At 40.3% G+C, this 72,089-nt stretch overlaps 1 protein-coding gene across 1 annotated transcript; it reads left to right on the top strand.

Moving 5' to 3' along the window:
- The first annotated feature begins 19,099 nt into the window (after nt 1–19,099).
- LOC121503597 (C1q-related factor) lies at nt 19,100–42,732 on the top strand. The gene is made up of 2 exons (XM_041778076.1): nt 19,100–19,935; nt 41,378–42,732. The coding sequence occupies exons 1-2, from the start codon at nt 19,327–19,329 to the stop codon at nt 41,555–41,557; spliced, it is 789 nt and encodes a 262-aa protein (XP_041634010.1). The 5' UTR covers nt 19,100–19,326; the 3' UTR covers nt 41,558–42,732.
- Nucleotides 42,733–72,089: the final 29,357 nt, after the last annotated feature.

The following is a 72,089-nucleotide window of genomic DNA, read 5'->3' as shown; positions in this document are numbered from 1 at the left end:
TTTAAACAAATATCAGTTTTCTCTTTTCTGTGTAAATGAAAGATTGTTATGAAAATCTGATGATTGCTTAATGTTCTGCTTGGATACATCTACCTATCTTATGAGTCTTTTTGCTGAAGCCTGGTCCACTAAAAACTTTAAACTTTAAAATCTTACCAGATGTCAAATGTGGAAGACCTCCAATCATCATGGCAGCTTAAACAGTCTTCTTCCTATAGTGTGAAGAGAGTAACAATATGACCAAAACTACACACAATAACAGATTTCATTCACAGACAGCCAGAGTCTCCACTCCAAAGACTGGAAACTCACAAAACCTTAAGTAAACAAAACCAAGTAAACAGAGTAAACCAACATGGCTGAAAATGGACGGGAGATACTGCTGATGGTTTTGGACTATTTTCTTCTGTGAAAATTCATGGAAATGAAATAAAAAAATGGATGGAGCCATGGAAACAGCCTGATCATGGGCTGAACACGCAGAGCAAGCTGTAAGAGAGTAAAAAGTCTATTTGCTGCAGTTGTTGTGCTTCTTTCTTTTGTAAGACTTCTGTATTGGCTATCACTTCACTCATGTGTCAGTATGCAGAGTGCATGGTTGGCTATCCTCAGGGTTCCTCCATCACAGCAGGAAACCAAATCATAATATTTAATGCAGAAAATGTACCCCTAACATTACAAAACCTTGCAAGCTAATCCCTAGGACCACCCAAAGATCAGTACTTCACTTTTGTCTAAATAAGGGATTTTTGCACAGAAAAAAAATCATTTTAATTATCTATATATTTTAAGATGAGAATAAATCTCAGCTTTTATGTTTTACAAAGGCTGACCTGCTGTGGTTTCATTTATTCAACTGAAATATCACACCCACAAACAGCTAACTAGCTAACAGGCAATGATGATGTTTTTCAGCTTGATACAAAATGCTGTCAGATTCATCAATATGAGGATGCTATCGATCCATAAAAAAACTGCAAGACAGGCTGAAGACCACAGATCTCAGGTGCCACTCCACCACAGTGAGATGCAGCATCTTTCAAGAGTGGAAATACATGTTAAAATTTTCAAAATAAAATTGGACTAAACTTCCGAGTTAGGGTCAGAGTAAGGGTTAAGGTTAGGGATAGGATACCAAAAGTTATAAGTCAAAAACCTGACCTGCACAACCTCATTACAAAATGTTTAATAAGCTGAGTATGCAGTCTGTGTACAGGTAAAAGCTTGTCACCCATGAAAACAGTATAACACAGCTAACATAGCAAAGGCTAAATTTAACAAGCTATTTTAGCAAGGTAGCTGAATCTAAAACAAACAAAACTTAGTAACTACATAAGCTACTTGGGTTACACAGATACATAGCTAAAGCTAGAGAAAACAAAGCTTCTTTAGCTATGTTAGATTACAATACATTTGCTTAAGATAGATTATAACAGCTGATGTAGCTAAGGCTAAAGTTAACAAAGATATGTTAGCTACATAGCTAAATCTAAAACAAACTAAACTATGTTAGCTACATAAACTACTTGGATTACATAGCTAAAGCTAAAAAAAACAAAAACTCTAGAGACAAAGATAAACCTTTACCAAAGTGATGGAAAGACTAAAGTTTGGAGAAAGAAAGGAACCAAACATACAAGCTCATCTGTGAAACACAGTGGAGGTAATGTCATGGCTTGGGCTCGCATGACTTCTGCTGGGACGGGCTAAATAATCTCCATTGATGATGTAACACATGATGGTAGCAGACATGAACTAAGAAGTCTGCAGAAACATTTTTTCTGCCAATTTAAAGAAAGATGCAACCAAACTGATTTGGAGATCCTTCATCATGCAGCAAGATAATGACCCAAAACACACTGCCAAAACAACAAAGGAGTTCATCAGAGGCAAGAAGTGGAAGGTTTTACGTCCAATTTCCACATAAAGCGACCACATCGCAATCCGCTGGCGAATCATACTGCAGAGCAAATCGCTCCCTCTCTTGTCTATCAGAGCAGTTCCACAGCCGTTGTACAGACCGGCAGCAGCGCTTGCCTGGAGCGCCACTTCGAGATACGCTGGAGGTATATTTTTAGTGCTGGTCAATCAAACCACATCAATACCCGTTGATCAGAAAGCACCAAAAAGGAAGTCACAAGCGTAGAATATCCTGTACTTTCAAAATACAATACAATTCATGGACTCCTGGTCATAAATCATCATTATATCAACATTATGTCTCATCCTGCAGCGAGAGCAAAGGGTCACCAAGAGGTCAGTGGATCACAGAGCTACAACAGCGCCATTGACAAGGAAAAGTTAACTTTTGAGGATATTCAAAGAATTCTACATAAAACCACAAATCCCTTAAGCAAACATTAACCTTTTAACTTCCTATGTACAAACCCAGTGGAGGAAGTAGTAATATCATGGACTTATACCGGAAAGGATGATAAATAAACCCCAAAAGGTAAAATAGTCCGCTGTTGACATACTATTCCTGTGTGAACTCGCAGTTCTCCCGTGATCTCTGCCCGCTGATAAGGGCTGCACGCCGTGGCGCAGCGCTCTAAAATTTGATTCCAGTGGGCGAGGTCACTCTCCTTTGGTCAGACCAAACCCGCGGTGCTTCGGTGTTCTGCGCAGTCATCCTATGTGGAAATTGTGGATTAGACTGGCCAAGTCAGTCTCCAGACTTGAACACTATAGAGCATGCATTTTATCTGCTAAAGAGGAGATTGAAGGGAGAAACCCCCCAAAACAAAAGCGTCAAAAAAGAAGAATGCAAAAGTTTGGTGATGTCAGAGGGTCACAGACTTGATGCAGGCATTGCAAGAAAGGGATTTCCAACTAAATATTAAGTCTTTATCACTTTAATCTGCTTAAAGTCTATCTGTTCCAATATTTTTGCTTACCTAAAAAGCTGGTGTTCATTTTCCAATACTTTTGGAGGGGACTATATGATGAGGATTCCTTTTTAAGCTTAATAGGAACTTCACAGAGTTGATGTGGGTATGTAGATAGGAATTAAATGTTCTTGTTTTTGAGAAGTAAACTCGTTAAATATAACACTGCTCCTCTGATGTTATGTCACAGTCAACTATATATTTTCAAAAGAGTGGAGCCTTTTTTACTCACTGATAGACTTCAAATATTTTCTCTGTAGTTCTCCTTTAAATGAGAATGTTTGAATATTAGTACAAAAAAAAAAAAAACATCCACTGTGAGGTAATCCAAATTTAACTTTAATAATCCCTTGGGTGTTACTTTCTAGAACACAAAAAAAGACACTTTTAAGATTTACATGAGTCACAAATCTGGGTGAGCTGAGCTCGTGTGCTCTTTTTTGGAAACCAGTCCAAGGTTAGGTTAGTGTCACACACTCCTGACGTCAGTGTGTTGCAGTTATGGGGGCTAATTATGGAGCAACACAGGGGGATTTCTGCCTCCAGTGAAAGCTGCTCACATGGAGGGGTAAGTCAGGCTGCTGACTCTTTCAAAAACTGTCTGTCTGTGTGAAGCACTCATACATACAGTACAATACCCACTCCATACACACAAACCTAGCCTATATTTTTTGCAGTGCAGAATGTCTCCAGGTAGAGAGGCAAGAGTTTTCCCTCAGTTGCAGAAGCCATTAGTCAGAATGGAGGTGATTTATGGGTTGTCTCCTTGCAGAATTTAAATTAACTGCCATGCTGTACAGCACGAGGAGGGAGGGTACCAATGCTTTTTTGGGTCGCTCCCCTTTGCACTCTTCCTCACTCTATCTCTCTCTCTTTCTCTCACTCTCAAGGGAGGTATTTGGAGCAGTTTTGAACTTAAGTGTGTTTTCTGGTGGCCGTCTCGTCTGCAAATCATGGAAGATTTCGTCAGAAAAAATGTTAAAAATATTTTGCATAAAACGCAAAATTAAGAAGAAATAGAGAAATACAAGTCAAGAGCTGGAGTTATAGCTCTGAAGATGCTGTGGAGCAGCGCAAGTCTGTAGTTACAGCTCTAAAAACACAAATATATAAATCTCTTTTAATGTAAATGACCCTTTATTAACATATACACAATATTTTCCCCACTTATTTTCAAACAATTAATAATAAATGTGAAGATACAGCATTACTAATCATGGCTTCCTCATTATTTCAGGATGTGCTCTGCTTGCTCCCAGATCCATATTAATGATTTTCATATTAATGATGTTTTGTACTGTACTCTCTGCTCCCTCGTGGCTGCATGATATATAACTGAGCAGGTTTGCAGTGTGACACGGGAGCTTAAGAGACAGCAACTTGATCAGAGTTCATCGGAAATTCACCCCACGCCGCAGACGATTCTTCGAGAAGACCTAATATACATAAATATATCCTTACTGTATAATGCTTAATGCTGTGTGAATGGTTGTGTCGTGACATGGAGGCATCAGGACTGGGTGTGTAGCTGGCTTGGGTGGGAGGTTGGAGGTCGGGGGGCCCATGGGTGACTGGCAGCTAGAGGGGAGAGGGTGGATGTTGGGGCTTGGAGGGTGGGGAGTGAGGATAACTTCATGTGACATTGCACTGTGAGGAAGCCAGAGAGTTTCACATGGCAGATCAGGTTTGTAGATTCACGCCCATTTTATTTAGATTTTATTATGTAGATTTACAGTCTGTTTGCTTTACTGTACTCTCTGTCTCTGTTCATAAGGAGCTGCCTTACCAGCAGCTTTATTGCTTCTCCACAAAAGTACACATACAGCAAACACACCTCCCGACTTCTTCCTGCAGGCTCGATGGGCTCACAGTGAAATATGTGCTGATTTCATTATACATCTGCTTCCTCTATATAAAGCCATGACCTTTAATGTACTTCTGCAATTTTGCTTCTTCCGAGCTTAAAGAGGGAGGCAATTATTACCGTCTAAGTATTTGAATTTAATATTAATAATCATTCAAGGCGATACATTCATCCTTGTGCATATTTTAAAGTATTTCAGGTTCACTGGGATTTACTTAAGGACATAATTAGAGGACGAGGGCATTGCAGCAGCACAAAAAAGAAAATTAGGAAAACTTACAGCTTGAACTTAAGAGCCAAGACTTAGAGAGAGACTGAAATACAACATATAGGATTGTCAAGAATCATATAAGCAGAGTACTGAATTAGGGGTGAGGCAAATATCAACATGGCAATAAATCACTGTCCTGATTTACGTGATACATTTATTTAATTGCTCATGCCAAAAATGGATATTAAATTATCCCTCCCCTTTGACTCAATGCGTCACCACTTCATGACTGACTCTGGTGTTTCTTTTGATATGTATAAGATTAATGTGAACAGAAGAGACCTGACCAAAAACAAGCTGACAGTGGGATAAAAGTACCCTGGCACGCCAGATGGATGTGTTTCACACATCCATCTGGGAAAGCTTCAATAGAAAATGTTTGAGAAAAGGCAGAGGCTTTGACAAAAACTCGGTCAGAGCAACAAAACACGTGATGTAGCTGCTATCGAGCTGGGCGTGCGCAGCTACGGGGAATAACGCGAAACATGGCAACTATAGACATGTAAATACTCGACTTCCAGGCTACTGCAAGTCACATGTCGATGTTTCCTTTGGCAAGACACTTAACCCCACTTTGGTTCCTCGGCTTTTGGTGTGTGAATGTGCTTAAATGGGGTTAGCTAATAATGATGGCCAATTCTCCTTAGCAACTTCTGCCATCGGTGTGTGAATGGAGTGAATGGGTAGGTGTGACCTGTTATGTAAAAGCACTTTGTGTAATCAGACAACAAAATAAGCACAACACAAGCTCAAGTTCATCTACCATTAACCATCATTTTGTTTCTTTTCATATTGCATCACATCATATTGTAGTGTATTGTTTTGTACCATTTTGCATTGTATATAACTGTGGTGTTTAATCATATTGCAGAGCATCACATTGCATTACATCAAATCATAGTATCATAATGTAGTACTCGTTTGAATTATACCATAGTGTCTCATATCATCCCATATCACATACACAATACATCTCTATCATAAAGTCATACCTACAAGTGTATTGGGCATATCAGATAAAGAAGAATGGAGAATCAGAACATTTTCTGAAATTCGCTCACATATGGATCATCATGACGCCTACTCCAATTATTATAACTATTTGGCAGTAAAAGACTTGCTGTCTTGCTGTGACAAGCTAACTCCCGGGATTGGGGTGAGATATCCTGACCCATACTTACTGTCAGAGGGTCAACAATGCTACGAAATCACTAAAGTTAGAGTTGCGAGACTTCTTTGTTTACCTTGTGAAACCTAGCGGTCATGTCCATGTCAATAAATACAGAGATCTGTCAGATGTTTTCTTGTGTAGGATGTTTTTTGGCACCGATGTATTCCCCAGCCTATCAAGGATAAAAATTACAACACCACAAGCCATGGGCTATAATAAAGAAGTGACAACTTTATACTGAATTGTTAAATTATGAGTTGTTACAGTGTGTACTGTTCTGTTTAAAGCATGTTTATTTAGGTATTATTATACTCTTGGCATCATTAAGACTGAGGGCCTAATTCTTCAAGGTTAAATTGAGGTTGAATGAATTAATGGATGAAAATTCACAAAAACTACTCTCCACTTTTCTCCATTGTTCTTCTGCTACCATGAGACTCATGCAACTGCTGTGACTGTGTAACTGGAACTTCTAATCCCAATTATGCCTCTACCAAAGGTATTTCACAATAAAAGTGAAATCTAAACGGAAATTTGCAATGCACTGAATCAGATATAGACTAGTAACATCTGTTTGAGTGTAGCTAATGTTAGCAGCAGGCTACAGTAGCTTAGCACAAAGACTGAAAACAAGAGGTTAACAGCTAACCTGGCTCCAAACGCCATCAATAACCAACTGTATCACATTTTTAAAAATACACCGCTGAATCCAATGTTACTTCAAGTGTCAAAAGGGCAAATTACAGCTGTCAAGAAGAAAAATGAATGGAGAATTCCACTTTTACAACTCTTGTACAGAATATGCAAGAAAACATTTTATAAAGTTTGTTTTAGAGGTTGTAGTTTTCAGATTTTGATTTTGTTTTTATAACTTTGTATCTCTTTAGGGTTTTTGAGGGTTGTTCGCTGCAGTTTCATGTTTACCTCACAGATGTGAGAGTGGTGTAATCTTTTCAAGTATACATCAAGACAGATGTGCATTTTTTTATGTGTAGAATACAGGAGTTTTAACAGCCCACCCTTCATCTCACCTCTGGGAAAGTTGTCAAATCCAAAGAAGCTGAATCGTCTTCCCCCAGGAAACAGAGTATTCCTCCATGGTTTCTCTGCTGCAGACCTGCCATGCTGGGAGCAGGACCGGGCCACAGAGAATCTTCGATGGACTCCAGCTGAGGTTTCGACAGGCTTCATGCCTGGATGAAGAAAAAACCACACTGGGACAAAGTTGAGAAGACAACACACAAAAATCGTTACTTTTGTACATTAAGCCCACTGAAACAAAGGAATGCTCCCATCAATCAATTTCCCACATATTAATATTTTATATCTGTTTAGATCCGATTTATTCTGGTAAGTGTGGAGATCAAAGACAATAGTGACAACTTTAGGTGCTGTTTAACTATGTGGTACAGCTCAACTCCACTCATTTTTTGCATTGATTCCATTAGGGATCTAACCTTGCAAAGCAGATGGATACGCCCACTTCCTGTTTTTTTTTCACTGGCGAATCCATCTTGTTAAGCTCCCATCTGAACGGTTTGGGCCCGGTTAGAAAACGACAGGACCAATCAGCGACGAGGGGCAGTACTTTCAGGTGCAGCGGAGTCATGACGTTAACAAGCAGCAGCAAGAGCTGGTGCAATTATGGAAGAAGAGATCAGTGTGGATGTTGCTAAAGCGCCAGTTTTATCAGAACTTGACAACATTTCTTTGTTAAAAGAAGAACAAAGAACAGCAGTGAGTTGTTTTCTTTTCAAAAACGACACAAGTCGAGTACTTACATGTCTATAGTCGCCATGTTTCGCGTTATTCCCATAGGTTATTCCTCAGTAGCTGCGCACGTACAGCTTGATAGCGACTACACCACGTGTTTTGTTGCTCTGATTGGCCCGTAGAGATGTGACAGACAGAACGTTCATCCAATCACCCTCCGAGTTTTTTTCAAAGCCTCTGCCTTTTCTCAAACGTTTCCTATTGAAGCTTTCCCAGACAGATGTGTGAAACAAATCCATCTGGCGTGTCAGGTTATTAGGGATCATAACTGGTAGCTCACACTTTTGTTGTATCACCTCAGGCAGGTCCCACGCAAGCTGAGCTGACACTACAATGTCACTGCTGACCAATGAGAGGCCAGAGAGTATCCTCACTGGGAGTGTCATGAGAGGGATGTCAACTTTGTAAATCAAACCCCTCTCATCATTTTCCTACTCCTGTATAACTTCCCAAACTTTTGTAAAGTTTTCAATTGTATTTTGAAAAAAAATTTTTATTGTTGTGGACGCCACTGCAGTTTCACTATCAAAGATTACACAGTAATGGAGAACAAAGAGCCTGAGACCAAGGATGAGTAGAATCAAGCTTAGTCCATAAATGGCAAACAAGCATTATTTCATGCTCTGGGAATGGAAAAATCAGTTAAAAGATTTTTTTTTTTTTTTTTTTTTTACATTCTCTATATAGTAGTTGAATTGATTAACTTTACAATTGAGGCCATGGCTGCTAGTAACCCATATATAAATCCTGTATAAACACAAGATTTGCATTCAATGACCTTGGATTAGAAAGGGGTTGTTTAAATGAAAAGATTCACTTATAGTTTTTCAGCTACCCTTTATGTCGCGCAATGTTTAATGAAAAAAATAATATGAAAACAGTTTCTTTATGTGCTTGTCGGCATACTGTGTCTGTCTTATTTGCACTCACACTGACACATTCCCCTATAAGGGGAAAATTAAAATTGGCTAATGTGGTGAATTAAAACTGAGGTTATTGCATTTTGACGGTCAAATCTGACTGACTTTGCAGCTTCTCTCAGTCCATTGGCTGCCCAAAACTGCACATGCATCAAAAATTTGGGTATTATTGTTGATAATCACCTCTGCTGTCAAAACACCCTTTTCCAGGTCAGACTCTTTTGCAACAATAAAATCTTCTGTTTGTAAAAATGACTTTGAAAGAGCATGCTTTTATAACATCAGGTCAGGACTACTGTACTGTACTGTACTCTTTGCACCACCTCCACTCATGAAAAAATAACTCCTACCCTAGCCTCCCTTCATTGGCTTCCTGTGAAATTTAGGACTAATTTTAAGATTTTATTGACTGTTTTTGAGGTTTCACATAGACTACCACCAGCATATCTTGTTGACCTCCTGCACTACTGTGGCCAGGTGTGGTCTGACTGTCATGCTCTAGCTCAGGAGTCTCAAACTCAATCACAACAGGGGGCAGATTCTAAATTTAGGTCTAACCTTAAAGCCTAATAGGGTCAAAATGTAACCATAAACCCTCAACCTAATTTTCACCAGGGATGAAATATATATATAAACAACAACATTGTAGCATCAAGGATAAATGACTTTGAGATTTAAAAAAAGCCAAAATGATAACAAAAAAGGCTCAAAATCTGAGATAAACAGTCAAACTTATTAGTTAAAATGGTCAAAAAATGAAATTAAAAGTCAAAATAATGTAAAATAATGTTTAAAAGGCAAATATATGAGCTAGAAAACTGAACTCATGGGTATAAAAGGTCAAAATATGAGATATATTAAATTGTGAGTATAAAAGGTCAAAATGATGAAAAGTCAAAATTGGAGTTAAAAAAGGTAAAAAAAATAGAAATATGACTCAAGATTGGAAATTGTGAATTCAATATGTCAGAATATGAGCTTAAAAGACAACATTATCAATTGAAAAGGACAAAACATGAAATAAAAAGTCAAAACCATAAGTGTAAGTCATTATTGTGAGATAAAGATAGAAAACACTTTTTTTTTTTTTTAACTATTTTAAATTTTATGACTTAACAAGGATATTTCAAACCATCAAGGTTAAGTTTACATTTTTATACTGGAGAAAATATGCAAACTTCTTACTGAGGGGGCCAGTTAGAATAAAAAATTAATATGATTTTGCGGGCCGGGTATCACTGTACAACGGGCCTGAATCGGCCCCCAGGTCTTGAGTTTGACATGGTCTACCACCTCTCTCTGGATCTTGGAAATGCTTAATGGTTCTACTGATGATGTAAGGACTCAATATTATTTAATTAATGTTAGACTAATTAATTATTTCTTGTATTTTATGTATGGAATGTATTTGTTGCTAGTTTCACGTCGAGTCCTACTCTCAAATAAATCAAATCAAACTACTACACCCCAGTCCAACCACTCACAGACAGCGTTATAAGCTTCTCACCTGGACTAAGGTTTCATTTGAAAACAGATGACAGTCAATTTAGCATTTCATTTGGAAATCAAGGTCCCAGAGTCTTTAAGAAGATCAGAGAAGGAACAGAATCCAAAGGGATTGAAGTCCAGTGTTAGGTTTGCAGAGTGGGGTGTCATGTCATCTGCAGGCATTGGTCCTCTGTGCTTTATCAAGTCCAGACTCAGCGCCGTCAGCCATCTACCCAGAGATTTTGGAGCCCTTCATGCTTACATCTGCTGAAAGGCTTTATGGCAATACTGATTTCCTTTTTCAGGGAAGCCAAAATTACATGAAACTGATTTGCTGACCATGGTACTACAGTGCTTGATTGGCCAGGTTGACCTGAACCCTGTGGTGAATCTCAGGGGAAATGTCAAGAGGAAGATGAGAGACACCAGACTCAACAATACAGACGAGCTGAAAGCTGCTGTTAAAGCGACCTGGGCGTTATAACAACCCAGCAGTGCCACGGACTGATCGCCTTCATGCAAGATGCAGTAATATGTGTGAAAGAAGCTCCAACCAATTACAGTGCATAAATGAGTAGAATTTTCCAGAAAGTCAACATTTCTGTAATACAAAGTCCTTTGTTGGACAGGTGTTTTGCAATATTCTAATATTTTCAGATAGTGGATGTTGAACTAAATCACAGGAAAAAACAACTTTTTCATAATATTGTATTTTTTTGAGATGCATCTTCATGGTTTTATTTTTGGTCTTCTTAAGTTGTCTTATTCTCGTACCTAATTTTAATTGCCTCTGTTTCTAATTTTACATGTCTAGGCATAGTTGCGTCAATTGTCTCTTGTCTGTACAGAGTCAACATAAGTTTCTACACTAATACAGTAAACTTGGGTATGATTAAATCTATAGTTACACTGAACTCAAATAATAAATACTGCAAACATTGGAATGTGTCCCAAGCATAAAGCATTCTGACCTTTTTGTCAAGCAGGATTCAAATCAGATGCGAGTAAAGGAGAAAGGCTGAGTGGAGAGCGATGTGAAGTGTTTAGCGAGGAGATGAGTTTTCAGTTCACGCTGTGAGTGACGCTGCAGTCCTGGCCGAGGTGGAAAGGTCAGCCCATCATTTGGGAGCCTGGAGGGAGAGGAGTCAAGACAGAGTGAAGCCACAACCGGCTCGCTGCAGGCGAGGCAGTCTGAGGGGAAGCACACATGAATCTCTCTCACATACACACATTTTACACCACATTGATGATACTTAGATATAATATGCCAGCTGTGCATAAAGCTTCTCCTTTCTGCAGATTGCACAACAAAGACTTGAACAAAAAATTCCCCCAAGTCTTTGCTGCTCAGTCAAGGAAAAAAGCATGAAGGTGGGTGACAACATTTACACAACTTCTTTTACAGTTACCCATTCTTAGCATATCAGTGCATCTGTGTAATCAGATAGGAAATATTTCATAATTCTTTATACACAGCATGCAACCATAATCAGCTCATTTCACTAAAAATGCATGCAATAAGGCAGATTTTTTTGCACACAAGATATAACATGCAAAGGCATGACAGTATGTTGCAGTCCTTTTGGAATCAGCGTGTCCCGTGCAAAGATGCAGGATCCGTGTGTTGAGTCACCAATAAGTAGATGATAAGTAGATGAGGCTCTGCATGGGAAAGTCACACTTATAATGTCTTGTAAGAATGCAAAGCTGTCACACGCTTCAGTAAACAGGGCAAACGTCAGACCTGATAGAAGCATGGCTGCTGTAGTGAGGAGAAACACACGGCCTCAGGGTATTATATGAGTATGTGTGCTTTCTCTAGAGTCATGTCCTTCACTGTTTCTGCATTCACCTGGATATTCTGTGCATTTTTAGAGCACGTCAGCAAGAAATCACTGAGGCAGGGAAGGCTTAAAGCAAATACATATTAATTTTCTCAGCACACACATATATATATATATAAAGAAACAACTCCTCCCCAGACTCAGAGATTGCCCTCTTCTGACTCCTCGTTCTGTCATGGACAAAAACACACACAGTTTTATTCCACGGACACTCTGTGCGGCCGTGAGCAATTCCCCTCTGAACTCAGCCTTTTTTCCTTCCCCATTTTCCTTTAAATGCACAAATGCATCATCTCCCTCCTCATTCACCATCTTCAATTTTGACTTCCTCTGCCTTGCTGTCTTTGTTTTCCACCCCACCCCCACCCCCCCACCTCCTAAACCACCTCAGTGGGTGCCAAGCAGTCACAGCAGTGGCTTGATCCTGGCGTTTATGAAAGGAGCTCTTTGATAGGCCTCGACCAGGAGCAACACAAGGGAAGCAATCAGAGACACAAACTCGACAAGAGATGAGGCTTCTTCTGTGATTTCTTGTGTTTGTGATGTTGTTTTCTTTCTTTGACCTGTTAAACTTTCCTCTCAGAAAAAAAAAATCCATAAAAGTATTTTTTTTAACTCTCGTGTTTTGAGGTTTTTCCCTTGTGCACCTTTGAAACTCGTGAAAACACATTTGTTCTGCCTTCCCTTCTCTTTGTAACCGGGGAGAACAATAAAGTGATTAAAGCTTTTGAGGTGAGTTTGGATGCTGCTGATGCGGAGACACTGTGTCGGGGAAGTCGCAATTCTGTTTTTGCCTTGTCCTAACATCAGGCTATGTCTTGTATTTTTGACTTTTTTTTTTTTTTTAAATCAGAGAAGGATCAGCTGGACAGAATCTGTTCAAACCCTCAAATTGATAATCTAACATGCGTCTTCAAATAAATGTAAAAAGGGGTTAAATTTGGAGCAGGAGTAGCTAACAGTAACAAGGCAACCTTCTTACTGGGTTTCATATTCCTGTTCTGACCTCACCAAGCCCAGGCATACATCTGAACATGGGCAAAAATGTTTGTCTTTACCTTCTCTTTCTGCTGTAAATTTCCAAACAACTGTAATATTACAGGCCTGGCACTTTTGGCCTCAGGACAACACAAAGCTAAGTTAGCTCAGGAGCTAATAGCAGCCATATTCAGTTGTAAATTCAGTAAATACACCTGTCAACCAGACACACTTTTCCCCCACCCTTAAACACCCACTTTCAAAGCGATATCAGTTTAATGTTGGTGTTTGTTTTATGTGGAATCTAGAGAGTTTTGCTTGTGAGGAGAAGTCTTGCTCACTATAGACCAGAGCAACCCATCCGGATGCCAGCCCCTCCCCTTTCTGGGGGAAAACATTCCTTAAAAATGAACGGCAGTAAATGGGAAAGATTGGGATTTAAAAGCTTAAAATATGAAAACCGTACACTTAAATGGTAGTTGGGAGGCAAAATCCAATGGCCACTGAGATATACAGTACATATAATGTACGACATTTGTTAAAAAATATTTGATCATAACAATATGAAATAAACAAAATTATAGATGTACATACGGGTGTGTTCAGTGTCCCTCCGTCAAACTGGACAACCAGTCCCATCTTGTGACTGGAGGTGACATAACCCGACATCATAAACCTTTTGTGTGTTGGATCTTAACTCTTGAATGTGGTTAATAAGTTGGTGAACGTGTGAAAAAGCTTTTAACAGGCAGTCAGACTACATCTTCTGCTGTCACTGAGCGATCGCTAACTTAAAGTCATTAAGAACACAGCACCCGTCCAACATTTGCCTGCTTTACCCCTCTCTAGTTTCAGCCAAAAGACAGAACTATTCGTTGACATTTTTCTATCATTTGAGAGTAACAAAACATGCCTTACATTACAGCTTTTTAATTTTTAAGGCACAAAACACAACAAAATGGCTTTTAATCACATTGTTACAAACATTTTTAAACCAATTGTTATTCAGTCTGAGGGTTTGTTTTCCTCAAAGATCTCAGACTGTCCTTTTCGTAGACTCGGTCATAAAATTGCATACTTTACAGATTAAGCAACATTTCAAAAATAAAACAGAGAAAAAGGTCAGAGGTCTAACCTGGGGGTAAATTATGTAGAGACCCTAGAAGTAGATATGAAATGGTAGCTGGCTTTAGCTTTGCTAGCTTTAGCTTAAGCTAACAAAGCTATGCCAGCTATGTAGGTAACGTTACCATGAAAGCCAATGTAGCTAAGTTAGCTTTAGCAACCTGAGCTTAAGCTAATGTAACTAAAGCTAACATAGCTCCGTAGTTTACATAGCCTATATAAGTGTTAGTAGGCCTAAAGATAATCATGAGCTTCATGTGGTTTGGCTTTAGCTATGTTAGCTATATAGTGCCGTAATTATGCAGGCTACAAAGCTAAGCTACATAAGCTAAGCTACACAAGCTATGTTTGCTATGTTGTTTTTTATAGAGCTTTTTAATAAACGTTTTGTCATTGGGTTTTGTTGGTCAGGTTTCTGACTTTCAACTACTGGTATCCTTTTCATGAATAAATACATATCACTATGATTTGTTTGTGTTCCTTTTTTGAAGGAGTGAAAAAATTAAACTTTAACAAAATCAATTATGGTTTTGAAAATGAAACTTTGAGAACAATTGAATAAAAAAGGGCAAGCACTTAAAGATTTTTTTAAATTGTTTTTTTTTTTTGGATAAACTCTTCATTTTGTATAAATGATGTAGATTTTTGTTGGGATATTAAATCTAAATATTTATTTGAAACTGCTTGTTAAAAAAAAAACTGCAGGCAATGAGCAAAACATTTCTGTGGAAAGTGTGCCACCGGACCCTCCTTCAGTTGGGCTTAGCCCTGGATATTTAACATGTTTGGCTCCACCCCTGCTGCAATGCATGCTTTTAAAGCATATCAGTAACACTACAGACACACCTGAAATCAAGAAAACAAAGTGGCTGAGATGATACAAAGCTCAGCTGTAATGACAGGTAACTCTTGCCCCACTATGTACCTCTTCCTTCTCCTCTGCCTCTCTGTCTTTTTGTCCCACTATCCTTCAAATCTCTCCTTCATCCCTATCATGCTCTGTTTGTCCTCTCTGGTGTGCATTGATCTCTCTGTTTAAGAGATTTAGAGATTTGGGGCACGATGATCTGACTGGCAGTTACAGCCAGCAGGTGTGAAGAACAAACACCGGCCCCCTAAACAAACCCAAAAACCAATTTAGGGTTTGTGTGCTTCCTTATATAGGCAAACTCCATGTCTGATATGAGGAATAAAACTAAACAGGCAAATAGGTTTTTGAGGCACACCTGCTGTGTCCGTTATTTGGGTACATCATACAAACTCTGCTTGGTGATAAATTAGAAACTCAACTGGTGATGCCACAAGTTTTTGCTGAAGTTTAATGATGATGAAGAGAGAGAAAAGCTGCAAATAACTGGTGATATGTCAAGTGTTGTGGTGACAAATAGTCCGGCATCCTGCTCATTAATCCATCTCAATCCATCACACGAGCTCGGTCCAGCTCACGCACAAATTGTCCCGTCAAAGCCAAGAAGAGACAACTCAACGACACGGAGAACCACGAGTCTTCAGTATACAATCCAACCCCTGAGTCATGGCTCACTCACAGATTAGCGGGAGTTTAACCAGAAAGCTTTAACTTGTCACCTGGTGGACTCAAAACCAGACACTTCTGGTCCTTGTAGGCAAGGGGGGAGCACACGGGGGAGCTGAGGAGCCTGGAATGAAAAGTTTTTTTTATTTTCTGATTCCTGTTTCTTAGTAGTGACTGTCATTATTAAACAAAAGACACTAAATGAATTGTTCAACAGGCTGAAATTTGTATAAAATAAATCAAAATAAGATACTGGAGGTCCCCGCTCCTCCCTTCAAAAATGTCCAAATGGTATGGTCCAGATCCAATTAGAAGAGAGATGAGAGCACACAATGGTTAAGTTAATGGCTTTACAGCACTGATTCTCAACTGGTGGGTTCGGGACCCAAAAATGGGTCAGAAGGCAATTTTCAGTGGGTCGCGAAAGTGTGCCTGGGTAAATAAAATATGAGGCAAAAAAATTTATAATGTGTTTATGTTGAAAGATATATCTAAGCCCAATTGTTTCATACCACCTTTGTTCCACTTTCAATCCATCATGAACTTTTTTCATTAGAAACGCTTAGTTATGAGGGACAGAGAGCAAGGTGTGGATGATGGAGGAGAAGAAAGCAGGGACAGAGAGCAAGGTGTGGATGATGGAAGAGAAGAAAGCAGGGACAGAAAGCAAGGTGTGGGTGATGGAGGAGAAGAAAGCAGGGACAAAGAGAAAAAAACAGTGACAGACAACAAGATGAGAATGATTGAGGAGAAGAAAGCAGGGAAATAGAGCAAGGTGTGGCTGATGTAGGAGAAGAAAGCAGGGACAGAGAGAAAATAACAGTGACAGACAACAAGATGGAAGTAATTGAAGAGAAGAAAGCAGGAAAATAGAGCAACATGAGAATGATGGGAGACTAGCAAGTAGGAATAGAGAGCAACATGAGGATGATGGAGGAGAAGAAAGCAGGGATGAAGAGCAAGGTGTGGATGACTGCGGAGAAGAAAACAGGGACAAAGAGAAACATGAGGATGATGGAAGAGAAGAAAACAGGGATAGAGAGCAACACGTGTATGATGGAGGAGAAGAAAGCAGGGGCAGAGAGAAACATGAGGATGATGGAGGAGAAGAAAGCAGGGACAGAGAGAACAAGATGAGGATGATGGAGGAGAAGAAAGCAGGGACAGAGAGAACAAGATGAGGATGATGGAGGAGAAGAAAGTAGGGATAGGGGACAACACGTGTATGATGGAGGAGAAGTAAGCAGGGGCAGAGAGAAACATGAGGATGATGGAAGAGAAGAAAGCAGGGGCAGAGAGAAACATGAAGATGATGGAGGAGAAGAAAGCAGGGATAGAGAGTGAGATGAGGACAGTGGAGGTGAAGAAATCAGGGAGTAACACATAAACTGATGAGAAGGAAATAGTATAATTAATTTGATTTAACCATAGCAAAAACTTTGCTCTTTAAAATAGGGGATTTTTAGTTCAAAAACATTAAAATGCAAAGATATTTGTAAAACAGCACATTTTTTTACTTGGGGGCCCATGTGTTATTGTCTCTCTGAGGGCCCAAAAGCCCCTAGCTACGCCCCCACTTGAAGGCATCATAACATATGTGTCCAAAAATGTGGCAATGTCATAACACAAACAATGACAGAAAAGACAAACTGTAGCTGCATTATTAAAACAGTCGCTTGTCAACAACAAAACCTAGAATACATATTCCCATCTGCAAAAATACACAAAAAGCTCTAGATACTGACTCTGTCAACAACAGATTGAATAAAACTGATCATTTAGTTTTTTATGACCTTGGACTGCACATCACTTGATTGTGTGGTGTGTAGCTAGCAGCTGTATTGGCCTCTGTTTTGTGATTCAACGCCAGAGATATGAGAGCACAAAAACTGCCCGCCTTTGCTGTTTTAACCATCGCTTCTGTGAGGCAGGCACGGACATGAATATTTTTCACCATTTGGCAGTTTATATTGACGTGAGCATGCTGCATTCTTTCCATCCTACTTGTTTTTTATTTGTCAAAAAAAGACACAGAAAAGGGACTTGACAAAATAAAAATACCTTTTTCTATTCTCAGACTTTGTCATTTAGAGTCTTTCTTCTCCATTCATCACTGTATGGGATGAAAATGTCAAACAAATGACATCGCTGCTGCATATGGATTTTTTTCTCCCATCCAGGACCTTTAATTCGATAAAAGCTGTCAAATCAATACCTAAAAAAAGACACCAATAAGAAGGTTGTCAGCAAATTCAGGAGGAAAATAAGGTTATTTGCAACAAACAAGAGCACCTCTGTCATTTGCCTGCAACAGAAGAAGAATTTTCCTTCTTTTGCCTTTAAAAAGTTGACTTCTCTGAGAGATCTAACAAAGTTTCAAACAGTTCCTCTTCATGTATGTCTACATGTTTGATCCATATCATACTGCCCAGGCTTATGAAAACATCCTTGGCATCGACTTTTGTAATTAGCACCTTTTATATATTTGAGAAGCTGTGATAATTTTCTGGCAGAGAAATATTTAAGTGTTTTCTTGTGTGTATGCACATATATGCATGAATCTCTAGAACCCACCTCCAGGAAAAGAGAAAAAAAAAGGTTGTCTTTGCACAGCTCCATCTTTATTTTTAGAGGCTGGATGCTGATAAGAGAGAGGAGAGAAAGCAAGGGAGTGAGAAACACCATCAAAAGTAAGGGGAGAAAAAGGAGGGGAGGAAAGAGAGGGATGGGAGCGAGATGGTCTGAGGGAGGTTGCGCTGGGTCTTCGGTGGCTCAGGAGAGTAGTAGAAAAAAATGCAATGTGATGAGAGTCCTTCCTCTGAGTGAGCCAAAGAGAGAGGGAGAGGGGACGTTGCCACACCAAGCTCTCACTTGATGGGGAGGAGGAGGGGGTTTTGGTGCTCCTGCTGTATAAAAAGCCAAGGCTGAGAATCCGGCACCACAAACTCCCCACACATACACACAAAGATCCAGTGGCTGCTCTGTATCTCTCACACTCACCCACTCATCTTCTCTCTCTCTCTCTTCCTCTCTCTCTCTCTCTCTCTCTCTCTCTCGCTCTGTCTCGCTCCCTCTGTCTCTCACTCCCCTCCTCTGGGCTCCTCTGCATCCTTGTTGCATCTTCTCACAAGTCAGATTGTGTTTGTAAGTACGAGCTGGATGTCTTCCTGTGTTTGCTTGGCTTTCATTAGCTCCTCATGCATGTGTGAGTGACTGCTCGCCGTCTTCAGAGTGTCTGAGCAGAGCACAGAGAAGGATCAAGTGTATGTGGGTCTTCGTCTCGCCCTCACACACTTGCCGGCGGTCTTCTTACAACTCTTCTCGGGATCTGTGGGTCCCTTTCCTCGGTGACAGGCTCCCCACACCCAGCAGTCACCATTTCCGCCCCCGGGAGACCCACGCTGGCAGCGCAGCCCCTTCCCCGACTCAGCATCGGGAGGAAGACCCTGGTGGCGGCTGCCGTAGGGGTTATGCTGGTCCTGGTGCTGGTGGTCCTCATCCCGGTGCTCGTCAGCTCTGTGGGAACAGATGCCAGTCACTATGAGATGCTGGGCACCTGTCGGATGGTGTGTGACCCCTACCTGAACAAGGGCACCCCGGCTAGCAGTACCAGCTCCACCGGGCTCCAAGCAGAGGCGGAGGCGCTGAGCGACCACAGCAACGTGCTTCCACCCTCCACCTTACTGCAGGGCCCGCAGGGGAAGCCTGGACGGCCGGGTAAGCCTGGTCCACCGGGGCCACCAGGAGAACCAGGGCCACCAGGACCTGCAGGGCCTCCTGGTGACAGAGGGGATCAAGGGAGGACTGGGATTTTGGGTCTGGGGGGGAATGGAGCTATCAGCACAGCCACCTACAGTACAGTACCTAGGGTGGCCTTCTATGCAGGGCTTAAGAACCCCCACGAAGGCTACGAGATCCTCAAGTTTGATGACGTGGTCACCAACCTGGGCAACAACTATGATGGCATCTCGGGCAAGTTCATCTGCAGCATCCCTGGCACGTACTTCTTCATCTACCATGTGCTCATGAGAGGAGGGGATGGCACCAGCATGTGGGCAGACCTCTGCAAAAACGGCCAGGTTAGTGCTGTCAAACTTTTTCTCACTTTCAGTATGAACACAACTGTGAATTTCTCCTCCTGTTCCCTGCTGCCTCTGAGAAGACCTCTATTAAAATCCCACGATCTATTTTTTTTTTTTTTTTCCAAAAAAGCCAGAGAATAAAAAGTGACATTGTGAGGCACAAGCTCGCGCGTCCGCCGTGCGCCTACAAAGCCCAGAGCGCACAGCTGTGGCACCGAGAGCGCCCGGAGATAAAGACGTGTTGACTGGTGGCATCCCGCGTCCCCTCTGTGCGTGATGCGTCCTGACTTTGCCGAGTCCCGACACGCAGAGGACGGTCAGCTGAGCGTGGCGCGCGCCGATCTTTACGCATCAGACGCTGATTTAATGCTTTGTTTTGTTTAAATTTGGATTTATCCCGCGGTATTTGTTTGTTTCGGCATGTTAGAGTAAAAAAAAAGCAGGAGTAGGAATTGTAGGAGCTTCATGCTACATTTTTTACGTAATTTAAACAATTCGCTTATTGTTTTATTGTGTCGTGTTATTATAAGGTAAAAATGCGCACACCATAATACACTCCTTCATGATAAAATGCACCCACGTAACTTTGGACTCCGCGTGCTTCACTTAAGGACCATAAAGGAGGAGAAATAAACATGGACCACATATTATTATTACAAGCCCACCGGATGCCGCTGTCTGTCCGCCGCTGCGCCCGTCTGCCTCCTCAGTCATGTTAAACACATTAGGACGTCTCCATGCTCTATTCTCGGCTTCTTTGATGCATCGTTTTAATGGGGCTTTAATTTTATTTCGCGCCCCGGAGGGTCTTCTCAGGTCGGTAATGTGCGCCGGTGGAGTTTGCAGCCTTCCGATCAGCCGTCAGATCTCCTCTCCTCAAAGCAGCTCCCAAATATGTTTCCCCTGTTAAAAAGAGGGGATGATATACAAGCCTACGGTTATTGCAGATGAATGCTGTGTTTGCGGCTGAAACTATTTCTAGTGGCTGCTAGTCGCGTGAAAAAGTAGATTTTATTAATGTTGATAAATTCTTTGGATCTTGCAGAACTTGCAGCATCAAAACTTTTTAATATTTGCTTTATTTAAATCAGGCCTTAAAGAGTGTTTCAAATATCCTAATGCATTTCACACAATGTCATATTTCTCTGCAGGCTCAGCTGCACTTTATTTGTGGGTTAACAAATCTCTGCTCAAAGTGAATTAGGCATGGAGGCACAGTTTTGCTATGATAAATGCATCAAGTGACAGATTTTTCCTTATAAGTGATCAGAAGTCCCAGAGAATGTTTTATTTATAGCCTAATTTATGAAGTTTCTGATCCACCATCACCTTTCACCACAGTCTGAAACACTTCCATGAGATTAATAATACATAAATTCACCAAATCTGATCCTCTGATAGTCTTGTCACATCATGGCCCAGAATCCTCTGACCTGCTTTACGGCTGCCCGCTGTGGACTGACTCCATTTAATGTTTTCATACTTTAAAGTAAATTCATGTCAGTCTTTAAACACTCTTCTAACAAAGCAGACAGCTGTTGTAGTACAGTAAAAGTGCTGAGACGCTGATATGCATGCTGGAGATAAAGTGATAGTTGGCATCCTCTCTGTGCAGTGAACCTGCAGTCTCACCAAGGCATGCTGGAGGTGAAATTTCTGACCCCTCGCCAAGAGCACACCCAGCAAGAAAAGGAGAACAGCACTCTATATATAATGTCTCACTCAACAGTAATGTTTATGGGTGGGCTGAATAGCATTGATATATAATTGGGGAAGAGGAACATATGTTGCTATAAAACGCCTTCTGTTACCGCTTCATTGTGCTCCCAAGAGGAGGGTGTGGAGATACTTAAGTTAGACGCACAGTGTTCCTCTCCAGAGACCTGTGTAATGTTTATAAAGTGGTAACTGCTTCTGTCCTATGCACTGCTTTTACATAAACACACAGTCTTTTGGCTGTAGTGTTTATTAGCTTTGTGATGAAAAAGGCCCCCGAGCCCCGGTCTGTGTAAATGACTGTGAATGGTTATAAATGCTCGGCAAACTTATGCTACATCATTGATGAAGTGCTGAGAGTCAAACTGGGGCTCCAAGAGAAACATTGGTGCTTTACTCAGCTCATTAAGGCGGCAAAAAGCTACACAGAGAGCTGGGACAGGGGAGGCCAGGGGATTCTACACAATACTAGTATTTTATCATCTTTTGGCTTTAGGAAATCGGCGCGTTTCCAGGCCCCGCAGTGCCGCAGCATGGCTGCCTTTGCTCCTCCCACTCCAGGGGTTCTTACAAGCTGTGTATAACATCTATATCCACTCTTTATCCATTTCAACTTTTATATGACAGCAAGAAACCCAACTCTGTCCCCAGGACTTTGACACTTTCAAGCTAGACCAAAAAGTGCAGGTAAACAAACAAATAAGAAATCTATTTTCAGCTCCGCATACTTTACCTGCAATCCAACTTTTCTCTTCTCTCACTTTTTATGCCTCTTCTCTTACTGGCATGCCAAATATTCCAACCAATCCTCCCCTCTCCAGTAAATCAATGCAGCGCTTGAACTTGAGTTGGACGCATCCTGAGAGACACAATGAAGACAAATTCACTAAATGAGGTAGAAAGGGGTGGAAGTAGGGACATAAAAGACATAGTTATTGTGCTATTGTGCCATCTTGTCTATTTAATTGTAATTAAAAAGCTTGAAGCAGATCCAGGATGTGTTTGCGCTTCTCCTCTCCGCTCCCCTCTTAATATTGTTATTAATCCGCAAAACCGTTTCAGAGTTAATTAAAAGCAATGACTTCAGCGTCAGTCTCTCAGGAGGACCATAGTGAATAATCACTCTGTCTCCTCCTTTAATAAGCTTCAACGTCCTTCGTGCACATGCCTTTTCCCCAGCAATTACTGCTGCAGCCTCCTGCTCACACACATAAACACACACGCAGGCACGCACACGCAAATGCTTGCCACCCTCACACCCAGCCCCACCCTCCCAGCCCACCCCAACTGTGCTCTGCCCTCCATCTCTCCTCTATGTCAGGTCTACAGGAGCTCACTTTTAAAAAGGAGCAGAAAGTTTTCTGCTGTTATGGAAAAGTTTTTCAAAATAAAAATAGTGATACTGCAGAACGACGCAATAAACTGGCAGACACGCAGTGCCATCAGTTTCTTCATTTCTCTTAAATGATTGACTGCATTATCCAAGCAACAGAATATAGCCTCCTTTTACATTTAGTTTCTAGCCAGTGTCATGTCCTTTTACAGTGAAATACAGAGGCGGGTTTTACCATAAGGTAAATGTAGTCATAAATAACTTAGCCTTCTGGCCATATGGAATTTATAGGGTTTAACACCCTCATTTAAAATAAGAAATTTGAAGAAAACTTATCAATGTTGTAGACTGTTGGAAAGAGGAGAATCTCAAGATTCTAACAAAGTCCAGCAGTAACATCTCACAGATGTACAGAAACAGAAACTAGCCCTTTAGTGTGGGGAAAAGACAGGAAAAAAGCAAACTCATGCTATATGCTGAGTGCCTTCCCTGTCGTTGTACTCTGAAAATCAGTACAAATCTAACAAAGGGTGCAACAAACATTACTCCCAAAAACGCACTAACTCATTGATAAAAGATTACAAAAATACTGACATATTGTTCGCTTGGTTTTCTGTTAGTCATTCCTGGCAGGTGCGTTTCTTTTTTTTAGGAAAGTTCACCCTCTCTGAGGAGTTCTCATGTTTTCCCTGTGCACAGGTTCTCTCCGGATACTCCGGCTTCCTCCCACCACCAAAAACATGCTCATTAGGTTAATTGGTGACTTTAAATTGGCCGTAGGTTTGAGTGTCGGCATGTCTGGTTGTTTATCTCTATATGTCAGCCTTGCGATTGACTGGTGACCAATCCAGGGCGTACTCCACCTCTCGTCCAATGACAGCTGGGATAGGCTCCAGCCCTCCTGCAACCCCTAATGGCATAAGCAGAGTAGAAAATAGATGGATGGATGGACCCTCTGAGTCTCAGAGACTCTAAGGAACAAATCAAACACATCCACATGATCCTGTGATTGGTTTTGGCTGAGTAATGCTGGCCTCTGTTTGAGGGGTTTTAGTTGGAAAACTGACCAAAAAGGAAAAAGAAATAAAAAATGGCACAATTATGTATTTTTCTTTGAATAAATTCATTTTATTTATTGAAATAAACATGCAAAGTTAGTATTCATAAAGCTATGGTGTCATTTGGTTACCAGATGCCCATTTAGAGTCTCCAAATAGATGTCTAAACAGTCATTTCTGGCTTGTGCTGCATCAAATTAGAAAATGATGAGATGTGGCAACGGCTCCATTAAGTTTCTAAGCTACAACACACCAATAAATGAAGCTCAGGATTAGTTCATGAAGAACATGATAGTCATACGCCCAGCCATGGTCAGCTGATGGCCAGCTGATCCTAATTATTGCCTCCCTGCTTCCACAGCCAATCACAGCTCTGTCTCCTGACACAGTGGTCCATTTAAACATGACGTACTTCTCACTAATCCCTGCTTGCATGAATGCTGAAGCCCCAATCGGTTGCTAGCAAATCTTAACCTCCTCCACCCCAGCCTCCCCCTTTATAGCATTCGCTTGTTGCACCCTAATATTGAGATTCAAGCTACTACGGATTAATTGCTTTTGAACTAATTTCACTGTATTCAGTACACATCATCATAAATCTGTCTATTCACATGGGGGTTTCTGGCCATGTGCTCCCTGGAAAGTCAAAACATGCTGCTTGACTAACCCAGGGAGAAGCTTTTCAGCAGGGCCTTCTCCACCAGGTAAAACTGTATATCCATGTTGCAATAAAATGGGAAAATATAATACAAGAGTGACTGAATTAAATAACATATATGAACAAAATATTGAAAGCATTAGAAGACTGCAAAAATAAGTAAGGAATGAAATATATAAGACTATAAGATCAAAGAAATGCAGAAAATTAAATTTTTATAGTTTCTATTAGTGATGGGAATTTGGGCTCTTTTTAGTGATTCGAGTCATTTGGCTCAGCTCAGTAAATATTACCTCTGAAAATATCTCTTAAGTATTATTTCAGTATATTCTGTACATTATGGCTCCACTGGCTGGGCTGTTTGACACACCTGATGCAAAACATCAATATTTATCTTGTGTTTCTTTTATTCAGACAACTAATTGTAGGAGATGTCTTTTTTACCTTGATATGTTTCAAGTGTCTTCTGCAGTCTTCCTCAGAAGCATCACGTGACCGCTGTGACGTGTCCTTGTATGCCGTTCTTTCCAGGCGGGGTCAGCCTGATGGACCTGTCAGGTCCATCAGGCTGAAAAAAAAAAAAAAAAAAAGAAACACAAGATAAACATTCAGAACAAAAAGACACAATGAATTTGCTGGATCGAAACATTTATGTTACACCATCAACCTCGTGTTCCTGTGTGGTGTGCCTGTGGTAGAGTAGTATAGAGAAAATATCATCCCTACTAATCAATCAAATAACACACAGAAAATATACGTTGATAATGATAATAATAATGATATCAAAAGGTTCTAAAATGGGATTCAGATATTGTAAAAGAGCCACCTCCTTGTGCTGGCTTGTTCACAAATGACACATCATGAGTTTCTAGTGAGTGCATTTGTTTAACTGTTTTTTGAGTTTTTAATCCCAGACATCTCTAAATAATTGCTGTGTGATTAAAAGAATACGTTTTTAAGTAACTCATTCTGTCATAGGAATGTAAAATGGGGGGAACAATAGAGATGGAGGGCCCCTATGCCTGTATTCGCCTTGGGCCCCAAAACTGCCAAGTCCTCCACTGGTGAAATCCACACATTGTGTTTAGCATGTGGTGTCAATCCTAACATTAAACACTGGAGCAGAGCCATCTGGATGAGGGTCTGCTCTGTTTGATTTAGTTATTGACAAACTTTAAGCTCCAAAGAAAGGTGTGAATAACTAAGAGATCTGCCATTCAATTGCTTCAGCTGTTGTCTAGATTGATTTGTTAGTGTTCAGTCTAATAATTAAAAAATAAAATGTGATTGGCCCTACAAACAGGAGGTATCCACATGCAGATACAGCAAAACTTGGACTTGATTGATTTTAACATTCTGGGAATGTTCAGACCTGCTAGTCTTCATCGTGCTGTGAGTCCAGCACTGAGAGGCCTCTGTGTAAGTGCAGGCTGTAACAGAGAGACTCTGTCTCAAACAGACAGAGAGCCACCCTCAGTCCCTCGGCCTCCTCGCCTGTGGTATTGATCCCCTTATGTGTGTATGCGTGGATGCATGTGCATTTTTTCCCTTTTATTCTGTCGGACCCGTTACTTCCTGTGCGATGCATCCCATGGCATTTCTTCCATAATCAGCCACAGAGGTAGTGGAGGCGGACCTTTGGCCTTGATCTGTGGTGTAATTGGACATTGGATTTGACACTCTGCCGAGTGGAACATTAGAGCTGCTCTAATTAGGTGCGAGGGCTATCAAACCAAGATTGGCCCATGTTGTTAGGAAATACCACCCAGATTGGAAATGTCAAGATGACATCAGGCCATCATCTGGAAGCCCACGGAGGAAAATCTATCACTTACGGTTGAAGTTTGAAACTTCTCCGTTACTTGTCTTTAATAATTCTGTGACTTTAAAACACTGAGCCTCAGACAGAAGGCTGTTAGAGGCCAGGAGTGGACACTCAAACTCCCCGCCCTGGCATTTCAGATTAAGCAGCTCATGAAATTCTGCTATAATGTCTTGTGTTTAGTGAGAGCGAAAACATACGGTTTAAAATAGGCTATGTATTGTCTCCTGTGGCTGCCTGACTCAAGGATGCTATGCTGTTGACTCACAAGGCTTCTTCATTATAATGAGGGCCATATGGGAGATAGACAAGTGCCCCCGGCCCTCTTATGCAAACATCTCTCTCCCCGCCTCTCCCCACGCCCCTGACATTTAGCCGTCCAACAGATCCAGTTCTCAGTGATACCCACAATTATCCTCTCCCTCTTCATGGGAAAGCAGCAAGTCAATGGCTTTAAATGACTCACAGCCTGCGACATAACTCAATGTGTTTAACACCTCTGGCTCTACCCCCTCCCTTAAAATGAGCATGGGTAAGGCATCATTTGCCCCAGAAAGACGATGAATGGACTGCTGTGCGAAAACTGATGTCATAGTAGAGCTGAAATTCTGCCTCTCTCTCATTGCTAACTCATTTGAGGGTTATTTATTAAGAAAGGAAGAAAATTCGCACTGCCTCAGGGTTACTAGGAAGCACCCTGGAATAAAAAAACAGGCTTAGTGGAACAAAAGGTTGAACATTTTGCAGTGAAAGTCTTTGCAGACAATGCTGCTTGCTGGTCTCCGTACTGGAGGCGCACAGCGCAGTAAATCCCAGTAATTAACTGAGTGAGATGAGTCTCCCCAAGAAAGAAAGACGAAGATGGATTGCAGGTCAAAGTTGATGCCTCTTATTTCCACCTCGTTTCTGACAGGCCTCTTTCAGCACTCCTGATTTCATCCCTTTTTGTTGCCACGTCTGAATACGGTCATTCTGGCCTCTTAAAGGTTTCCAGTGTCTGGATCAGAAGTATCACCTAAGAACCAATAAATACAAGTCTGACTCAGACTCACCTTTAGCATTAAGGGAAGCATTTTCATAAACAGAGTTCAGTTTGTGCCATTTCAAAGGGAGCTGAGCAGGTACAAAGAGAGCAGCTGGTGAATTAAATCAGGATCACTTTTTTACTCTCTTTTGACAGATGGCAAATCTCCTGTTACCACTTCCTTCCTTTTATCATGTTTTGAGTTAGATTCCTCCGACACATAAACCTGCAACACACGGGACACGCAATACTTTCTGACACTACAATACTCCCTAAACCCTTCCAGTGCTTCTTGTTCTAGTTTTTCCTGTAAAACTGCATCTCCAGTGTGTACGCCTTTACTGAAATTCATCTGAATATCTCTCCGTCATCCCGCGTGTCTGTGTGTGTGCCGCAGTGAAAATATTGGACCGGGCTCAAAAGCTGTGGCAGACTTTCTAAGCTGCTATTAAGCATGCAGTTCACGGCTGGAATGTTCAAACACAATTAGACGGCAGTAGACTTTGATTCAAGGAGGACCAATAGACTCGTTGATCCAAAGTAGAGGCTCAACATCAAGTCAACAAATCCCTGTCAGGGAAGCTGCGAGACGCGCCCTTGTCACAGCGACAAAGCCTTGAGTGGGATCAGCGTCCTGGTGAGAAAAACACCAGACACAATAGATAATACTTCAGATTGTTGTGGCTTTAATAAATAAGTATTAACTTACAGTTTTGTTAAAGAGAAACTCTTATAACATCACCATTTATTTATTTAATTGCACATATATAGGATTACTTTATAGGTTTGAAGAGGGGGCAGAAGCTTTTGTTGATTAAGAGAAAGTTGTCAATCTTACAAAACATTTTTGCAGAAATTTTTATACAGTCAAATGGGTAAGTGCTCAGAAAATTCTGCCATGAATCAAATAGTAATAAATCATAGAATAATACAAGATCAAAATGCCAAAGTTTGCAGATGATCCCCGATGACTTTACAATTTTTTTTCTGGAAAAAATGAATGTGATATTTCAGATTTAACTCCTCATCCCCTTGAATACCTTAAAATCTAATATGGGATACTTGAGAAATGTAGGTAACACTTTATTTGAAGGGGTATGAGGAAAGCTTTATGAACAGTATGAATGTTGTTTAGTGCTATTCGGTCAATTATGTCACCTTTAATGCAAAGATGACATTATTTGATCCATGAAACAAAGCTGCAGGACAACCAGACAGAGTGCAAGGTACACTGAAAACTTCCTCCCTTGATATGGGACGTCCAGTGGTGTAGTGGTGTATGAGGAAGTGGGTAATCTTAATTTATTGCATTAAAGGTGACATACTTGACCGAATGACATGAAAAACAACATTCATAAACGTTCATAAAGCCTCCTTCATGTGGATGAGAGGTGTCATGTCAGTCTTATGCATACCCCTTTAAAACAATTGTTACAGAAATTTCATTTCCCTCTATTGACACTCTGACATAATCCTTGTCATACATCCTGTCTACCCCTGCAAATACTATAAAGTTTGACCTTTTAATACTTAATAAGAGTTCTAGTTTAAACCATTTTGCAACTCTTGCCAGTTCATCATTCATATTATTTACTAGGGAGTCACTGTGAGATAAAGTCATCAGGGAACAGTAAAAGGCTGTTAAAAAAATGAGTTGTGTTAACTTAAGAATCCAAAATTGCAATTTGAACTCAATTTTTCTGAGTTGATTTATTTATTCATCAAAGGTGACAGCGCATATTAATGAACATGGACATGTAAATGTGCCAGATTGTAGCCATGGGCTAATTCCCATCTGTAGTCCCTGGTAGATTGAACACATTTTTAAGTTTTTAAAGCATTTTTGTGTCATTGCACTCAAATGATTTGACAATCATCCCTCAATAGTATAGTTTTCCCAGAATGCCTTAGACACTTTTGAACCATGAGTTAAGTTACTGAGTCAGTTAGAGAAGGTCTGCCCATGAAGACAGTCCTTAATGTGGTAAAGAAAGTAAACAAACTTTGTGAGAGTACTTTCTGGGCAAACTACACCTTCTGTTTTCATTGTAGGACTGATATTTGGAGGTTGTTTAAAGTACAAAACAGCTATTTCAGATGTATTTTCTGAATTGAAAGGATGTGTATTTAGTTTAAAGTTAACAATACTCAATCACAAGGAAGTATTTTTCTTATTGCACTCAAACTATTTCCTTACACCTTAATCTGCATAATTTTCCCTGAAAGCCTTTGGTCATTAGACACTTTTGCACCATGCCTGAAATTACCCACTAAGTTAGAGAAGCCCTTCCTGTGGGGAACAACCACAGTATATAAAGGATGGTATGCTGAACATGATGGAAGAGGATTTCAGTGTGCACCTTTCACTTAATGACACTTGTACTCACTAAGGTAGCCCTTTAAGTAGCACAAGTATTTAAAATCAAAGTAATGTAGAAATAAAGGAATATTTCAGTGGATGACGAACATTTTCAAAAATATTTAAACATGTGGTTTTGACTTGTATTGCGTGCTACTAAATAAAACTGTTTTTTTTTATGTAATCATTTCTGTTGATTCATCAGGGATTGTAGTGTAAATTATATATTTTAACTTGAGTTGACTCAGAAATGTATTTCCACAACTTCAAAATGTTAACATAATCAGTGTAAACAAATATTTTGAGTATGTTTAACTTGTTTGGTTTTACAGTGTACATAAAGTTCTCTTTCAGTCATATAACTGGTTAATCACTTAAGCGTGTCACCTTGGGAACTGTAGTATTGTCGTAGCAAACAAAATTTTATGGCTGACTGTGTCATACTTCTTAGACAATATGTATTTGTGTAATGTTTACAGCTGCCTGTCTATTAGCTGTTAAAGTGCCATATGACTAGTCCTTTCTAAATCCATATTGATGTTCCAATATGATGCTATTTTCTTGTAAATAAGTTACAATTCTATTATAAATTAACATAAAGAATTTTTGAAAAACATGGTTAAATAGATGAGAGTTGATAAAGTTGCATTGGTCACAGGTTTTAAATAAAGATATAAAGCTGCTTTTTTAAACTCTTTTGGGGCTCCAGAATTTAGTTTGATACCTCTTTCACTAATGAACTACTGATTTGATCATGACCAGGCAAAGTGTTTTTTAGGTTCTTGATTCTATCACTTACTTTATTTAAACATTTTAAACACAGCAGCTGCTTCTACAACCTTAGATGCGCTATTACCTTCTTCCAACTGGGCTACACATGATGTGGCTTTCATGCAACCAATAGCTACCTATTGCTCATTTGACACTTCATTTAGCTTTGACAACTCAAGCACAGAAACTTGACAAAAAATGGATGAATGCGACACATCTTCTACACTCCTTACTTGTTAACAAGAATCAGTAGAGCAGCTAATTCATATCATTTGCCGTTATCTGAACCCATGCAGGGATATACGAGTCTGTTGACAGATGTGTTGATGGTATGTGGAGGTAGATGTTTGATCAATATATCCCTTCAGCTGGGAAAATGTGACATAATGATTCCCAGCATTGTTGTACTGTTTATCAGCACTTAAGGAAGGCCTATTGTCCAATCAGATGACTTAGCTGAGACAACACTGTAAAAGAAAGCAATTTATATAAATGCAGTTATGTACCATAAATAAAAGTCACATAAAAAAGATCATTATCATTAATAACTGTGACCTTACACATTCCCAAGATAAGAGAATCCACACTTTACATTCCCAGGCACGCGTCATCTATTAAGCTGAAGTGCAGCCCTGATTTTTCTGCGTCTCCACTTAGAATATTATTCAATCAAAGCCATCACATTGACGAAGTGACGGATGCAAACATGCGCGAGCAGCCATGAGGAAGACAACATGGCACGACACCTCATTTAGCATCGCTGGAGTCGGCGCTCACAGCCTCACGCTTTGTTTGTCTTGTCAAACTTCCTCTACATATTGGGTGTCAAGGTCACGCACTGCCAGTTGGCTGTTTGTCCTGCTCATCTCCTCGCTACACATCTGCCATTCCCGGGAATTGAACCTCTGGCTCATATCTGCCTAACAAGTTCCTTGTGTGCATGGGAGACAAAAAAAAAAAAAAAAAGCTCTGACACGAGCTCCCTGATCATTATTTCAAAAACAGTGAGAGGTTTTATTCATGCGTGCTTATCATTGGAAGCAAACGAAGGAGGCCTAGACTGCGGCAGTTATAGTCTCAGAAGGGGATAAAAACCATTAGAGCAGAGAAACAAAACAAAACAAAAATATCATTGTGGAGGAAGTAGAAGGATTTCTGGGAACTTTGCTTTCACCAGGGCTTTGCTCATTTTTTGTCTTGTGAAAGAAAAAAAGGTTATATTTGGTTTCATTTGTATTGCTCCCCTTCCCCTCCACATCAATCGGGAAAATGAAGCTGATTTAAATTTAGCCCCTTAAAGAGCAGATGAAGGGAATAATTTAAGCTATATTACACATCTGTGACTTTGCCGAGGGTTCTCAGGTTCTATGTGAATACTTTGAGTGTAAATATTTAAATAAAGTTTCATTAAAATCCCAGCTGACAAATCCTCTTGAACCCTTGTCACCCTCTCCAGCACAAACTCAGAGCTGTAACCCTCTAATAGGATGTTGTTGACTTTGCACGCTTGGGGCACATCATACCATATTAATATGCACTGGACGGCGGCATCGCAGCGTCGGTACAGGAGGCTTTGTTTGCACATCGATATGAGCTGCGCTAGATTTAATCAAGAGGATAAACAATAAAAAAATGTTGAATGTTCCATATATCACTCCTGTATCTTAAAACATCTCCTCAGAATTTCATTATCCAGATTAGCCCTTATAGATGACGCACATGTCACATCAACGTGACTTTCACAGGCAGTTGGATTTGAACAAGTCTGAGTGGCTCTTTTTCAGCCTGTGGAAGGCCATGCTCGACATTCTTTAAGATTTATCTAAATGCTCATGGAAGTTTTGTTCTTCTTTGTGTTTCATCTTCTTTAGAAAACTGAGTCTTTTTAAAATTATTGACAATATTGTTAAGAAAGAGTGCCAGCCTTGCTACTTTCTGCTCCCATCATTCAATGCACCGAGCTGAAGAACAGTCCTCCCTTTAAAAACATTTGAAGAATTGAGTGTCTGATCGATTGCAAGACGGAAAAAAACTATGTCAGAATATTGGCTCATGGCTAAAAACACAAACGCACAAACAGAGTCAGGCTGAAGGTAATTAAAATTCAACATTTCAGTGTGGGTTAACTTTTGAGGAATGCTCGATAGTCCATGTTCGACTGAATCCTGAAAAACATCCGCTGAGCAGTTGTCCATGTCAGCCAGGATTACAGAGAATCATGGATTTTTATGAAAGATATTTGTGGAAACGTCGCTCCAGAGAAATGTTGTGAAGAGATGATGTCTAATGAAAAGCTGTATAGTAGGTTTACTGGGTTCAAAAAAGGTGTCACAGACATGACACCTCACCGTTTAAATGCTTTTACAGTAGTGCTGGAGTAAAGGCTGGCCCTAGCCTCTAGTGTGCGTCTGTCTCTGTCATTGTGTTGCTCAGAGAAGCACTTAAGACTCTCAAGCATTTCTCTTCAGGAATATTACAGTTGGGCTCTATCACAGCTTTGCAACTCTTTTACCACGCAAAAAAATTCTAGAAGAATTTGCTTAACTAACACTTACTGTGTTTTCCTCCTATCGTGTGCTGTAAACAACTAAATATCAGCTACATTAGCCATTTTAAAACGCCTCTGCACAGCATTTAATATATGGCCTGTTAAAAAGTCAGCGAGGGGTGAGCTGATCATGGCTGTGGATTATCAGAGAAAAAACCTCCATAGAAAACAGTGCAATACTTAACACTATGATTGACAGTGCAATCCCCCCTGGGTATGAATACTAAAACAATGAAAAAAAAAAACAAAAACAAAAACTAATCTAAATAAACACCAGAGAAGAACATGCTCTCACTCAGACTCTGGTCTCCTCTCCCATCTGTCACAATCCCTGCATGTTGTGTGTCCTCCTCATATAGGCTGACTAATTATCAGGCACTCCATACGCTGCCAGTTGGTCCATCTATCCCATACCAGTTCAGATTTAAAGCTGTGTGGACAAAATACAGAGCCAAAGAAAGGGCCAGAGCAGACTTTAGAGACCCGATAATGAGCCACGAGACAACACTTCAAATGCACGTAAAATATTGATTCAATTCGACCTCACTGACCAGACTAAGTGACTAATTGGCTGATTTCACCAGTGGCTACTTTAAAGCATGTACAGTACTTTCCTTTTCAGTATCTCAGGAGAAAATAATCTTTTCTTTCAGTTTCATTCTATTCAAGTTGGTCTGATCCCGCTCTCTTTTTTGAGTGACTCACTGAGATACAGCACCAACTAAATGCAGCTGGAGAACAAACACATTTTTAATGTTTAATTTGTACTCCAACCCATCCATTAGAGCTTAAATCAAACAATGCATTATGGGCTAATGTAGCTTCTTTCAGTTTAGTTTGAAACCCTCTGGTGTCCTTTACTACTTGTAATAGAGACAACAGACTTCTATAGACAAGCACTGAGGCAGCCCAGGCTATTTGTCTACAATCTAGTGAGGCCAATTTATTCTTGTGAAAGTGTTACTGAGAGCAAGTCCTAGACTAGAAGAAAAAAGAACAACAACCATAAAACCTTTTTTGGATGTCTGTATGTTTGTGCTCATTTCACGCAGCCACTTGCTTGTTCATATGTGTCATAAACATGATTGAAGTCTATTTACACCCGTGTGCCTATGAGGGAGAGTCCTCAGGCTTCAGAGGGAGCTGGTGAATTGCCTCGGGTGATGTCATTTGAATCAGCATTAGTTTGGGCTAAAAATCTTCAATATAATTTTAGGGATGTGGAATGACACTTATGTTGACACTCCTCATCTACCTCTTTGCAGGAGCTTCTTTTACAGCAAAATACAAATCTGAGTAAATGAATTTGTATAATTTCAAGTCAAAATATCTAGTGACACTTATTCAGTGGGTCCAATTTACCTTATGATTTTATACTAATATGTAGAAATGATGCTGAATGTCTCAAGAGTAATGTAATAGCCTTTTAACAAGCTGGCATTTTACAAGTTATAAGAAATATGTTACTATTAAGAAAGTATTCACCTGGTATTGATGTATTAGTTATCAAGTAATTTTATATTCCTTATAATATTGTGGGAACTCTGGTAATTCGTTCGTATTTTACCCAAACCCTGACATTAAAAATATGTTGAAAATAATTCAGGAAGGCCTCACCTTAATTAGGTGGGCCAAAATATAAGGTTTCATCTTTTAAAGAAGTTTTACATGTAATTTCTAAGAAATTCCTTGGTGAAATACCACTTATTACCATAGAACTGCAACAATATTTGGAGTGTTAGGTTTATGGTAAAATACCACCTAATCCTAAAGCAGGGGTGTCAAACTCAATCACAGCAGGGGCTAGATTCTGAATCTAACCTGAGGGCCTAACAAGGGTCAATATTTAACCACTGAATGTCAACCTAAATGATTTTGAGATTAAAAGGTCAACATGATGGTTAAAACTCAAAATCTGAGATAAAAAGTCAAACTTAAAAGTTTGAAAGGTAAAAACATGACATCTAAAGTCAAAATAATGTTTTAAAAGGCAAAATATGAGCTAGAATGCTGAAACCATGATTTTCAACAGTCAAAATATGAGAGAAAATTTGAAATTCATGAGTTTAAAGTCAAATATGAAATAAAATTAAAAATCATGAGTTAAAAGTCAAAGTAAGGAGTTGAAAAAGTTCAAAAACGTGAGATGAAGGTCAAAATTATGACTTTAAAGGGGAAAAAAACTGAGATAAAAATCATAATCATGACTTTAAAAGGTCAAAATAGGATTTAAAATTATGAATCTTAAAGGTAAAAATATGAGATTAAACATCAAAGTTGTGAGATGCAACGGTTAAAATTTGAAACAAAAAGTCAAAACCAGAACTTTTAGTCATAACTGTGAGATGCAAAATTAAAAATATTGAAAAAAAAACCCAACACAAATTCTCCATGTTCCCGACTTTGTATCAAATCATTTTTACTGTTTACTTTTTCTAATTTTTATGACTCAGGAAGAGTATTATAAATCCTCAAGGTTAAGTTTACATTTTTATACCGGAGTAAATCTGCAGACCTCATACTGGTGAGCCAGTTCTAATAAAAAAATCTTATGATCTGGTGGGCCGGGTAAAACTGCACCATGGGCAGAATTTGGCCCCCAGGCCTTGAGTTTGACACCCCTGTCCTAAAGAAATGCTACAATAGTACAAGAGTTAGGGCAAAGGTTGGGGTTAGGTCAAAGGTTAGGGTAAACCATAAAATACCACCTATTATTAGAGAATTGTCACAACATTACCAGGGTTAAAGTTGGGGTAAGAGGGTTAGGATAAAAAGTATAAACCACCTAATTACCAGACAATTTCTCAAAACATTACAAGGGTTAGGGTAAGGGTAAAGGTGTGAGGTAAAATACCACCTAATTATCAGAGAACTGCCATCATATGAGGAGGGTTAGGTTTAGGGTAGTAAGGTTAGGGCAAAATACAACCTTTTCCCAAAGAAATGCTACAGTAGAAAGAGGGTTTGGGTAAGAGTTAGGGTTAAATATCACCTTATTACCAAAAAATTGCCACAAAATTACAAGGGCTAGAGTAAGAGGGTTAGGATAAAGGATAAAACACCACCTATCACCAGTGAATTGTATCAATATTACAAGAGTTAGGGTTAGGTTAGAGGGTTAGGAAAAGGGAAAAATACAACCTAATACCAGAGAATTTTCCACAATATTACAAGGGTTAGGTTTAAGGTATAGTGTAAATACTACCAGAGAATTGCCACAATATTACCAGGAATTACCTGATAAATAAAACATTATTTCAAAGTCAATACTTCCTTTATATGACATGTTATTAACACATTAAAATGCTAGTTTATTTCATGGTAATAACGACCTTAATCTTGTTTAGCTACAAGATTATTATACTTAATGTAAAATTACTTGGTTATCAGGGCCCACTAAAGTGCTACCAAATATCCTTTCACAATTACCAGAGCTACATTCGAACGATTAATTTCAGATGAAAATCTAATTTTAAATAAATAAAGCACAAAAATGAGGCCTGCAATCCGGATATCAAGTATAAAATCTGACAATGGGGTAAGCAAAATAACATACACTATCTAAATCCATCCAATTTCAACACACTTAAGTAAATTTCGCTTGCCTGCCTGGCAAATATTTCTTCTTATTTAGAAGCAATGCCTCATTTTTGCTTTCTAAATCTTGAACTATTTCAGATGATTGTGGCTTAAAGGAAGAGTAATGGGATGATTTTTACAAGAAAACAGACAAATACATTGGCTAAGATTTGAGTTTTTGCAGTGTTGAAGCTTCATTAGCCACTACTGGCATACAAACCCAAATACCTGATCAAAGTGTTTGGAGCTGCATTGCATTGTGGGTAACATAGGTGGTGCATTGTGCATGCCGGTGGCTCTAGGTCTCAATAAAAAGAAAACACTCCACAGAATTAAAAAAGGTTCGAACTCTTTCTCTGCAGCAGTGATTCTTCTTTCAATTGTCCTCCTACTGAAGCACAACAACACAGCTGAAAGCTATGCTGAATCAGATGTGTGTTTATTTTTTATATTAAATATCATGTGCTGGAATTCAGAGCCAAACAGAAGAATACTGTATCCCAGCAGTGCTCTGTGTAGAGTATAAGGTTTATGACTGTTGTGCAGGATCACATTTAATTAGTCGTGTTGGCTTGGCACAAAGACAGACACTCAGTGCTGGCTACAGTCTATGACCTTCACTGTATGTCAGTGCTGCTTTCACATACTGTCATTTTCTACTCACTCTCCTTATGTTTAAGTTGTATTTGGCAAAAACGCGGCTACACACCGTTTCATGTCTTAGAAATTGCAAGTTCGGATACAGCTTTTTAGGGTTGTCGTTCTCTGCAATAAAGTGCACAATTAGTCAGTGAGTCACACAAATAAACACACACAGGCACTCATGCTTGAAAACACAGCTATTGTTTCAGCGCCCATTTGGCACAGCAGCTACATTTCCTCCCCTGAGAGAGAGCGCATGTTTGTACTGGAGGTCTTAATTAGCCAGGACAGGTTATTTAGAAATGGTTCCAAATGTCCTATAGCCAGACTGCCAGAATACACATGTACACATATGCACAGAGACACACAAATAAACACATGTGTCTGCATTGGTCTGCATGTTTTAAAATACACAGTGCATTCAGAAGGTATACAGACCCGTCTCACTTCTTAGAAATGTTTTATGCTGCAGCCTGATGCTACAGTGAATAAAATCATTTTTTTTCTCATTAATCTACACTCAGTATCCTGTAAAGACGATGTGAAAACAAAATGTAATGCAAATTTTTCAAAATAAAAAACTGAAATACCACATTTACATATTCAGATCCTTTGCAGAAACACTTGAAATTTAGCTCAGGTTCCTCCCATTTCTTTTGATCATTCTGAGATTTTCCCACACCTTGAATTCACACCAAATTAAATTGATTGGACATGATATAAAGGCTTTACAACTGACACTGCATATAAGAGCCAAAACCACAAGTTCAAAAGACGCCTGCAGAGATTAGATACAGGATTGTTGCAAGGCACAGATCTGAGGAAGGCTGCAAAAAATTCTGCTGCACTACAGTTTCCCCAGAGCAGAACAGTGGCCAGAGGGAGAGATCTGGCACAACCAGGAATCTTCCAGGGGCTGGTTGCCCGGCCAAACTGAGCAATCAGGGGCGAAGGCCTTAGCAAGAGATGTGACCCAATCGTCACCACTACTGAGTTCCAGAGATCCTGTGTGGAGACAGGACGAGGTTCCAGAAGGAGTAACATCACTACAGCCCTCCACTTATCTGAGCTTTATAGTAGAGTGGTTAGACGGATGCCTCTCCTTAGTGCAAGGGGGTCTGAATATTTTCTGAATGCACTGTAAATGTTTAAAATGTTGCAAAATCACTCTAGTGCCTAATTTGTACTTCAGCGTTGAATCTGTACCTTAGCGTAGGTCTGAGTATCCTTGAATGCATCTCCTCAAAAATACATGTTGATAGGACCCTCTGCGATTGGCCCGCTGGGTAGCATTGGATGACTACCATTCTCTGAGTAATGGTACGAGACTTTCATCAGCAGCTGTAGATCCTCTCTCTTCTAAGCAATAACTGCAGTATAATCAACAGCTCTAACATAATACACTCTGTTTAAGTTAATGGGTTCTTGTACACAAACAAGCAGAGAGAAGGCCAAGTATTGAGCTATGTGCACGTATCAATGCAAAGGTATAAAGAGCTCACTTTACACTGAAGGCCACCACAGCAAAGGTACGGCAAAGATTCAATGCTGAAGTATAATCCAGGCTTAATGACTCCTCTTAACCTCTCCTGTCTTTTGTGATTTCTTTGTTAGTTCCTCCACTATAAGCTCTGCTCAGCTCTGTTGAGAGTTTCTTTCTCTTCAGACCTTTAGTTTGAAGGTCAGACCACTGATTTGATCGAAACCAAAATCTGCTGGTCAGAGATTGACCTAAGATTTGACAGACCAGATGTCAGGTCTTGTAGGTTAAATATCAGTTAAACCACAGTTGAATCCAGAGATTTGTTTATTCTGAAACATTTCGATTCAAAACATGAACTTAGACATCAAGCTTATTTATAGGTTTTACCAAGCTGAATCACTTTCCTTTCATGCAACTTTTTTAATGCATTGTTCTCTTGTGGCACAGCAGAACTTTGATTTAATAAAAAGGACTCTTAAAGCTGCCTTTTCATTGCACCAAAAAAAGATATACTGTTTTAATCTAATTTTGAGCAGACTTGTTTTTGTTTGTTTGTTAATAGCTAATGTAACTGAAGAAAAAACAAAAAATATTAGATACCAAATGGGATATTCTAATCTTTGTTTCATTAAATATAAAAATATAAATTCATTTTATTTAAATATTTATTTGTGGTTGTTTTATGCCTTTAATGATAGAGGAAGACAGTGGATAGAATTGGAAACAGGGATTACAGATTTGGTGCGTGACAGGCGGTAAAGGAGCAGCAGCCAGACTTGAACCCTGGCCACCGGCATATGGGTTGCAACCTAACCACTGGGCCAACTGTGCACCCAGATACCAATTTATTTCAGCAGAAATATGAAATTAGCTATCCATTTAGCCATCCAGTCACTAATCCTGCCTCTCGATGAAGCAAAAGTTTTCCATAGCAATATCTCATTTACAACAGAAGCACTGACTGAGCTAAGGCTAAAGCTAGCAAATGTCAGTGTTATGGTTTATATCACTGCCCTGTTTACAGCTGACAGACAGCTCAGTGGAAAAGCAAAAAGTCACCTGAACCCTGTAATACCAAACATTTACCTTTTTTTGTTCAATTCAATCCACAAAGAAGGTCTGTATGCAAAAAGGATGTCAATTACACTTAGTTTAAGACAGTATCCAAGATGACAAGAACCTTTTTCAATGCAAAATAGTGGCATTTTAAAACGGAATTAAAAAGGTAATCACAATCAATAACAGAAATCCTGAAATTAATTGGGATTAAAACATTTCATCTTTTGACAGCCCTGAAAGTTACATAAATCATGCCAAAAATGATTATTTTTACAAAGAAACATACATAGGTGTTTTATGTCCACTAATCAATGTCCAAGTTAAGTACACAGAGAACAATATGGCTTTTTTTTTTTTTTTTGCATTCCAAGAGTGAGGATTCCTAAACAGTGCAAATTAAACATAATACATGAGCCAAAATCAAGCTAAATGCAAAAAAATACAATTATATACATAGGAGTTTTTTTTTCCTGTTTTTACTTTCCCACTGAAACATATTTTCTGAACACAATTGCAAAGAGAATTAAATTACTAGGAGTGCATTTTTTCCAGAATGAATGAGAAGCAGATTATAAAAATATATATTTTTTCTTTATCAAAAAAGATGTAAAATGCTGAAATTATGAAAGAATTACTAGTGCCAGTCCAGTACATTATGGCAGTGGTTCTTAAAGTGGGGGTCAGGACCCCCCTGAGCAGAGGTCATAAGATTAAAATGATTTCATATTGTATATTTTAACCATTTTTTTATAAATATATACATGAAATCATTTAAATTTATAATACAACATGGTCATTTGGTGAGATTTATTTGTTTTGGGGAACCCCTGCAGTATGGAACACTTCTCTTTGTGTAAAATTAATTTCTATGTAAATTCAGATGATCATATTTCCTTTTTTAATTGACTTATTGACATCAAACAAAAGCTGAAAGAGAACTTATTACTACTAGAATATTATTAGAACTTAAATTACACGTTCAACACAAAGTAACAGTGCAATGCAAAATGTGGCTTTGTTTGCATGCTATCACATGATGATGTCACGCTGACATGATCATGGACTTATAAGGTGTAAAGAAACATTAAAAAGAGAGTGTTTGCATGGACCACTACATGGGCCTCAAGGCTTTTGTTTTCTTTAAGATCACTGTCTCAGTTTTATTATTTGTATTGAAATAAATGCAGAGTGTTGGAGATACTGGAGCTGATGTTGAAATTTTTTACAGTGACAGGGAATGACAACAGTGAAAACCAAGTCTTGATCTGATTGGTATGAAAGAAGGAATTTCCTAAATTCTTGAATCCAGTGACCTTTGAATGTTCAGTTGCTAATAGACCTACCTGTTCTTTTATGTCTGTCTATCTGTCTGTCCCTGGTCCTGAAGGTACGTGCCAGCGCCATCGCCCAAGATGCCGACCAGAACTACGACTACGCCTCTAACAGCGTCATCCTCCACCTAGATGCAGGAGACGAGGTTTACATCAAACTGGATGGAGGCAAAGCCCACGGAGGCAACAACAACAAGTACAGCACCTTCTCTGGCTTCATCCTCTACGCAGACTGAGAGACAGACACACACACAGAGACAGAGAGACAGTCAGACAGACAGACAGACGCAGATTGAGAGAAAAAGTTGTTCGACAACGGGAGGGGAGGGGTGTGTTTGTTAAAAGCCGGAATGCTTTCTAGTTTTCCTAATTCTCTCCATCATCACGGACACCTCTGCTTCGTATCCATCAGCCGAGATGTCTGGGCTCTGTAGCCGAGCCTGGATGGGGACACACTGAGAGGGGCCGGGGGCAGGAGGCATGAGAGGACGTGTTTTTTCTCTTCACTCCTTGCCACAATGCCGACGTGTCAGACGCTCCCCGCTTTCTTTCAGTGTCTCTCCTCTGCAGCCCTGCTTCCATTGCACAGAAATATCGACATGAAAAATGAAAAACCCTGCTAACGTGGATGATCTCACCTCTACTCTCCACTGTGGCAACAGTCAGCTGTACCGTCAGTGGACTCGATTGACTGAAACTTGTAGTGTTGTTACGTGCAATTTTTCCTTAGAGTGTGCTTTTATTTTTTAGACATGCATTATATTCTACACAGATTAGATTTTAAAAAAAGAATATATTTGTCCCTTGTGAAGATATCCTGTTTGACTGAGAGAAATGAAGATGTGTTATTTGAGATATAACAGCTAAAAAAGAAATATTTCAGGCAGTGAGTGTTTATTCTTCATTGCTGGTTGCAATAAAGTAACTTTATATTGTCAATGTGGAGAATAACAATGCACTGTACTTTCCAATGTATCTGACAAAGGAAGCGTTTCATACAGACAAAATCCTTTCTACATCACGCTGCTCTCACACAAACATCCTGTTCCTGTTGGGATTCAAGGTAGAGTTCAAATTGTCTCTTCTATGTTGTAGTTTTATGTAGACACTCCACTCAGCACAACTAGCCGTTTGATTGGACAGGGTCTATTTGAAAAGCACTTGTGCTTTCTCTTTCGTTGCTGCACCAACCTTACAAGCCTTGTTACATGTGGCTTCTGAAGAGGAGGAGAAGAAAGTCAACACGTCAGAGAGAGAGAGAGAGAAAGAAAGTCAGGATGGAAGAAGGTGAGGGGGCTCAGACATGCTAACATTGACGGTGCAATTTTGCTGTTTTCCGTGTCTGGGCTTCACTGAATGTCATCCATTTATTAGTCGCATCCTCACTGACACACAGGCATTAATACGGTAGTATTTACTCAACATGGCGGCCTGACAGCTTGCTTGGGAATGAAACTGATTGAATGAGTGACTTGGTTGATTATGACTGCACGTTTGTGCGCGTGTTTGTACGTGTGTCTGTAAGTGTCTGCATTCTTAGCATGTGCCGTGCCATAGCTACACCGTTCTTTTCCAGAGTTATTCTGCGCTACAGCCAATGAAAGATATTTTACTCAGCAGCCAATGAGATTGTGCTCTGTTGGGCGGGGAGCCTCTATAGATATGATGAGAAGAACAAACAGCTTGTAAATGAAATCTATGACATGTTTGTCTATCTTATCTTTTGGAATCGTTGAATACATTTAAATAATAAATGGGATTTTTTGAGTGACTTGTCTCGGGAGACTTCTTGTAACCCTAATTAGGGAAAATGATCTGTAAAGATCTGGTTTGCTCTGTGAGACTACCTATGTGACTAAAAATGTGTTTTAACAATGGCCTGTCAGTGCAAGCATTAAAAGAGACCCTATAAATAAGTCCCTCATCTCTCTTTTCTCTCAAAAAAGTGGAGTATATTTGGGCTGATGGGTACCGAGGGAGAGAAATCTGTGTTTATGCTCCCTCTGTCCCTTTTTAAACTGATCCTGAGGAGCTGCAAAGGTGCGCTCAGAGATAAAGACCGTCCAACTTTAGCAACACCAACCAGTGGAGTAAAATGCAGTTTTTGAATGCTGATGAGTCCCTTAGGATATGCTATTCCTCAACTGGCAATCACAGCATCTTTTCACAGATTCTCATCAACAGAGGCATGATATACTAGCGAGGAAGTGTGGATGAGGGAGGAAAGACAGGAGGAGGAAAGATGGAGCGAGATAGAATAGGAGCGGGATGTGGTTTGACAAAGACAGATGGAGACATAAGAGAAAGAGTAGGCCACGGAGAGAAGTAATGGGGAAGGGATAGATGGATAGATAGGGAAAGAAAAGGAAGACAGACAGAAAGGAGAGAGCTGGTGGAGATTTGGGGAGGAGAGGGAGGAGGGCTGGATTGTTTTCAGGGTAGAGTGATTCTCTGTCGGAGCTGTGTGAGGTGTCAGGAGAGATTAGCAGGCGTGAAGCTGGAGGAGAGAGCGAGGGATGGCTTGGATTGGACAAGTGTCAAGGAGTGGACATTCCTCAGACCTGGCAGGAATGGGATGTGACACCGGCGGCTGTGTTGGTCCACACTGCTCTGCTCTTACGGGAGCTGGTCACTGCTATCTGTATCATTTTGTTTACTTCCCTCTGGCATATAACAAGTGATTGCACGCTATAGTCAATGAGAGGATTTTCGCAATACAGGAGACATTATTTCTTAAACAGCTACAGATATATTTAAGATTTGACACATGGCCAGGTTTAATCGAAATCCTCTGGCTTACACAAACCAGCACATCTGGGCACATATCCAGCTAATTCATTCAATATCATACCTTATTGGTACTAAACATCACCTAAGCTATTTAAATGATTCATAGTGCATTCACAATACAACAGGCATGCATTTATTTTTGCATCTTTATCATTACATGGCAATGTGACAGCTCAAAAGTGCCAAAATATCAAGACACAGAATCTAAAAGAGGCCAAATTAACCCTCTGAGTCCTCAGCTGCTTTTTTAGCCATTTGTCTCACCTGAACTTGTCTTAAAAAGCTTGTTAAACATTAACCCTGTGGTGCACAATCAAGCTCTAAATATCCTTTTTTCAGGACAAACCGGGCTTTATGATATGTGTGCTACAGTAACATCACTGGAATTTTTAAAAAGTTATGGTACTATAAAGACAAAAGAAAAAAAACTACTCAGAAATCAGAACTTATGTGTGACCAGGCCAACCCACAGATTTGTCTTGGCCCCCAACAAACTGAGAGAATCTCCCATGTGATATATTGATGATATCAATGTGTGTTGGATCAGTAATATTGGTGTTAGCTATCCTGGTGAAAAGTTTCTACATTTTGGAAGTGAAAAGAGTGCCAAGCAGTTAATGGGTCTGATATTGAAGACATGTTTTGTGACACTTTTAAACCTCTTTTAAATAATTTTTCAGCCAATTTTTTCCACTTTAATTGGCCACTTTATCAAGTTTTTGAAACTTTTCCCAATTTCCCGGTTGTAACGCGTTTTGCAGTTCTTGAGAATCTTTGTTGCTGAGGTGTGTCAAGTTGCACCACATTTCCTGATCATGGGTTTCACAGTAAAAACACTCAGGGAAAGCTATAATTACAGACTTTTACTGTGAAGGATTTGTTGGTGGCACCACATTTATTATTGAGCTTGCTTAGCTTCGCAGCGAGTTAACGCTACTGCAATGTCTACTGCGTCTTCTTTGACCTTGTTTATCTCCACAGCCAGCTGCTTTGACTCAAAATGGACTGAAAACGAGAAAGTCATCATTTCAAACACACCTTTAAACAGTGGTTTAGGCCCCAGACAGACCAACGGAGATGCTCTGCAAAGCAAACACTGGCTTCATGTTGCTTTTGTTACAGACATCAAACTTCAGGATGCGAAAACACCACTTTTACCTTATTACTGTGCTTCACATTGATCACATGTATACAGATGGATAATGTTTGACTTGTTATCTGGCTGCTCTTTAGTGTCAGAGTGAGACATGCTGGTAACCGATCTCTGACTGCCTGTAACAAATCAATTTGTTACGCTAATGGTGGCATCAGTTATGCCGTGTGTGTGCAACATAACACAACACACGTGTTTAAACCTGTGATGAGGGTGTTACAAAAGTCCACAGCATGACAGAAATGATGGTGATAATACTGGCTTACCATCCACCAGAACTAACCATGCATCATTATTGACTTGAACCATCATGTGCATGTGGTAATGTCTCCATATGCCTCTATATTGCCAGTTTACATGGCAGGGGAAACAGTGATGTTTAAAAAAGTTTATAAGTTTGCACTCTGGAACCTGTTTTTCAAAATGCTCTTTTTTTCAAGCACCCAAAACACCACCGCCATTAAAAATAACAGCAAAAATACAACAAAAGGTTCTCATTTTTGGATTTAAATGTAGCTATACTGTAATAGGGGTGCACCGATCGATCCGCCAAAATCGTAATCGGCGCCAATTTCCTTAATTTTAGGAGATCGGTGATCAGCCGATCCTTGTAAATAAGATCGGTGGATAAGATCGGTTTCATATGCCTCTATCTACTAAAATGTGAAAAATGAAAGACTAAAGGAACTGGTATAATTTAGTAGTATGGACAGCAATGCTTTAAACTTTTCATTTATATTTGAGAGAACTACCTCATGTGCAGTTAAAACAACAAGTTTGTATTGTTTCACGGGTATTGTTCAATGTTATTCAATAAAATAAGATTGGAACATTGAAGGTGTATGCTGTCAGTCATAAGAAAAAAAAAAAAAAAAAATCAGTATCGGCCAAAATCGGAATCAGCAGGTCAGGCTTTTTAAAGATCGGTGATCAGACAGAAAATTGCAATCGGTGCACCACTAGAACTGCAAGATGACTTATTGTGTGATTTACATTTAATTTGATTTGATTATAACAGCCCTTAACCATCTAACAGAGTTTGTCACAGCAGTTCTCTGCAAGGGTTTCTGAAAAAAGTGTACCTGAGCTCCAAGATAAAAAGTAGAAATACAATAATCCTTGTTGACTGATTTATATTTATAGTACTTTGTAAGAAATAAGAGCTATTGGCTGTATTTATTTTCTTAAATCCATTTATACCTATTAATATTCATATCCATTAAAATGCATTTGTAAACTAGAAAACCACTTGGAGAGTGCAGACCTCTGCCATTAGCCCTATCTCCCAATAGTAAAGAATCCTTTAAAAAATTCCTGGATCCAGACAGTGATCCGGATCACTCCCAAAATCTAATCAGTTCTTCCTTATGCCATTTCCGACATTTCCTGAAAATTTCATCAAAATCTGTCCATAACTTTTTGAGTTATGCTGCTAACAAACAAACTAACAAACGAACAAACAAACCCTGTCGATCACATAACCTCCTTGGTGGAGGTAATAAAATACACATTTGCTCAGATTAAGGAAAACACAGATTTGTGAAACATTACCTCTGTAAACATCTGGACATGCTACAGCACATGAACACGCCATAGCCTATTTAATTTTTTAAGTTAAACCCAAATCAAGCCTGTGTAATCTCTAAGCTTGTTATGATGAAGAAATTAAGGCCAGCACCATTATATAACTACTGAAGTTATACACCAGCTCTGTATTTACCATAAACATCATGTACCCTGCCAGAATATTTCACTCTGAATGCACCTGGCAGATTCTGAACAACAGAGTGACTGTGGTGATTTCTGGGCTTGTTATGTCACCTGCACATCATGACAGAAACTAAGAGGACCCCTGGGGTGTATCATTATGCCGTGGGGGTCCCTTTTCTATTAGCCCTGCAGAAACAGGCTGTGTTCAAAATCACTGCCTATTTACTATATAAGGAACGACATTTACTGTCTGCCAAAAGGATGTGAAAACTTCTGTTGTGTAACTCCATGTCACCTCTGACGCAAAAGATGATGTCTTATGTGTCTTCTGTCACAGTTTACTGCTCACTAGAAATAAGGTATTTGGTAATAATCTAAATTGATTGGGAACAGATTTAATGCAAAGTAAAACCAATTATAGTGAATATATTTTATCTTTCTTTGTGTGTTCATAGATTATAAAATTGTCTTGTGCAGCTTATTTAAGCTTCTTTAAGTTTCAAGTTGAGTACACAGTAATATTTAATCAAGTGAAGCTTGTCATGCTTACAGTTCTATGAAAAAGTAGTTGCCCCCTTCCTGATTTTGAATTTCTTTTTGCTTGTTTGTCAAACTTTAATGTTTTATCTGATCAAATAAATATCAATATTGGACAAAGATAACCCAAGTTAACATAAAATACAGTTTTTAAAAGATGATTTAACTTATTAAGAGAAAAAAACATCCAAACCAGCCTGGTATTTTGCGCCACTTGTTAAATAATTAAAGAACTGTGATCAACCACATTTTTGAGTTCAATTTCATTAGCTGCACCTAGGACTGATTACTGCCAGACCTGCTGAGTCCAGAAATCCCTTAAATAGAACCTGTCTGACAAAGTGAAGTAAGCGTGAAGATCGAAAAAAAAGCAGCACATTATGCAAGAACAGATAAGAATACAAAGTCATTGTCATCTATCAGTCTGGAGAGGGTTACAAAGCCATTTCTAAGGCTTTTGGGCTCCATCAAGCCCCTGTGAGCGCAATTGCCGACAAATGGAGTAAACTTGGAACACCAGTGAACATTCCAAGGAGTGGCCAGCCTACCAAGATTTTTCCAACAACTCATCCATGAGATCACAAAAGAACAGAGAACAACAGCTAAAGACCTGCAGGTCTGACTTGACTCAGTTAAGGTCAGTGTTCATGATTCAACAATAAGAAAGAGACTGGGCAAAAGTGGCATCCATGGGATAGTTCAAAGGCTGAAACCACTGCTGACAGAAAAGAACTCAAATGCTTGTCTCACACCTGCCAAACAACATCTTGATGATCTCAGAGACTTTTAGAAAATTACTTTTTTTACTAATAAGATACAACATGTTACTCTTTTGAAGGTGGTGCCCTGTTACATCTGATGTAAAACTAACGCAGCATTTAAAAAAAAAAAAAGGAATCATACCAACAGTCAAACATGGTGGTGGTCATGTGATGGTCTGGAGCTGCTTTGCTGCGTCATGACCTGGACGATGTGACGTAATTGATGGAAGCATGAATTCTGCTCTCTTCCAGAAAATCTTGAGGAGGATGTCCAGCCATCAGTTCGTGACCTCAAGCTCAAGAGCACCTGGGTTATGCAGCAGGACGAGGATCTGAAACACACCAACAAGTCCACCTCTGAATGGCTTGAAAAGAAACAAAAGGAAGGTTTTGGAGTGGCCTAGTCAAAGTTGTATCTTAAATCTGATTGAAATGATGTGGCATGACTTTAAACAGGCCGTTCATCCTCCAGTGTGGTTGAAGTAAATAAATTCTACAAAGAAGAGTGGGCGAAAAACTCCTCCACAGCGATGTGAAAGACTCATTGCCATTTATGGCGTATGCTTGCTTGCAGTTGTTGCCTGCAAGGTTTGCACAAAATGTTTTTAGGTTTGGGGCGATTACCTTTTCCCATAGGGCCAGGTAAGTTTTGATACCTTTTATCACGAAATGAATTAAATCATTAGTTAAAAACTGCATTTTGTATCTACTTGGGTTATTTTAGTCTAATTCTAATATTTGTTTGATAACCTAAAACATTTAAGTTTGACACATACGAAATGAAGGAAATCAGGAAGGGGGAAAAGACTTTTTAACAGCACTGTATTTAATCGATCCCAGGTGCTGATTAATGTGATTGTTATGTAATGACGAACCACCTTTATGGGGCTTTGCTCCAAACCACTTTGGACCCTATTTAGGCTTAAAAACTGACTTTTTAGATTCTGACCTGCATGCACTCTCTGTTCTTTCCACATTAAAGCCTGACCTCTTTATTTCATTTTCTCTTTTCACCTTTTCTTTCCTCCTTAGTGCGCTGTGCCTCTAACCTGGTATGACAAACTCAAAGGTTAAGAACGCAGACAGCTGTTAGTAGACCAGTTTCCTCCTGCTGCCCAAAGCCTTTCCTATACACACAGACATCCACAGACAAACCTTTGCATGATAGTTCAGTCACACATTAACACTGTCAACCTCACTCTGCTCTCCCAAAACCACGGCGCATGATTCCCTTTGTCACTTTATGTTCTGGCTGAGGAGGAAGCCATTTTCAGGTTGTCCCTGGATGTTCTGAAGCTGCCAGGCCAGGTGTTCTCTGCAGTCACTACCTGAGCCGGGGGATGCCGGCCGCGCTGAGTCGCCCAAGCTGAGTCACCCAGGCACTTATCCGCAGGCTCACCCTGGAACCGTGTGACACCGTGACCTAACCTCCTCGCTCCACTGCCTTGCATGCACTTTGTGACGTCATTTTCCTGGCAGCAGCAGAATGAAAGTTGACTCACAGAACTTCAGACACCTCTGACCCTCATTCCTTACTCTGCTGTCTTGCACTCTCCTTCTATTCTTTGTAAATGTCTGTGTTGGCTCTTAAATGCTGCAGGCACAGACAGACAATACAATTCTGTAAATGTTTCTCCATCTCCTCCTCCGCCACACTCAAAAAAGAGAAAAAACATGGCATCCTCACATGTTGTAGTGCTGCATCTCCAGAGATCCCACTGTAAAGAAAGATAAAAAAACACAAACAAACATCCAACATGCTTTTTTTCCCCTTCAGCAGGCTGAGTGCATTAGTGACCTTTTTAAGTGCCGTCTCCCTGGTGCTTTCACATACACACCCCAAAGAAGAACAAACTACTAATAGGGCTAAAAAGCTGACACACTTTAAACAAAGATCAAACTGTTTCTTGGCTATGAGGCAGTGCTTGCCGCATTAATGGTATTCAATTATGTAGCCAAGACAAACAAACATCTTTGTAGAAAAACAGCGAGGAAATGTGTAAAGGTTTAGGCAGAATGAGGACCACAAATATGCAAAAATAGAGGTTTACTTCTAATGTGCTGTTTTTTATATAATTTTACAACACTTTACAAAACCATCCATGACTTTACACTCACCTCTTTCACTCTGAGTGTGACATGCATGTGGGAAATAAAAGACTGGGATCCCACTAAAACAGAAATGCAAATATAGTGAGATGAGAACACAACAGGATTAAAAAGAGTGCTGCTTGGTTCAAGGAAAGACAGGGTTTTGGAGTACATTCGAGACGGCCAACTTGCAGAAATGGAAGTATTTGTTTTCTTCATCTACTAAATGACCTTATTGGTTAGATTCGTAGGAGGCAGTAAGCTAACACCATATGACTCTAATTGCAGTGAATCTGTGTTTGTGCGAGCGTGCATGCTCGTGTGCACGTGGTGCAGCGGTGTTTGCGTGAGCGGACATCAGACAGCGCTACAGGGCCTGAAGCAGGGAACCGCGGCGAGGTGGATGAGGTTAGAAATGCAGAGGGCAAATGTCAAAGAGGAAATATTACCCTCCACATTACTCCCACTCAAGCAGAACAGGCCATTACACAGTGAGTTTCAGACATTAGCATGCAGATAAACAGATATTGACAAGTGGAAGTAAGCACCTTATCTGACAAATAGAGATATTAACAATAGGTGATTTCTGAAGGCAACCACACATAACGTTCAGTGGAATATAAAAGCCTCCAGATTCCTGCAGAATTAGAGCAGACTGCTTGTACTGAGAAATAACTCCCCAAATTTAGCTCCCTTAGCTCACTCCTGCTGCTTCTCACAGCCTGATGGATGTACGGCATGCTAGTCATACCGCCTTGTGTCACCTGTGCCGTGCTCGCTCCAGGCAGGGAGACTGGGAGAGAGCCATGGGAGGTCCAGGGGAGGCAAGAGAGGGGGAGAGATAGGCATCTGTGATTAACACGTACGGACACGTGTCCATGTAGAGCATTGTCTGGGAGGCGCGCTGGGGAGACGCTCACACACAACCTGCTCCTGACAGCAGAAGTTTGCCTAAATAAAGGCTCACATAAAAGGAGGAGACGCCTTGAAGAGATTCTGAAGAGAATGGCTGAAAGATCCACATTCATTCTGCACAGGTGAGTGTGTGCAAACATATCACAAACACACAAGAATGCATTTACTCATCCCACAGCTCCCTTTGGCATGAGCTGGAACAAGAAATGTTTGTAGTGAAGTGTTTAGATACATGAAAGGACCTCTGGAGACGAACGGATTTAATTGTCTGCAGTTTTGAAATACATTTCATTTATTCCTTCCCATAACCATATGTTCAGATTTCACAGCACTCTCTCGCTCTCAGCATACTTGTGATGTTTGCCATTTATCAACACTCAGTGCTTTCCATTGCCCAGTGAAGCTCCAGTGGGGAGTTTCTTTTTTCACTGGTTATGAAACAGGCTTAAATTAAAACTGATGTCTCTATGACATACAAGATTAAATGAGATCATGAGCGGCACGATCAATTATTTATCAATGTTGTTATTATAACCACCTAAACTACAGAAGGGGGTAGGAGGCAGAGATTGTAATTAGCTGACAATTCCAACATCGCCTTTTCTTATTTTTTTCTGACTTTTTTATTACAAAATGACTTTTAACCCCTAAAGCCTTCAGCTATTTTTTAACCAATTTGTCTCACCTAGACTTATTGTCTTATAATGCTTGTTAAACATTGACCCTGTGGTGCACATTCAAGCTCTAAATATCCTTTAAACTGGGCTATAAGAATACATGTACTGCAGAAAAGTACCTCCATCCATTATATCTCTTTTATATCGATGCAATGACAAATTCCTCATCTTTAAAACTATGATTATTTAACTGACGTTTGTTTTCTTGATGTGACATCCAAACTCCTCAAGACATTTTATTTACATTTGCCTTACTGACATTTTTAGCGAACTGACCATGCATAATAAAATAACTGTCCGTTGCTGTTGTTAAGTGAGTTAATCAACTTTAATCTGCTGATTTCAACACTGAATCAATAATTTTCACTTGCTACAAAGTGCGGAAAAACTTTTTAGTGCTGATCAGAGAAGATGAGGAAGAAAACTGTCCTGTAGCTGAAGCCAGTGTTATGACTGCATGCTACTCCCAGCACAGCAAATCTTTTTTCTTCAAGCCTGTAGTTGAAGGTACAGCTATTTAAGTTTATGTTCACCTCTGCAAGAACTGGTGGTTGCAGATTTGGAAAAAGTACATGACTATTGTACTTACATAAAAGTACAGTTACTCCGGTTAAAATTTACTTAATTAAAAGCACTAATATATAAACCTACTAAAGTAAAAGTAAAAAGTATTTAATGTAAAGTTTACTTTAAGAACTGAGTAGCTACTGAGGAGTTGCACTGTAAAATAAGATCTTCCTTATTGGCAAGATCAACAAGAGAATAGATCTCCAACCAGGTTGTTCAAGTAAAGTCAGACCTCTATGATAAAGTAAAAAACACAGCAATATCGACAGTGTTAGTTTAATTCCTAGTTGAGTTTAATCTAACACTTTAAAAGTATCTTAGTCCACACTACGTATAGTTTAACTACACCTTTTAAAATATGTCGTATGTAAATATGTTAGAAAGAACAAACCAGAGAGTCAACCTCATAGCAAGGCGATACATACTGATGAAGCATACACACTGAACCCCTGAAGTCCCAGAATGCAACTCTAACTCAGTGGATGACTTCGCTCATGGTGCAAATGTGTCTCACATCAAAAACAACAACAATCCATGAGAAACGTGATCAAAAGAACCCCAGCAAGGATCACTGTTCAACAGGCAACATCTAAACACAACTTAACACGTATTAAACACATCTAAACTCTCTGCCCAAGGGCATGATGGGGAAATTCACCCACATATCCCCCCAGAATTGAATTCGAAGTGGATGGAGCTTTGATCAGCTGACTCTCTACAGAGGTAAACTAACACCGGTGGACATACACTGTCAAATAACACTGAAGACCATTTCACCCAGAATGGAGTCAACCCTGACCTTGTTTTTGCACCATGAAATAACGCTGCATCACAGAACCTGCGAGACTCAATAGCAGTATTGATATGAGCATTTTTCTTTGTTCTCCTTCTCTTCTTCACATCAGGCCAGGTTTTTTTGATAAATATAATCAAGGTAATGTACATATATACAACGCTGACCAAGCATAAACTTTACCTGGGCCTCACACATGAGTAAATTAACCCTCAAGATATGTATTTTGGAGATCAATGCACCAAACATGATCAATTGAGTGTGCAGCGCCTGCTTGCTCTGCCTCTCTCTCCTTCTTACTGACACACACATTGCTGCACATCACGTCTGTACTCTGAATTCACTTGGTCTGAATTCTCTCTTGTCAAACGTCAACTTCAGCCTTTGCTTAGTTTGTGAATTTAAGATAAAACTCATGCATGCACTGGTTCTGATCAGGAATTAAAAAACATCAAACTTCCCGGTGCAAATCACATGTTTAAAGAGTGACGACAAGTACAGCAAAAAAACAAAAATGTTTGATTGGAGAGATTTAAAAACCTATAAAAATGGAAAACAAATTACCATAAATATACAATGTTGTAAGTATTTATCACAGAATATATTTTCCATCAGTGTAACTTTTTATCCTGCTGAACTGTCAGACAGTTTTAATCTCCTGGTTTGATAATGAAGCTTAGTGTTAGTTCATGCAGGACACAGTAATCAAACACCCAGCCATGATCAGCTGACGACCAGTCCCAATAATCACCTCCCAGCTCCCACAATCAATTAACTTTCTCTCAACATTAAAGGTATATCTAAATATCATGCACATCCCTGCTTGCATTAATGCTGATGCACCATACCGCTGCTGCTATCAAAGCTTAACCTCCTCCACCCCAGCCTCCTCCTTTATAGCATAAAGCTTGTTGCACCCTCATTCAGATTCATGCTACTATGGATTAACTGCTTTAGAACTTATTTTATAGTACTCAATACACATTGCCATAAATGTATCTATCCATATGGGGGTTTCTAGCCATGTACTCCCTGGAAAGTCAAAGCATGCTGCTTGACTAACCCAGAGTTCTGAGCAGAATCTACTCCGCCAAGTAAATCTATTTCACAATAAATTGGTAAAATGTAAAATGACAGTGTTCCTGACTGAATTTTATTTATGTTTTCTTAGACCTCCTGGTGTTACCATTCTGCTCAGAGTATTGCCTGTTACCAAGCCCAAGTGTTGAAAACTCATCTCTTTGTTGTCCTGCAGGTCTGTGTGGAGTATAAAAAACTTTTTTACATTAATTTGACCCCTACATCAACCTTAACCAAAACCAAGAGCTGTTCAATCTAAAATTCAATATGTACATAAGTGAGCACAAACAACTTGTTAGCTATGTGGCGACAATCTGACTACATGAGCACTGCTGTTCCTCTGGGCTTGATTTACTCAACACATGTGCAACTGCAGCAGCAACATGATGGCATCTCTTTAAGTGCATACATTAACCAGGTGAAGAGCTGGGATTAAGGCAACATTTCAGGGTAACAGAAGCAGTAATGAGTCCCTGCAAGGTGAAGGAGAGCACAGGAGAAGGTTGAGAGAGATTAAAAAAAAAACAAACTCTCCCTCACCTTTAAGTATCTCCCAACTTCCAGTGTCGATCCTGACGTAAACTTGAATCGTTAAAAGGACGCTTTGAGGAGTCTTTGTCTCTGAGGAGCTACACAAGCAGAAATACACAGACGCAGACGCGCACATACACACTTGAGGAAATGGTTCCACGGAGAGATTCAGTGAGCCATCTGCCAAATTAGGCCATGAGCCATGAGCCCGCAACTTCACTGTTCTATTCAATTTTCAATTACTGGGCTAGAGGCTTAAGCACAAGGTCTGTACACACACATTTTAAACACACACACACTAATAGAATAGATATTTTCACACATGCATCCAATATGAGAGGAGATGAATCATGCAAACACAGCTGAGTTATTCATAATGTTTCTATCATGGATAACTAGCATGGTAGCTGCACTTGTTTGGATTTTTTTAAACTCAGCACTTGGCATAAAGATGCACAACAACAAGATGCAGAAGCTTAAGTGAGAAATGAGCTCCTGAGGGAAGCAAACACATGACAGCAGTGATCTACATACATGCATACACATGAGCGCAACAACATGCAGTAAAAGTCTTTTCATTAGCAAACACATGAAGACATCAACACAAGTTCCCTGAGCCAACAGCAGAGACGCTTTTGTGTCCGCTGCCAGCTCCGCCCCTTACAAAATGTCAGAGGCACACATAGCAGGGAGGGTGTGAGGTGATAAACGCGCTCGGCTGAAAATGTCACAGTGTCACCCGTTGCCATGACAGCTGGCAAAGTTTGGCAGGAACTATAGAGCTTCAGCCAAAGGCACAATTATTTCTTACAGCTAATTTAGCCTGAGTGTACACACTGTGGACTATAAAAAGATACAGGAAATATGTATTTCTCTGTAATAAAACACAAACACTTACTTTAATTAGACTCCACTAATGATGATCATCATTCAGAAGAAATGAGTCAGACACAAGAAACTAAAAACAGACCTGTTTCAGGAGCTAGTTGTCGGCGAGGCTTGGAGAGGTTTTTGGAAGGTAACCTGGAGGAGGTGGGCAGATGGATGGAGGTGAAAGCTATTAAAGGAAACATACGGGGTCTCAGTGGTTGTTCCTGTTGATCAGTCATCAGTAAACCAACCCTTAGGCTACATTTACAGGTAAAAACTTTGGATGCAGATTTCTGAGACCAAACAAGGTCATAAAATGTTCCCCTAGAGAAAAAATGTGTCTATGTACAATGCATTCAGAAAGTATTCAGACCCTATGTTGCAGCCTTATGCTACAATCAAAGAAATGAAAATTCGCTAGAGCACAGTGGCCTCCATAATTCTCAAATAGAAGAAGTCTGGCACAACCAGGATTCTTCCAAGAGCTGGCTGCTCAGCCAAACTGAGCGATTTGGGGGAGAAGGCCTCAGTAAGACAGGTGATCAAGAACCTGATAGTCACTGACTGAGCTCCAGAGATCCTGTGTGAAGATGGACAAAGTTCCAGAAGGATAAACATCACTGCAGTCCTCCACCAATCTGGGTTTTATGTCAGAGTGGCTAGACTAAAGCCTCTCCTCAGAGCAAAACACATGAAAGCCCACTTGGAGTTTGCAAAAAGCACCTTAAGGACTCTCAGACTGCAAGAAACAAGATTTTCTGCTCTGATAAAATCAAGAATGATCTGTTTGGCCTCAATTCTAAATCAGGGGCAGTTCACCACTCTCCCAATACCATCCCAACAGCGAAGCATGGTGGTGATAGCGTCATGCTGCGGGGTGGTTTTCAGCAGCAAGGACTGGGAGACCGGCCAGGGTTGAGGGAAAGCTAATTGGAGCAAAATACAGAGATATCCTCAATGAAAACCTGTTCCGCAGTGCTCGGGACCTCAGACTGGGTCGAAGGTTAACCTTCCAACATGACATTGACACAAAGCACACAGCCAAGACCACACATGAATAGCTAAGGGACAACTTGTGAATGTCCTAGAGTGGCCCAGCCAGAACCCTGACTTGCCCCCTATTGAACATCTCTGGAGAGGTATATGTGAAACTGCATTTTTCAGCAGGCAACTGAGACATAGTCCATCGTATAAAATGCAGTAATGCCTTCATATGTTTAACCACTGTTTCCATCAAATGAAGCTAACCATTATTTTATGTTTTCTTTCTTTCTTAACTGTATTAAATCACTTTCATCATCAGTAAACCAGTGAAGGATCAACTCTCACCCTACCCTGGGTGTAGCATGTGGCTGAAGGTGCAGGCGTATCTGCATATGATTAACGATGAGCACAGTCGTTTCAGCGTCCCTCTTGTCAATGCCGACCCACACATTTAAGTCCAAGTGATCAAATTTGAACACTTTCATCCATAAACACTTGCTATTTTCTTTCATGTGTATCAAATAAAAAGAATCTGTTGCAAATTAAAATGGAAATAATGACATTTTCCAAATTGCCGCCCCTTGTAATTTTCTCCAAATGATAAATTGTACAACTCTAATACAGCTTCTTGTGTTTGTGCGGTGCTCTCTGGCTGTGTGAGGCAGTTGCTGACTGTGTTCCAGTAGGCGGTACAGATGCTTACAGTTGACTTATTATTATGGAAATGTGATAAATTACTATCGTTGACTAAAACCCTGTAATTGACAACGGTTACAAAGGCCACAGAGTTCATTACACTTAAAAATGCCACTGCTTCCATGATTAAATGGCTCGAAGGCACGTCTTAAAAAGCTAAAACTAAGCTTTTTGAATTACTTAGTATTTGGTAACTGCTATACACACAACCTGTCTTTGAAATCTCACTAGCTAGAAGAATTACACAGATTCATTTACACATTACAGTCTATACTAATGAATTCTTTGCTTTGTTACCTTTTACATTTATGTTTCATGATGTCATCAGATTTGGTTAAATAATTCAATCTTTAATGGTACAGCACCATGTCACTTATCCAAAATACTTTTCCTTTATTGCCTAGGCTATATTCTGTGGAAAATATGTTTTTTACAAGATGTCTTAGGGTCAATCGCATCTCTCCCCCTTTACCCTTCCCCTTGTCCCTTAACAGAGTGCTAAGGGGTAGGGGTGAAAACCTTCCCTTAAAAAATGAGACGCCACTTGACTGCTGTTCATCATCACACACTGACAATACACAGCTGCATCATCAGAGGTGACAATTTTGACCATCTCGTTCATCTCCATGTTGACCTTCTCCATTTATTTATACAGTTAATAGCCCTCATTTACACATGCACATACCAAAAATACAATAAACTCCCATCTCCAGTGGCTAGAGATCGAATATATGACAAAACGCAACTGTCGTGTTTTTTATAATCATTATGCCGATAAATATTTTTAGATTAATGTACCTCCTTCGTAGTCTGTTGTGCCATTTCATAACTGAACGCAATGCATGGAGGGAAACTCATCATACCCCTTGGTTTCAAGTGTGGTCCTGAAAAATCTTTCTTTCAAGGGCTATGTAGCCCTTGGCCCTTAGCCCAACCCCTCAATTCAAAAGAGAATTGAGACACCCCTTTACCTAAAGTGAACATGCAAAACCAAGGGGAAGGGCTAAGATAAGGGTTAATAAGGGTTTTGCTTACACGTTTCTCAATCAAAAGAGAAAACAGAGAAATATTCAGCAGAAAGTGTATAAAGGATATTCTTACTGGTTGGCTGAAGAGACTAAAAGTCTTTATGCACACATTTCAGTCCATTCTGGACTCTCTTAAGTGCTAAGTTTTCTTAGCAGCCATATTCTCCTCAGTAATTCAAGCTTTCACTAAAAGCTCTGATGGAGCTGCACAACACAGTGACTCAAACTGGAGTAGGTATGTCAGCCTTAATGTTTATAGCTTTATTATATTAAAACTGATCTAAGATGTGCCTTTAAAGTGATGTAATTATAAGTATGAGACCCAGAATGGTGCAGAACAATGAAAGAGTTGAAATATTTGAAAAACATGATGAATAGGCTGTGTCCTTTGGTCAGGAGAAAGGTGGTTTGAAATTTCAACATAATTTTTCTGCTCTACCTTGTCAAGTTGTGAGCAGCATAACAGCACACTTTTACTCTCTTCACACATCAACACATTGATTTTTTTTCCCTTCCGTCCCCTGGGTCCTTCAGAGTCCACCTAATCTACCTGTGGTGTGAATGATTTCAGCATATTTATTTTCTCTGCCAGGACTTTTCTGTTATTGCTGTATGTTTTGTCTTTATTCTATCACGGCATGACTAAATCATGCTGACAAGAAGCACGTCTTACATCCCTCAAATCCCTTTAGTTGTTTACTCATTATTTGATATGAGTTGACTCAGCCCAAATAGAATCAATTATGAGGATTAGTTTTCTTTGTTCCTTTGTTGTTGAGCAGACAAATGCTAGAAGCGGCAATGCTCCCCCCTGTTAATACGGGTCACTTTTAGTGTAAAGTCTGAGCCTGTAGAAATCCCCAGGTTATGTAAAGCCTCACGCAGAAACAAGCAAACAGATGACTGATATTCTGACATCCAGCAGTAATTCTGACACAGCGGACATCTTGCACGCTCTGACAACACACAAGCTTGTGCAACACAATCAACACAATCACCTCCTGATCTGCAAAAGGCCAAGTGTTGACTTTGACAAAGGCCAAGGCGCTTTTCCCTCCCTTTCTATTCCCCGACTTCCTGTCATCTCCTTTTCACCCTGGGCTGTCTCTCACCCTTGTACGTGTTTTTCTTTGCACTTTCTTGGTTCTTCTTATGCTCTGTAATCATGTTAATTCCTAATGATGCCTTGCTAAGCTCCATCAAATGCCTTCTTAATGGGCTGATTAATTTTGATTATTTAGAAACTTCATTTATCTGCTATTAGGTAAATTTAAGAATATTATTCAGAGTGTTCTGCTGTCAAACGTCATAAAACATTGTAGTTTCTCAATTCAATAGTCCAAAGACACAAGACCAAAACTTGTGATATAACAGATAAATATACTAACAAAGCACATCCTCAAGTGTTCTCTTGATGCTGGTATTACTGCCAAAGACTTCCATTGGGTTTAATCTTAAATAGTATGTTCGGCAAAAGTGTTTTCACCCTCTTAGGCTAATTTACCTAACTGTGACAATGGTACAGGGGGGATTTTTTAAGTACGTTATAGTATCATTGTATTGATATTTCAACATCAAGGCTATAATATGTAAGTTTTGATGTGATCCTTTAGCAGCGGTCTCTAAGATCACAATAAAACTACATCAGTCCACCGCACCATCTCCTCCCAATATTCCTCAGATATCATGAGGAGTTAATATCATTCTTATTTCTTCTTTGGTGTCAACTTGAAAACAGATTTTTAACGAGGATAGATGGGTAGATAGATGATAGATTCCTGATATACAGAAGTAGATTTCTGGCAATCATCACACCATGAAGACAAAAGAACACTCCAAGCAACTCAGACAAATAAAGGTTATTGAAAAGTATCAGTCAGGGATACTAAACGTAAAAAGGCACTAAACGTCCCCCAGAGTTCAGTTAAATCCATCATCAAAACATGGAAGAAATATGGCACATGTGTAAATTTGCCCAGACCACTCAAGAATGAGACTAGCGAGAGAGGCCACCAAGATGCCTTTGACTACACTGAAGGACTTTCAAGCTTCAGCAGCTGAGATGGGAGACAGTCTGCATACAATAACTGTTGCCAGGTTTCATCACCAGTCAAAGCTTTATGGGAGAGTGGAGTGAAGAAAATTCTCCACTAGAGTACCCCAAAAGGCATGTGGGAGAATCCATGATCAAGTGGAAGAAAGGTGGACACCAAACACTGCACATCACCACAAACACACTATCTCCAATGTGAAGCATGGTGGTGGCAGTATCATGCTGTGGGGATGCTTTACGGCAGCCGGCCTTGGAAGGTGTGTAAAGGTAGAGGGTAAAATGAATGACAACTAGGTGAATGTTCTGGAGCTGCAAAATCAAAGCTCGGACCTTGATCCATTAGAGAATTTGTGGCTGGACTTCAAAAGGGCCTTTCACACCAGATCTCTGAGCAACCTGACAGAGCTTGAGCAGTTTTGCAAAGAAGAATGGAGGGAAAATGCAGTGTCCAGATGTGCAAGCCTGATTGAGACCTATCCACACGGACTCAGTGCTGTGATTGCTTAGTAGAAATCTGTTTTCACTTTGACAATAAAGAGCTTTGTTTTATTTTCTTTGTAACAAAAAAGGCCAAATTATATTGACCATGATTGATTTATAAAATCAATAAAAGACTAAAACATCCAAAGGGGTGAATATTTTGATAGACTCTTTTTTTAAACAGTCCAGAATAAGAGGTGACAATCCATAAAAATGTGTCTGTTACCCATCCATGTGATAAATACCCTGAATTATTATCTTCTTTCTTTATAAACAGTGTGATGGCCAGCTGAGATGAAAACATGTTGGCATCAGAGTCTCTGGGGGATAGATGCCCAGTGTACCTGAAGCTCTCACTCTGCCCGGCTTTTACCAGTCTGTGTTTCTGTCCAGGCCACTGAATTCTTCTTCCAGGATAAATCTTTTTTCTCTCTGTCTCTCCTGGGCTGCTTCTCTGTGGCGCCGCAGGGGAACACTGAGACCAAGAGTGAGCCTCCGAGAGCAAATTATGTACATTTAAATGAACCGTTTCCTTGAGTCTGCTCGGCTCAGCGCTGAGAGAGAGTTCAGACGGAACGGAGCAGGAACGGGGAGACTGAGAGGATGTGTGTGTGTGAGGGAGAGAGAGTGTGTGTGTTTCAGGAATACATACGGTGCAGCCCTGAGTAGGAGTGTAAAACTTGAGTGGACCCCAGGCCCTCGCTTAGCCTTAATAGCTTTCCTGTCCACCTCCTCCTGCTGCATTAGAGTTACATTTCCACTCTGGGGGGACGTTCCTTCCTTTATATATATATTTATTTATTTATTCTATTTTCTATCTGTGCCCAAATACACCTAGTCTGTCCAGCCGGTCACTTCTCAGAGAGGCTCACTTCAAAAAGCAGCCTCCTGCAGGGGTCTGGAAACGATGGAGAGACAAGGAAGCCACCATCAGTCCTCCTCCTCCTCCTCCTTGCACACATACACAGACACACACCTGTGGCTTTGTTTCACATTCAGACAATGCATCATGGAGCCTCCTTTGTTTGTCAGGCTGTTCCATTATTTACCTCCTCCCCTCTCCCGTCCACCTGGGCCTTCAGAGGCCATTTATCATCCCTGAGAAACCTTGCCTCCGCTACAACTTGAAAACCTGATGAATAAGTAAACTAGTTCCTCCACATTGCCGCACACTTCCTGTCCTTTTTGACGGGAACAGAGACAAAGAGCTACAGCCTCAACCCTGAGTGGACTCCTTACAAACCAGGCTTGGGTAAAAAAAACAAAAAAAAACAGATAATTCCCTGACATCCAAAAGCCGACTTTGATTCTCAAAGCATTTAATGACTTTCAGAATTTTCTACAAGTCATTAAAGTCATTAAGCTACGCGATAAGACGAGCCCTGTAAATCAGCCCCTTGTGAGATTACACCCTCTCTTGCTTTATCCGCTGCTCTTACACAGACTCCAGGCTTCAAGAACTCACTGCCTTTTGCCAGCACACAGTCCACTGGTTTCCAGTCTGTCGCAGCATTCCTGTCTATCCAGCGAGCTTGAGTCAGCCAAATGGTGATCTGCAGTTAGTTATTCAATTACTCCACCCGGCTGGCCTCCGCTCCCCCGGGGTCTGCTGGTGGTGGGGGGGATGCCAGGGACGATGGGTGTGCTGCAGGCACAGATGCAGGCCTCCCTGCAATATCAAGCTCATTTCCCTCCATAGCAGAGCAGAATTAGTTCAGATTTAGCCAATTAGATAAACAAGATTCAGTTGTCATGTCATTTCCCTAACTGCCGCCAACCTGTTTCCTCCTCTCTCCGTCTCATGGCCTGAAGAAAACGTGTGTAAAATCCAGCGAGCAGCTGTGTGTGTTTGAAGTAATTGATATTGCAAAAGTATTCCCGTGTGGACTGTAAGCTCCCAACAACTTTTAGGCGCACTAATACCAACAAGGCTCTAAGCCGCAGGCATCCCCTGGATGAAATATCTGCTGTGTCTGCCAGGAGACAAATCTATTCTGTGCTTTCAGTAAAATTCTGTCTATGCGGCAATATCTTATTTGTAGGCTGAGACTGGAGTCTCTCAGGGACCAATTGAACTTGCTCTCTCCACCCCTGTGCTTTGTGTGCTAATTACAGGGGTCAGAAAGACTGATGGCTTAACACAGTGGGTTATAACAGGAGGTTATCACTCCTTCTCTTCCACCCTTTCCCTACTTTTTTGTCTCTACTTCAGACTTCCCTGCTTCTCCACGGGGTGAATGAAGAGAGCTCCTTTTTAAAGTGGAAACCTATGAGCTGACAATGACTGACATGGGTGAATTTCCATATCCTCTGGATGCCGTGCCAGTGTTTGTGCTCCAGGTAGCACCAATGGAAAAACACAGAGGTCAGCAGAAGGATCCGCCCCCTCAGGGTTATTCTGTCTCCGTGTCTTTTTCCACATGATGACATGAGTTAAGCCTCCTCTTGAGACAAAGAAGTCAAAGATAAAGAGGCTCATCAGGGATAACATGTTTGTCATGATGTGTCATCTCCCCCTCACATGGCAGCTCAATTAATGTCCCCCACATTCAGAGGAAAACTTCAGCCAGCCTGTCACTGATTCAAATCAGCCATCACATCCCAGCTGCCTTAAACTTCTAACCTTCTCCTAACCTTGTCATGTTTTCAGAGGAGGTGGTTAGAGAGGAGACAAAGAGACAGCCTTTTCATCTCTCCTGACTCCACAGATGTTTCTGCCTCTGCTGTCTAAATGCATTTCACAGTCATCTTTTTTCCCATCATCTTTCAGAAATCAGCTGTGTGTCAGCAAACATGCTGCTGTGCTGTATTCAGCCTATCCGACCAATCATAATGTGAGAATTTTAAAGGCTGAGATATGCAGATTGGCTGCACCATTAAGACCTCAATGGAACATTTACCCGACACACAACTTTATGTATATTCACTCACCCATGCACTATTAATGGGACTCAATATTCATCATCTCAAAGAGCACATATTAAACCATTAATGCGGCGCACGCCCTCGCCTGCCCCCTGAATAACCTAATTAGTCTTCAAATGAGACGTCGGCTGCTCCCTCGTATTGTCTCATTTCACAGGAATCAGGGGGAGAATCCACCGAGACAGTCTGACAGCAGAGCTGTCCTAAGAAGTGCTTAACAAAACCTAAGGGATCATTCTACACACAGAAAACACAACAAACATACTGATTGATATTCATTTTTCATGACTGCAGTAAGAGCAAACATACAGTATGACTGGCACGCTTGCAAACTCACATGCACATGACTCCAGGTTCTAAAAGCACAGGCTGGGTGGGAGGATGTTGGTGGAAGGGGGAGGTTCCCAGTCCCTAGCACCCTCAGGTGATAATTAGTACTGTAGTCCAGTGACCTTGCTGTGGCTCGGCAGGGAGAAGAAAGAGCCTTGAAAGTTTCATTGGCACATATTGTACAATCTAAAGAAAAACAAAGCAACAGAGCATGTCGAGAGCGAATTGTTGATACCAGCAGAATACAGAAATAAAACAACAAGCTGGGCTTCAACAGTCAAACAGATACTCATATCCTTTCAAGAAAAAAAAAGGCTGAGACTGTCTAGTTCACACACATTTGAGCTATTAGGCTGTAAGTCATTTAAAGCTGTAGTAAGCGATTTATTTTTAGTGTCGCATGCCCACAAAAACAACACAACTCGTCAGGGTCTTGTTATCAAAGCCATCTAACAGAATAAAACACTTCTGCAACGCCTCCTCACGCTGCACTCTCACTTGAGGAAAACCAGCAAGGGACGATGCTCCAGCCAATGAGAAGGCTAGTACTCACAACCAATCATGGCTCAGGTCAGAGGGAGCGTTCCTATTGGTCGCTGCAGTAGGTGCGCTTCCGCCTCTCAGCTCAGTGAGCAGTTGATACACTGGCGGAGTTACCGGCGGTGTTTGGTAATATGTCGAAATTTGTTCATGCCAAGACAAAGTGTTTTCTTGCCTGTAATCCAGCCATTGATTTCAGTGGAAAAGCAGAGCAACATCACTCCACAAGTGCTTTGCCACCGTCAGTATTCAATTCAGTGGACATGCATTTCTGCGAGGAGGTATGTGAGAAGAGGGGCGGAGCTACGAAGCTCAAACATGGTGAAGAACAAGAAGGGAGGGGGAGTAGAGTTGATTCTACATGGTTCTCATCGAACATTACACACTTGATAATGTTTAATTTAGACTGCAGAGCAGACACCTGTTGAAGTAAAAAGTACTGGATTATTAAAGCAGTTTTAATATTAATCCTAGAGATCCAGCATGATATCTGTAATTATCTTAAAAAAGTGAATTATCGTATTGGCACATTTGAAAACTTCTGCTGACAGATCAATATATAAACAGAAAAAAACTGTTGAACATTTCAGTGTGTAAAAAGTTGATTTTAACTCTCAAAATGGGATTTTAATGCTGCTCAGTAAATGGCCTTCAGTTTTGATTCATTCAGTGTAATTCTAACTCTGTAGCGTTATTGGAATGGTTGTGCCCATATATACCCAGCAGCAGCAGAAACTAAAATGGTGACAGTACTGACAAAAGCATCGTAAGACTTTTACCCAGTGGGTCTCATAGCTATTATATCTTCGTAAAATCATCTTATATTAAATACATAATTTAATACTATCCTATGGCACTGCTTTTACCTCTTATGCTTTGATTTGATGCCACTGAATTATGATAATATATATTTGAGGTAGAAACAGGACAATACACAGCTTCATTCTGATACTGCACTACTTGTTTCTTTTTTTGAAAAGAAGGACAGCAGCACACATTGGATGGTGGGTAGTTCATGCAAGCAGAGGGTACATATGTGCATCCTTAAAAAATCTCTGTTAAAAGGACTCAGTCCTTTTAAAAATTTTTAGGATCCTTGACATCAGTAGTATCCTTAGTAGCCCTTAAAGCAGCCATTCAATGATCCTTTCTTAGCTTTGAGAAAGGGCACAAAAACTCGTAGTGAACCAAAGAAAAATGTTCCTTTTTGCACCTTCTTGTTCTCTAAATATTACGTGTGTACATGCTTCGTTGATTGTTTTGTGAAGATGGGGATTATCAATTATTTTCAACCTCATTAAGGTGCACTAAAATAAGGATTTATTCAAAGACAATCAACATGCACCTGACTATAAGCCAATTATATAATTGTTTGTGTATCAATTCATAACTATAACTATTAACAGAACCACTTGATCCAGCCCATGCTGTGTGATGTATATCACACAGCATGCAACAATTATTTACTGAGATGAAGGGAAAGAGTCCACTGGTTGGGGCTTAATGACCAGGAGACATCGTCTTTTCTCTCTTCTGCTCTCTGACGGTCTGTAACAGACACTAACGCTAACAGGTACATTTTAATCTGATGATAAAGGGACTTTGTGCAACATATTTACCAACATTGAAAACGTGTTTTTCTAAGTTAGCACTTCACCTAAGTTCCAGGCTTGCCAGTGAAGCTTCTGTAAGGAAATCAAAGGCATGGCTATTATTGGATTCCTATTAAAAAGAACAAAATTTTTACTTTTCCCTAACTCACTTTCTCTGCCATGTTTCTGAGCCTTCCCCGACTTCCCTGTGTCTTTCTGCAGCTGCAGGCTGTTCTCACACCCACTGTTGTCACCTGTCCCAGTTGTCTCAGTGAAGCTTCTGATTAGCAGGGTAGCATCACAGATAGCTACTGTAAAGATGAGAGAAGCTGTGCTAGTCAAAACAGACATGTTGAAAGCTGCTGCATCCCTGATTCATTTCAGTTCGTACATGAAAAAAGTTAGATCATAAGGTATCATATCATAAAAGGATAATACGCGGCTTATTAAACATTAAAATATCAGATATGTCCTGAGTACATTGTTGAGTTATGACTTTGAAAAGAGCGAAGTCTGGCTCCCTCTGGGTTTGTTGTTCTCAGCTCTGCGATCACACGGACAGGGTGAAGTTTCATTTAGCTATATGCCTTCCTCAGAGTCTCAAACATGTTTCATTAATGTCATTTTTATTTGGGTGAGCCTCTCTCTCTCCAACTATCAGCCCAGCCACCAATTGCAGGAAGATAGATGGCCTTGCCCACTCTGTAATATTATCTGTAGAGGTTTATCAAAAGAGTAAAATTAAAGGAGAACCAACAGACTTTTGAAACCAGAGAAAATTTTTCTTGGTCTGAAACACAAAAAAAGAGCTGAATCAATATTGGGCTGTGCATCTGCATGGAGCTCAGTCCTAACAAATGGCTGAACTTAGTCAGGACACTGAGTGAATGGTGGGGGGTGCAGGAGAACTGGTGCACTGAAACAGTTTTTGTCTCAGAGACTGACACTAATGTGGGACATTTACAAAACCAAAAGTCTCACAAAAACCGTTTAAAAATGCTAGTCACTTGTTTTTAAGAAGCAAAAAGCAATGTCTTCAAAAGAGTAAAGGAGACTATCCAGGAGCAGGGACATTACATGTTTGTTATTTTTAAATAAAAGAGTAAAATGTCAAAGAATTTAGAAATATAAACCTAATAAGAGCCTTCTGTAATCTATATACAATACTAAAATATGCAAACTTTTATTTTTGGGGAGTTTTATCTTTAGACTTACACTTAAGACAAAAGTATATGTTAGATATTTTCATTTGTGCTGGCATGAAACAGTCAGTGAAGTAGTTAACAAATTAAAAGCAACACTGCTTTGCCCGATCAGTGAACTGGTGGGTATTCATCCACAGAGCTGCCGGATGATCGAGCATCACAAACCATCACTATCACTCCCCGTTGCCAGAAGCCACCGCTGCAACTGAGCACGTGTGTCACCAGCACCCCCGAGTCCCTCAGGGTCACCTCCACCCACCTCTCCGCTCCACCACTGAGCTTTGGCTGTTGTGACAGGCCCGCTGCCTTGGGAGCATCTATTTTGGCACAGGCCTTGATCTTGGGTGACTTCACGTTCCACTCCGAGTCTGTGATAAGATGTGTGGCACATAAAGCATGGCCTGAGCAGCTGCAGGAGCTCCATAAGTGCAGACCTGAGGGATGATGGAGAGCAGGCGTCTAATGGGCAGAGCTGGAGAAGAAGCACACAGGACCTCTGACCGGTGAGGTCCTCCATGGATAAGGTGTGAGGAGAGCCCAGCTGCTGCCAACTTTCTGTTGTGAAAAACAGGAGCTACTTATGAAAACAACTCCATAATAAAGAACAACAGGATCACCAACTCAGCCCAAATCACCCTCTCAGACAGCGCTCTCCTCTCCTCAGTGAGTCACCCTCACACACAAACTCCACACACACTAAGATGATCAAACTCTAGTGTTATTGCAGATGTCCCATCCTCCACAGGCGGATAATTACAGTGTTAGTGATGGGGTGAGGTGGAGGGTGGGGGGTGTGGGACAGACTGGAGCAGCACAATGATTCATCACCACCAGCTCTCGACACACACCCCTCCTCGGCAACACGCCCGCTCCAACCCCCCGCCAGCAGTTTGGCGGCGTGCCCGACAGTGACAAGGTGACACTGGCTCTTTTTTCATGTGCTGTGGCTCCACGCCACTCCAATCACACGGCGAGCGGCACCTCAGCTTCACGACGGCGCTGCCGGCCGCTGAGTGGCAGGAGGAGAGGCGAACCAGAGCCCTGATCGGACATAAATCATTCGCTGGTTGACAACTGACGCCAAATGTTGATTGCTTTCTGGTTATCTTCAAACCCCTTGTTTCATTGTCTGGGTTAGTGGTGACATATGTTGAGCACAAAACAGCTGTGTGTAAATCAAAGCCTGTGTGTTTGTGTGTTGACAGGCTTGGTGACTTAAATGAATAAATCTTTATCTCTGCAGGAATGAAACATATCTACTGTAAATGTGCAAAAGAAAACTCATGCTGTTGAGTGCTTATGCAACTTTTAATACAAAAGCCTGCTATGCATAAGGCCTTACAATATTCAACTAAAAACAGAAAGACCCACCGTGGTGAAAATATAGAAAATCTTTGGGACAGTTCAACATTTGTTTTCCTCCAAAGTGTAGCTCCACTAAAAGGGAGTTGGCCCACTTTCCCATTTTTCAAGTTACAAACACATGGGACAGCTGGGTAGTCGTTAAAACTCAACAACATGTGGATGTGTGACTTTCTGAGCTCGGCAGTCTGTGATTTAAACAGAAAGAACAATTTTGTGACAAAAATCATCTACCACAGAGGGGAAATTGATGTTTTTTGTGTTCAGCACCACTGTCTTGTTCCATAAATTCAAACTAATACATGATTTATCCTGCAGAGCTCAGTGATTCCTAGTGCCTTTCAAAAACAGATACTCAAGGTGACACTGTGGATCTACAATAATTACAACAACATCGCTATGTGTTTTGAATGCAAGGCTTTCTGAGATGACATTCACTGCGATTCCCTAATGATTCTCTCTAATGCGTCTCTGAAATGCAGCGGCTGATGACAGCGCTGTCACTTTGCCATGAATTGTTTCAGGGTTGACCTACTACTGAACTGAACCTCTCCATTTGGCCTCTTGACAGCTGCATCTCTTACCATGTGCATCAGGATAACGGTAAAATGACTGAGACCACATCTCATAAAAAGAATGATTGCTTATGCGCAGAGGATCATTTTCACAGGCACACGTGGAGGAATTATTCACTCGAATTAGCGGCGCTGCTGTTCAACGGTGCTTGTTCATGCTTTTTATTCTGCTGTGCTAACACAGCCTTAAATATTTGACCAGCCGTGACAGACAGGGGTTGAACTGTAAAATCTTTATCAACAAGACTGAGTCAAAGGCTTGACACAGTTATTGTCTCTTGGAGGCTAAAAACGCTCACAGCAGATGAAACTTTTACATTGTGCTCTAACTTAGAGTCTCCTGCTAAAGTCACTGACATCAGGATAATCTCAGTTACTACAACACAGTGTGGTTTTATTAAGAAACAAAATCTATTTATAGACTCTAGAAATGTACGATCTGTACTGGGGAGCCTGTATTTCCAACTTGGGAGGTGTTTGAAAGGATATTTCAGTATTTTTTAAGCTGGGTTGTATATAGTACATGGCATAGCAGTGGCATTAGACTCCACAGAGGTGTTGCCCCTTTGTATTTGGCCACTGAGGGCCAAATACAGAAATATGTAAGTATGGCGGGGCCACTATTACCTCAGTTGCTATTTCACCTTGAAGATACTGAAGCAAGCAAAACCAGCCAAATGTAGGTTAGGATATTTTTAGTTATTGAGTATGCTGAAGTGGCTAGTTAATGGCTGATAAGGCAAATAGCCAGTCATTTTAAGGATTTGGGGAAGGCCAATCAGATTCCAGGAGGCCTTGGTCGGCCATGGCTATCACTTGCTCCACCTCTGAAAGCAATTGGTACTGGTAATCCATCAGATATTGTTTTCATTTCGCCTGCCAATATTTTAACCATTTACAGTATTGCCTAGATTTAGTCACTTAAACAACATCAATATATTCTTCTTTTTAAAATGTTTACTGAATTAGCAGGGCAGCACTGCTTTGTGCTGAAAAGTACAATACAGTCAAGCACAAGCTTAATGTTCTACCATATTTCATTTTATTTTAAAAATTTGCTGCAGGCCAATAAAAAATGGACCACGGGCCAGAGTTTGGACATCAATATGAGTCTTAGGTAGAAATGGGCCAAAAAACAATGCTATCTCAATTGTACGCTATATCAAAAAACAAACTTTGCACCGTGCTCCTCCGTCTTAGTGTATCTATAAAGCTGTTAGGGCAAGCAGGCTTCGGCAGAGGCAACAAAAAACGAAGCTAAAACAAAACTTAAATGACCAATGTCAGCTTGATGTGCCATTTACTTTGGATACACAGAGGAACAATTCCTATATATGGAGACTCAGCGGGAAGAAAGAGAGAGGCTTTAATGGACTGGTTAGCAGGAGAGATCCCAATTTGCCTGGTGGTGTAGGTGTGCAAACTGTGAGCCACTGCCTATGAACATAGATAGCGACCGTTGTCATGAGTGGGTCTTCACAGCACTTCTCTAAGATATTTCTGATCAAGGATAGCGTCTGACAGACACCTGCAGCCTGCATCACTCCCCATCCAGAGTTCCCTGCATTACTGAATGGCGGTGTTTTCCGGGAGTTCTTCAACTTTACAAAGATAAATTGGAGAAACTGTCCAAACCAGAGGAGCTGAATGAAAAATTTTCATCCAAGTTATCTTATGGTTGTCGCATTATTCTTCTAATGGTTGAGTCATGTGGTTCAACTAGACAAGCTACAATCAAAACAACTTAAGTCAAACACTTGTTTGATGCTGTGTAACAAAGGCCAATCAACATTTGGATTCCCCGAGAGGCATCAGATGTGTTTATTTTGATCTCCATTAAACAACAAAGCATTTTAAATATTCTCCTCTCAACTAGAGGGCAGACCTGATGGAGTTTGACAGTCGACTTTTTATGAATCATCATGATGACCAGCTCATTTTGTTCAGGGGTTATGGCATGAGTACAAAGAGTTCAATCAAAAAAATCAAACTGCACATTTCCTTAAAAAAAAGCATCCAGTTACCCCATTTAGAAGAGCACCTGTATGCTCCAAATCATGCATTATGATGTTGTTATTCTGGCATACGTAATTCCTGTTGATTGCAAGTAAATCCCAACGGAGCCAGTTCCATGTTAGGGCTAATTCTACTTAAGTGAGGCAGAGTGAAGGTACTACAGTTCAGCTGAGCCTCAACAGATTAATCAGCCTTACAACAGGATGTTATGAACTGAGTAATAGTCATATAAGATTCTAGATGTAGAATCTGTGCAAAGGGGTTGTGGTTTTAAAATGCTGAGTCCTCTGGTTTCAATTTAAAGTTAATTTGTAGTCTGAGTATTACTGACAAATCACATATCAGCAGGATTTTGTGTATACAGATAAAAAAAATTCCACTCATAAGATCAGTCAGTCTAGAAAGGTGGGGTCTTTAGCAATTCATAAGTTTGAAATAGATCATAATAGATCATAGATAAGATCATAATGGCTACTGATAAAATATTTGGACGTGGCAAAGAGAAAG

This window comes from Cheilinus undulatus, linkage group 21 (assembly GCF_018320785.1).
Source record: "Cheilinus undulatus linkage group 21, ASM1832078v1, whole genome shotgun sequence".
Lineage (NCBI taxonomy): Eukaryota > Metazoa > Chordata > Actinopteri > Labriformes > Labridae > Cheilinus > Cheilinus undulatus.
This window is presented reverse-complemented; position numbering and strand designations above follow the sequence as displayed.

Coding starts and splice junctions, on each gene's coding strand:
- LOC121503597 (XM_041778076.1), top strand. CDS start 19,327: ATGCTGGTCCTGGTGCTGGTGGTCCTCATCCCGGTGCTCGTCAGCTCT. Junction 19,936..41,377: donor ACCTCTGCAAAAACGGCCAG/GTTAGTGCTGTC, acceptor CTGGTCCTGAAG/GTACGTGCCAGCGCCATCGC.